This window comes from Schistocerca americana, chromosome 5 (assembly GCF_021461395.2).
Source record: "Schistocerca americana isolate TAMUIC-IGC-003095 chromosome 5, iqSchAmer2.1, whole genome shotgun sequence".
Lineage (NCBI taxonomy): Eukaryota > Metazoa > Arthropoda > Insecta > Orthoptera > Acrididae > Schistocerca > Schistocerca americana.
In genome coordinates this window covers 180,861,884-180,933,972 of record NC_060123.1, presented here as the reverse complement: position 1 = coordinate 180,933,972, position 72,089 = coordinate 180,861,884, and positions in this window count along the sequence as shown.

Sequence of the window (72,089 nt, the reverse complement as noted above, 5' to 3'; positions counted from 1 at the left end):
AGATCTGTTGCACCTTCTAAGTATTCTGCCAATGAACCGCAATCTTTGGTTTGCTCTATCCACGACATTATCTATGTGATTGTTCCAATTTAGGGTATTTGTAATTGTAATCTCTAAGTATTTAGCTGAAAATACAGCCTTCAGATTTGCGTGACTTATCGCTTAATCGAAATTTAGCGGATTTCTTTTAGTACTCATGCGAAAAACTTCACACTTTTCTTTATTCAGGGTCAATTGCCACTTTTCGCATCATACAGATATCTTATCTAAATCATTTTGCAGTTCGTTTTGGTTATTTGATGACGGCAAATGACAGCATCATCTGCATACAATCTAAGATGGCTACTCAGATTGCCTTCTATGTCGTTAATATAGATCAGGAACAATAGGGGGCCTATAACACTTCCTTGGGGAACGCCGGATATTACTTCTGTTTTACTCGATGACTTTCCGTCTATTACTACGAACTGTGACCTTTCTGACAGGAAGTCACGAATCCAGTCGCACAACTGAGGCGATACTCCGTAGGCAAGCAGTTTGGTTAGAAGACGCTTGGGAGGAACGGTGTCGAAAGCCTTCTGGAAATCTAAAAATATGGAATCAATTTGACATCCCCTGTCGATAGCACTTATTACTTATAAAGAGCTAGCTGTGTTTCGCAAGAACGGTATTTTTTGAATCCGTGCTGACTATGTGTCAATAAATCGTTTTATTCGAGGTACTTCATAATGTTCGAATACAGTACATGTTCCAAAACCCTACTGCAAACCGACATTTGTGATATAGGTCTGTAATGGTATAGGCGTTTTCAGTTCCTGTCGGTTACCAGAACATAGAGACGCAGCACAAGCTCAGATGGAACAAGTAAATAAATCGATGTATCCTTTTCGATGATATTTTGTGACTGGATCAAAAATTTTCTGACCAGCAGATTACAGCACCGTGTTCTGGGTTGAGAGTAACGTCAGTCGTGCCGCAGGGAAGTTTTATATGACCAATACTGTGAACGCTATACAGCACATAAACGGCATTGTGGATATTAGTTGCTTCACGCTTTTTACCATTGATCCAGTTCTTTGTGATACATTGTTAACCCAAAGGATTCAAACGTACAGTACTACGGATTTTTGTTCAAAGTGAATCGGTAAGTGAATAGTAATTATCAGCTACATTGTCCTGGGTAAAGCAACTCTCGAGGATCGTAGGGCATCGGCGAACTGCAGTGTACCTACGAGAGAGAAGGCTTATAAATGATTTGCACGGTTTTTGCTAGAATGTTGCTCGTGCAGCAGTCACATCACATTAGCGCATTACAGTAGAAACCAGCGCATACGAAGAGACACCGCGTGAGTGAAATTAGAGCTCATATGGAGACTAACCGACAATCAGGTCATCTCAAAAGGTATTTGTGAAGGGGACAGGAGAAAGGGAGTTTGGGGGAATAAGATAGTGGTCCCAGAAGCACCCTGCGCGAAACACAGTCAGGTGGATTGCGGAAAATTGTTGTTGATACAGAGTTATAGGTTCGTTTCCTTTGCAGTGGAATATAACAAAAATGTTATAGTAAGAAGTTTAACAAAATACTGAAAACTGAAAATCGAGCATTCCGAAACAATTTTATTAATGGACGGAATCACCTATCACGTATTTTGTACACTGTGTATCATCATAATGATACGAATAAGAATAGACTGTGTTTGATAGCGGTATTCATATATTCTCACGGAATTATGCATACAGACGATCATTCTTGGGAATGTTCCACGTTATTCTTTCTTGTCGCACCAAGTGGTTGAGGATATAGCCGTAAAGCACACCTAAACAACGCCGTACCATCACGTCAGGGTGAAACTGAACACATTGGAGAGTGCTATGGATAACGTGAGAAGAGTGTGCCAAAAAACAATGTTCTTAATGCATCCCGCCCTATTCATTCTTTTCTCGACATCGTATGTCATGGCAGACCCCCAGACTGTGACACCTCAGCCGATCCGGTATTTTGCCGCCTGATAGATTCGAGCATCAGCAGCACTCCTGCTCCAACCTTTCTGTATCATCGCTACACATAAAGTGCTCTAGCTGCTCTAGCTATCCAGGTGCGAAGCAGGAACCGCTCTCTCAGGCTAAGATCTGTTAGTACATCACTCCTACTTTCTCTTTACCTCTGAACAGTTCCTTGTTCTGCCCATTTCCGTACTTATCTCGATTCTAACTGGGACCCATAATTTTCTTAAACATCTATTTATATTTCAGTTTCTGTTCTTCAGTTTGTGTTCTTTTCGGGATATATTTAGAAATTCTGAGGCAAACGATACGGAGAACCTTGATAGCCTAGGATCAATTTAAAGTGTCGATTCCTTTCTTCTTTACTTCGTCAATAAAATTCTGTCATTATTGTCTTCGGTGGATGGAGGGTGAGGTGGCTATACTTATAGTAGCCCAAGAGACTTTTAGTAGCAACCTCTAGCGCTCTCTCTACATTTTCATATCTATCAAAGATTCAATGGTGTCCTTTCACGCTATGATTTTCTTCGCTGCCTTCAGTTATTTTAATCGTTTGTCGAAACACGTTGCCTAGGTCTACTGGAATCTTTTTTACGTATAGATTGTTTTGCTCATTACTGCAAATGACTTTTAAATGTAAGTTTACTAGTTTCTAACGACTACGAGTAAGGATTTGAAGGAAAGGAAATGAGAATAGCGGTACTATGAGTAACACTAATTATAAACGGAGCTGTTTCGATGTTATTTTACATCTCCACATCTATGGAACTGCGCGACCACAGCTACATCATCAGAGTACAGAAGAGACTTGATGTATTCAGGACGAGATTGTCATTGGTATGTACAGTGAACAACATTGGAGAGGATCTGTAATAACATGTATCTGTAGTCTTCTTTTCATTAGTATGTATATTAAAAACATTGACAACAATAAGCTCTAGTCCTTAACAATGAAGTACGATTTTTAATTTACTCCTTTTTGGCTTCAAAATAATTTCCTTCTGTTATAACCTATTCATGAGCAATAGTATAATTCGTATCTGATGCACGGGCCGGCAAGATATTTGCTTTTATAGTAACTGGTAAGACATTAGCACGCTTCCTGGGGAACAAGAGAATTGTGTTCGCTTCCGAATGTTACCTGACAAGAAATCCTTCTCGTCGCCTCGAATACTGTCAGATAGCAACGTCCTCGCTGACCAATCGTCTCTACGCTCGGCCCGGCTATCCAGTACGCTCCTCCGGACTCCCGCAGGCCTGCCAACATTAGAGGCAGGCTAGCCCCGCTGTTTGGCTTTTAATGACCGCCGCCGCTGCCGTGTTTGCAAGCTTTAATTAAATCCGCTATTTACATAAAGTTAAAGCGCGCTGTGATAGTGGCACGACCATCGGGCCCAAGGGTAACGTACTCCGTAATTACCGAGAAATTCGTTTCGGCTTTAATTACCGCTAGATTTAATTCTAACTGCACCTCTCTTTTTCCACTGTAACAACGGAAAGAAAGTTGGAAAATAAAATAGTTATCTGGACGAGCGCTAATTGTCCGGTACATTAGGCTTGCATATCGTTTTTAATGGCGTCGTTCGGTGATGATGGCATCAATATTTCGTTATTGAAAAAAAAAATGTGAACAGCAATAATGAACGTCACAAGTGTCACGAATCCCTTACAAAAAAGTAGATATTTACATTACTCTGCGGGTGAATACCGTGAAATTACCACCACGTATATTTCTCATCGGAATGGTCAATTGATACGATATTTTCACACAATCAAAGTACACTCCTGGAAATTGAAATAAGAACACCGTGAATTCATTGTCCCAGGAAGGGGAAACTTTATTGACACATTCCTGGGGTCAGATACATCACATGATCACATGGACAGAACCACAGGCACATAGACACAGGCAACAGAGCATGCACAATGTCGGCACTAGTACAGTGTATATCCACCATTCGCAGCAATGCAGGCTGCTATTCTCCCATGGAGACGATCGTAGAGATGCTGGATGTAGTCCTGTGGAACGGCTTGCCATGCCACCTGGCGCCTCAGTTGGACCAGCGTTCGTGCTGGACGTGCAGACCGCGTGAGACGACGCTTCATCCAGTCCCAAACATGCTCAATGGGGGACAGATCCGGAGATCTTGCTGGCCAGGGTAGTTGACTTACACCTTCTAGAGCACGTTGGGTGGCACGGGATACATGCGGACGTGCATTGTCCTGTTGGAACAGCAAGTTCCCTTGCCGGTCTAGGAATGGTAGAACGATGGGTTCGATGACGGTTTGGATGTACCGTGCACTATTCAGTGTCCCCTCGACGATCACCAGTGGTGTACGGCCAGCGTAGGAGATCGCTCCCCACACCATGATGCCGGGTGTTGGCCCTGTGTGCCTTGGTCGTATGCAGTCCTGATTGTGGCGCTCACCTGCACGGCGCCAAACACGCATACGACCATCATTGGCACCAAGGCAGAAGCGACTCTCATCGCTGAAGACGACACGTCTCCATTCGTCCCTCCATTCACGCCTGTCGCGACACCACTGGAGGCGGGCTGCACGATGTTGGGGCGTGAGCGGAAGACGGCCTAACGGTGTGCGGGACCGTAGCCCAGCTTCATGGAGACGGTTGCGAATGGTCCTCGCCGATACCCCAGGAGCAACAGTGTCCCTAATTTGCTGGGAAGTGGCGGTGCGGTCCCCTACGGCACTGCGTAGGATCCTACGGTCTTGGCGTGCATCCGTGCGTCGCTGCGGTCCGGTCCCAGGTCGACGGGCACGTGCACCTTCCGCCGACCACTGGCGACAACATCGATGTACTGTGGAGACCTCACGCCCCACGTGTTGAGCAATTCGGCGGTACGTCCACCCGGCCTCCCGCATGCCCACTATACGCCCTCGCTCAAAGTCCGTCAACTGCACATACGGTTCACGTCCACGCTGTCGCGGCATGCTACCAGTGTTAAAGACTGCGATGGAGCTCCGTATGCCACGGCAAACTGGCTGACACTGACGGCGGCGGTGCACAAATGCTGCGCAGCTAGCGCCATTCGACAGCCAACACCGCGGTTCCTGGTGTGTCCGCTGTGCCGTGCGTGTGATCATTGCTTGTACAGCCCTCTCGCAGTGTCCGGAGCAAGTATGGTGGGTCTGACACACCGGTGTCAATGTGTTCTTTTTTCCATTTCCAGGAGTGTATATAATTACTGGACAGCGATGCCCATAATGACAGGAAAGATTTTTAATGGTATCATGTGTTTATCCCTTGGATAGCGCGTTGCATATTTTTATGATGAAATAATATCGGAGGTGACACAGATCAGTGCTATCTGTTGCTGTTAGAAATTCTTGGTATCCAATCATTACAATGTCTGTTCCATTATAGCCATCAGTCATACAGTACCTACCTCTACTTGTAAATGAGCCCTGTTGGCATCACAATGTGCAACTTCGGCGTATATGGAATGTGAATCAATTAGTCCACAATAGTGGGTAATCGTTACGCAGAAGCTTTCTTCACAGACAAGTCACCATACACAGTATATCAGTTTGCACCAACGTTAGGCGACGTTGAGCCACATACAGGAAAATGCCTACAAGTTTTGTAGAAAATTTATTTGTATAATCTTGTTTAGCACCCCACTGAACTTAATAACTTACTCTGAGACATCATCTTCAAGAAATGATATTTTAATACAAAGATATATAAATTCATTCGTTCCTTGTTGAATTTTATTTATGCAGTTTTCGCTCGACATGGGGTCGCACCACGGAAGGCCGTCTGAAATTCTTTTAGAGTTATGAAATAAATTCTTGTAAATCACCATTTCCGGTTGCTTTTATGATCAAATCGTTTTATCGGAAACGATATGTATTGGATCATGCGAAAACGTAATGCCTGAAGAAGAAGAAGAAAAAAATGGTAACATTAAGATACATAAGCACAACAGTTGTTAATAACAATGGCCCATAAGTTGTCTAAAAATTAAATAAACCAAAAAACTCTTTTTGAACTTCATGTAGGACGATAGAAAAATATTTTTCACTTTTGAAAGAGATGCATGTATCACTAACTTTACGTCTTAAAAAATCTTACGTTGCTATAAATTACGGTGGTACGATATGTGTGTAAGATTCAGAGGCGTTCTTTACTGCTGTAATTTTTCGTTCTACCTAGGTTATTTTGACCGTTTATCGTTACAAATTGTTCAGTTCTACTTGAATGCTTTTTAAGTGTAGATTGGTTTTGCACATTGTTACAACAAAGTTGTAGAGGATACGTTTACTAATTTATAACGACTACAAGTTCGGCAGTAGTTTATAATCCGACGAAAAGAAAACTGACGCGATACGCTGAACAGTAATTGTAAATGAAGTTGTTTCGCTGTTATGGTACGATGCAAGTGGCTCCTACATTATCTCGTATATTCCTGAAGCCACGCTACAGTGTGTTCCACTGTCACCTTTCACCTTTCCTGCTCCATTCACTAAAGGTGTGCGGAATAAGTCGCTGTCAGTAAAGCCTTAGGATGGGATGTTCAAAAAGTCTCTCCGCAGTGCCGTATGATTGTTAGCCGCGCTTGCCGTATGCCGCAGTGAATACACCGAAATGAAGCTCAGTGAAATACAAGTTATTAATTTCATTTTCACTTACAAAATTTCCCATTAAATGTTGAAAGTGTCCCCCCTGTTGTTGTATACACAATTCAATTCGTCTAATCATGTTTCCAAACACAAGCTGTAACATTTCTTCTGTAACAGAAGCAGTGAAAGTGGATATTGCAGTTTTCAGTTCATCGATGGATTTTGGACGGTTTTTATAGACTTGCTTTCGCTGCGCCCCAGAAGAAAAAGTCAGGTGGTGTTAGGTCAGGCGATCGTGAAGGCCAAAGACCCTGTGAAATTATGTGATCACCAAAAACATCAGCAAGCAGTGACATTGAAGCGCGAGCTGTATGCACGGTTGCACCATCTTCTTGCAAATAACCGGCTAACAATCATACGGCACTGCGGAGAGACTCTTTGAATGGCGGGAGAGTCCACTTGAAGGGAAGTAACCTAGGCAGGCGAACAGTCATACGGCACGCGCGGCTAACAATGATACGGCACTGCGGAGAGACTTTTTGAACATCCCGTACTACTCCAAGGTCTCTAGTTTTACCGGCACGGCGATTTCACCTGATTTTGACCGTCTGAGGTGGCGCAGTGGTTAGCGCACTGGACTCGCATTCGGGAGGACGACGGTTCAAACCCGCGTCCGGCCATCCTGATTTAGGTTTTCCATGATTTACACAAATCGCTGCAGGCAAGAGCACGGACGATTTCATTCCCCATTCGTCCTTCATCCGGTGGGACCGATGATCTCGCTGTTTGATCCTCTGCCCCCAGATCAACCAACCAACCAATTAAAAATGTTGCTTGAGTCAACTCGGAACGTACACTGACTGAATTTTGACAGTACATCTCTCCCTGACGAGCAAAGAATTTTTTAATAAACACTATCTGCCACTGTGCACGATTTCTTCACTTTTCCTCAATTACCTAATCTAGATGCCGCGACGTTTCTCTGAAAAATAGCATGGCCAGTTTTCTTCGCCATCATTTCCGAATCTTAGTCGCTCTTCCATCTGTAATGATTCGTCGTCGTCGGCGAAGCTCTGTCACATCACCCTACCTCCCTCTTTACCTTTTATTTCAATCTTCCATATCTCATCTATTAACAACATCTGACAAGTATTGCAGACTGATGAACAGTGCTCGACAGTTGGTGGACTATGGTTTTGTAGTACCACCTTTGTAGGTGTTTTAGCTTTCTTTTGGATTCGCGATAGCCGACACACTCGTCTTGAGAGATTTAGCAACTGAGTTGACATTGAAAATAATTCTCATTTATTGTTCCGTCTCAGTTGCACGCTTTTAATTAGATTACATGTTTCGATCACTCTGGATCATCTTCTGATCTAAGTAGTTGCATCGACAGCCCGTCTCGTTTATTCAGGACTATATACCAGAGTGCTGACATGTGGTTTTGAGTAAACAAGACGGGTTTTGATGCAGCTACTTAAATCTTTTTCGATTCTTTCTACAAATCTTACACTGATATCTGCCATTCTTGCAACTAGTTTTATCTCACTTTTTAGCTGCAGTAACTCCACAGGTGAAAGCAATTTTTTTGAATACAGAATCAACCACTCCGGCTGCTCTTAGTTTGAGTAAAATATCCTTTTATTTTTTGATCTTTACTAAAGCGCAATTTCGGCTTTGTAACAGTTTCCAAACGAGTCTGAAATACATACCATGTACATCATAACTAAAACACAAAACATAAGATAACGATTGGTTGTTTACTAGGAAGAATAAAAAGGTGAAAAACACATTACGTAACTCGATCATTTTTAATTGGCTCACAGCTTGCCACCGTATCCGTTTACATGACTCAGGCACTTGATTATTTGTACATAATTATGTATTCAAAACTGCGATGTGACAATCTCTTATTAAAAACTAGTATATTATAACTTTATTTCTGCTTATCACTGGCAAAGAAAGAATATCCAGACACTCGATGAAAAGCTATCCAACTTATGTAGTTTTGAGAGGATACACCCTGCAGGTGCTGCATTTAGGATCAATAGCATACCACCTGCTTCACCTTTATAATATCGGCATCTGACAGAAGAAATAACGTGCGCAGTTTCAGCCAGTATCTAGAAGAAAATCTTTTATTTTCAGATCTGTCCTCTGCAGGCAAAACTGCACGTTTACTATAAGTAATGCAATATACGTGAAACTGTTGTGAATACATTCTTGTTTCTAGTGCAGTTGCTAGAAAGTTAAAATAGTCAGAATTTCTCAAACTACCATGTTTAATCATTTCAGCTACTATACACTCTGGACACTAGGGTTGTTAATTTAATCCAGTACTGAGTATAAAGCACGAGCAATCTACCAAACACAAGCCAGCGACAATTCTCATCAGCAATGGAAATGGCTGGCAATGCTGGAACTAACAGGGGCTGTGGGGCTACTAGGCAATCCATTCCCCACTCTTGCATGCATTAGTATTACCCCGAAGTTTTAAGCAGTGCGTGAAGACAGATTTAGAATTGAGTGTCTTTCATACTCACTTATTTGCAACGCATTTAGTGAAGCCAACGGATGAAGATGGCTCTTGACATCTAATACGCTACTCACGTAATTGCATTGGAGGAAAAATAAAGACGTACAGGACAGTAAGTACTTAAAAAGTAGGGAACAGACAGGACAGGACACACATAGTATAATTATTTTTCTTAAGATACATGTTTTCTCTAACTTATCCTTTATTAATCACGAATGTGAGTCATCCATAAGGTTCGAATTCAGTTCTGTATTATTGAAACAATGATCAAATTACTGTACTTAGCAACCGTTGTTTAAAATGAGCCTTCGTCCGAAATGCCATTGTTATAATTGATGTAAGCCGCCTCGCTCATTTATGGATAATAGTACCGACGTATGTCATTTAAGTAATCTGCCAATTACTTTCTTTCCTAATTGCTCCGCATTGACTGCTTACGTATTCCTTCCTCTTTTCTCTTTTGCTCGTACTTTTTCATTTGCTTTCTCAGCTCCCTGTGTATCATATCAGGCAGCTACCACTACTTCTTTCCCCACTTCACAGATACTCTCTCTAGCACGCTGATTACCAAATTTATTAGTATGTTAGTTGTTGCGCTAAAATACGCACGATTATGTTGTGGCGAGATACATGGTTCTTCGATACCAGTAATGTTGACCGAAAAAGCTGATTTCCCAAAAACTAAAAAAAAAAAACTATCAAGGGATTTTTAAGTCAGGACAGAATTTGGTTGAATTACCGTCATTTCAAAGGGTAAATCGTGTTTTTTGATGTTGTTCATTCAGTTCGTTGTCCACATTATTACCTGTAAATTATATAGTGTCGTCAATGTACCTCTTGTAATGTTTCGTCTTTTGTCTACATTCAGCGTACTCTAGAAAACCTAGACTTTACAAGCTGTTAACACATACATCTACCAATAAGATTAATAGTTAGTTCCCGATGGTCAGTTCATCTTTGGGATGATGAAATGATTCGTTAATAATGAGAAAAATTAAACAAAGGCAAACACCGTTCTCGTTCTATCGGGACACTGGTATGCACACTTACTATGTTCAATGACGTTAATTCAGCTGCGGAGGGGATTGAAACACTGTTCATCTCGTTCGCTATTATTTATAGTAGTATATGTGTCGCTTCATAAAATCTCCGTCCATAAAGTTCCGAGACTGATTTTATTCCTGGCATATAAATTATTTCAACGCAGTGGGTACGATGACTGGTTGAAGACCATGGCAGCTTGAACTAACAACTATGAACAACAGATATGGATTTGGTCAGTCGTCAGTAGTGGATGTGCGGCCGTAGTGGGTCCTTGTTGTATCAGAAATGGCAATGGAGAGACATCTCTAAATCAAGTGTTTACGAGATTCTCCAGAATATTTGGAAGAAGCGGAAAGTGTGTAAGGTCAATCCTGCATCCCTTGACTGTCGAACAGAAACGACGACCCCTGGACGCCTGCCGCGACTTGCTTGCAATTCAAAACACGGACAGTTCTTTTCTGGAAAAAATCCCCTCAGATGGTGTTATCGGTAAGAACCTACCACAAAAAGAAAAAGTGCAGAAGCTTACATGAAGAGTAAACGCTCTGGCGACATAAAGGACGCGCGAGTTGAATAAAATCCCAAAGAAGGACTTTTAGGACAGTTTCACAAGCCTGTATGAAAGTTCTGTGTCTTGTACTCGAGACAAGCGAGACAATTTAGAGCACTTGAAGCATTAAAACCACCAGCTGAACCATTCAATATTCTTTATTAATCCAGCATAGAAACTTTTTGGACTGACGGGATAAGTGCGAATCTTTTAAATAAGTGTATTACGATGACGATGATGATATTTGGTTTGTGGGGTGCTCAGCTGCTTGGTAATCAGCGCCCGTACAAAGTCCCAGTCTTTGAACTGTCCAGCCTCGCCACTTTCCCGAGTGATGATGAAATAATGAGAGCAACACAAACACCCAGTTCCTGGGCGGAGAAAATTCGTGACCAACAGGGAATCGAACCCGGGACCCCATGATCCAGACAGAAGCAGCAACGCTAGCCAGCAGCCGTGGACAACGTATTACGATGTGTTGGGGGTTCAGTTTGTCTGTCTCATCGAAAATTAATCTCTTATATTATTGAGAATTTTCTTTCTCATATTTGCTTGAAAGCTCTTTAGTGGATGCCTTTTGACCTCTGTAATATCAGTTTCAGGGGTAAATTTGTTACTACTCCTTCTCTGTAAACGCCACAGGTTTATCCCCGTCACGGGTTTTGATGATAAGTAATTTAATGGTAACTGTATATTACATTAATTAAATACCCAATATACTTATGTTCCCTTCCTTTCTTTCCTTTTTAAAAGATCTCGGGTATGGAATCTAATGAGAATTCCTGTTTACTCAGCGTTCTTCATAATAGGTTGGATAACCTAGTGAACTGTTTTTCCACATTATTCCTTCTAGCCCTGACGTCTCTACTTGTTCTGTTCGGTTAAGATCCCCTCATAGTACAAATTTTAAATCCATCCTGTCAACTTCCAAGAATGAGACAGTCAATAAATCACTACTTACAACTTCTACCCATTCTCCCCAGCATGTATTCATTGGCCTATGATCTCTTTCCTACACTAAAAACTACAAGACATTAACCCTACTGAGATAATGCGTAGACTTACCCTATAACCTATCCAACTGCACGTGTGAAGGTGTCTTGCTTTCAGAAAATTGCAGTACTAGTCCAGCACAATGTTGTTGTCACTACTCACATCTGCCCATTTCCCTGTTGTTAATTGGAATGACAGGCCCATAACTAATGTTGAGACAACACAGCCACAGTGCTTCCTGGAGCCAGGTAGAGAATGGATACCTCAAAGGCCAACTCGTCGTTCTTCAGCCCAATTGTGCATGATACCTCCTTAGTACCCAAACCTGCAGCAACACAAGGGAAGCAAGACACTATTTTTAAATACTCTAAGGCTGCAGCTAAGGGCAACACTCAAGCAAAGTATATAACCACCCTTTGATACCAACTGTTGATCAGATTTCCGATGGAGTTGGGTTTGGGGTTGGGGCTGTGCAGGTGTGTACATGTGATATGTATATCAAATGTGCTTTAGCTTCTGTGACATAAAAGAGGGCATCAACCAAGAACAACAGAATACATGGTACACTACTCTCACTCTCTGCCTATAATCTGTTATAATGGGGTAATAAGATGAACCAGTACAATAAGTTAATAAAATCACAATGCGGTATACTACTACCACACACTTTCCCCAACAACTTACTATTGCTACGTAAACTGGACTACCAATGGTACTTAGTGTGTGGACAACAACAGCAACATAAAATTCAGAAACTATACAGCTATGCACAAATGTATACATGCCTTCAGCATGACAGAATAGAATTTGTTCAAAATCTCACTGTCACGCCGTGTAATATCGGAACTTATAATGAGCACTTCATATTGAAAACACATGCACCAGTCAGTGGCTGTCCTCATTGTTCTTAGAATAAAATCAGTCTGATAACTGATCAGCTGCTCACAAACTACTGTGGGCCACTAAAGCACATTCCTAGTGCTCCATGTTTTTTGAGTCACCAGTCTTCTGACTGGTGTGATGCGGCCCACCACGAATTTCTCTCCTGTGACAACCTCTACATTTCAGAGTAGCACTTGCCACCAACATCTTCAATTATCTGCCTGGTGTATTCCAACCTCTGTCTTCCTTTACAGTTTTCGTCCTCTACATCTCCGTCTAGTAACATGGAAGACATTCCCCGATGCCTTAACAGATATCCTATCATCCTGTCTCTTCTCCTTGTCAGTGTTTTCCTCATATTCCTTTCTTCTGCTATTCTACGCAGAACCTCCTCATTCCTAACGTTGTCAGTCCTCCTAATTTTTAACATTCGTCTGTAGCACCACATCTCAAATGCTTCGATTCTCTTCTGTTCCGGTTTTCCCACAGTCCATGTTTCACTACCATACAATTCCCTGCTCCAAATGCTGTGCTCCAACCGTTCATTCTCAGAAATTTCTTCCACAAAGCCGGCCACCTGTGGCACAGCGGTTCTAGGCGCTTCAGTCCGGAACCACACTGCTGCTACGGTCGCAGGTTCGAAACCTGCCTCGGGCATGGATGTGTGTGATGTCTTTAGGCTAGTTAGGTTTAAGTAGTTCTAAGTCTAGGGGACTGGTGACCTCAGATGTTAAGTCCCATAGTGCTTAGAGCCATTTGAATCACCTTCCACAAATTAAGCTCTATATTTCATACTAGTAGACTTCTCTTGCCCATAAATGCCCTTTTTGCCAGGGCTAGTCTGCTTTTGATCTCCGCCTTGCTCCGTCCGTCATTGGTTATTTTGCTGCCTAGGTAATAGAATTCCTTAACTTCATCTATCCTGATGCTAAATTTCTCACTGCTCTCATTTCTGCTACTTCTCATTACTTTCGTCTTTCTTCAGTTTACCCTCAATCCATATTCTGTACTCATTAGACTGTTCATTCCACTCAGCAGATCATGTAATTCTTCTTCACTTTCATCAGGATAGCAATGTCATCAGTGAATCGTATCATTGATACCCTCTCGCCTCGAATTTTAATTCCACTCCTGAACTACTCTTTGGTTTCCATCATTGATTCCTCGATGTACAGATTGAACAGTATCGGTGGAAGACTACATCTCTATCTTACGATCTTTTTAATCCGAGCATTTCGTTCTTGGTTGTCCACTTGTAACACACCCGGAAGTACAAATTGGTGGGGGGGGGGGGGGGGTACCTTATACTGACTTCGTATCGTGACCGTTGCTTTTCTTGGCCGTGCGCCCTGTCCACACCACGTACCTGATAATCCCGCGGCGGTCGTACTGTTCTGCTTCACATTGCTGTTGGCTTGCCTGAAATTTTTTATCGAAATATGCAAGCGAATAAGGGGAGCCACTCAACGTTAAAACACAACACTGTTCGACGTCTGGTATGAACAACTATATTCTGAGACGATTAAAGGAAAATCGCAGGTTGCACTGTTTACATTCCGATTCAGAAGTGTTATCCCAATTAATGGATGATTAAAAGTCCACAAAATATCATTTAAGAGCGTACGCGTAACCGGTACGACGCGGGTGATTATTGATGATACGGAAGCCGAATGATCGAACGAAAGTTCTTACGCTCGTCACAAATACAGATACCTGATAATAGTCCTCCTTGTCACTAGTAATGATATAACACTGTTCGTAAAGTTAATTTTTCAGTTCTCAGTTCTCACTTGTACGAGCGTGTGCTTAACCGTCGCGGCGTGGTTGATTGTTGATAATGCGGAAACGCGATGATCGAATGCACGTCCTCACGCTCGCTACAAGACACTGGCACTTGACTGCACTCTTTTATGGTAACTAATTTTTACTGATTCACATCGGTTCATTCTGGGAGACCGAACACGGCGCGGATGATCGATGCTGTGTGACACGCAACGAGAGGAAACATAAATACGTTATCGACGGTACTGCTCATTTTTTCATTACTTCTTGACGCACTTTCCTCTGAATCACTTCCATATTTCATCACTTTACTGTAACAGCACTTGTAGCAACACTTCAACCTGAATACTAAAAAAGCCTCTCACATGCAGAGCTACACACTACTCAACATAACAGTGCGAGGTGCCGGGGCTAGCAGTGTATTTAACACTAAATTCTTCTAGAATCTACATATGTAAATGATGCTCTAAGCCCCCCCTTATTCTAACTCCGACTTTTGCTGTTGCACATGGATTAAAAAATACACACGAACTGACTATAATCAACCCTGCAAGTGGAGTAGAAAAGATTTTGGCACCTGCAATAATTTAATTTGATAAATAAGTTAAATAAAGGAAGGTTTCATTAACGTAGTGAGAAATGATAAGGTTGCTCTACCGATTAACAGAATGAAAGTTCTGTCCAAAATAACAATATGATTTATTAAGACTAAACACAAAATAATAAACAAAAACACATGAAACATTTATAATACATCAAATTGGCTCAAATTGTATAATCAAACAAACGCTGTGAAGGTGAAGTTGTCCCTAAACTAGATTGTGAGGTTTATGAAGAAGTGGTATGTGGAGCCAATTCCTTGCCACTCAAATCTTAAGAGAGACACACAGCTAACCCAACATTAATTGCTGCTATCCAAGACAGGACAAAGTTAGAAAAAGACGAACAGGCGCGCTCTGCTGAGCTCTGATTATCACCTAGGAAAATCCCTATCTGCCGGTGCTACGGACATACATTACCAAACTGTCTTCTTAACTGCCAGAACACGATCTGGCGTACCGGAGGCGATGGCTGGTTGCTTCGACATCCTGTCCTGGTGATGATAATGTCGCGAGTGTAGCCCGAAACGAATTATCCTGGTTTGGTTGTTCCAGACTAAAGACTTCCTAGCAATACAAATGCGCCTCTGAGGGAGACGAAGAAGGCTCGCCACACAATCACTGATGGTACAGTGATTGATTTTAACAAGCGAAGTCACACTGTAACTCCGATACAGTCAACTTTAGCCAAAACTGCTCAAGACAGACAACATAGGCCTCTTGTACGCAGAACGCTCAATTGCCAACTGTACTCGGAAAGTTACGTTGAAGTCGAAACTTCAGCAAATTCGTCAAACAGTTACAATTAAATAAAAGTATATTAGACAGCCAACGGAAAGCAGGCTGTCCAGAGCAGCGAGAGCTCAGTCTTGTAACCTACTTCGACCGAAAGGCGAGAGCCGACTACCCTAGAGCACCCGTACATGCCGAACACAGACCATTCCCGCCCCCACGACAGTGGCCGTGGTTAAACGTTCCAATCAGCAACTCGAAAACCGGCGGAAAATTCCACTCTATTGCCGGAGCACTACCATTTCACCAATGGAGATTCTTGGCGCCAATTTCTGCGCCGATATTGCTACGTCACGGAGCTATGCCCTGAGCAAGCCAATTACAGTTACTATACGGCAGAAAACGCGGGAATTTGCGCGCCAAGGCTGCTTGGGAACACAAGTCAGTCCCACACCTCGCTGGTAGCCCGCCAGAAAGTGTTTTCGGTGAGTTTCTGCGAAGTAGCGGAACTTCTAGCCCAGCTGCTACTTCAGGCCCATCCGGGCGTGTCTTTTGACAATGTCGGCGTCTGGAAAGCATTCACTCGACTCCCTCACACCCGTCGGCTTACCCTTTCAAAATCAGCAGTGCCCGCCTGTCACCGGACCACCCGGGCGACGAGAGACGCTGCGTGGGAAGTCCGCGTGTGAAGGAATAGCAACTTTCCACCGCATGCAATTAGAGAGGAGAATTGTAAGATAGAAATATGAGAGGGGGCTCATGCCACCTCTCAACAGTACCGTGTCCTGCGCTCGACTCTCTACAGACGCAGATGCCCGCAGAGATACTCCACAACCAAGCCAGCGATATGACAATACGCTTACACACTCTTATTATTGTCTCTTGGCTCTTGTACATATTTTATATCACACATCTCTCACTATAGCTTACATATATATTCCTGAGAATTTCGAACATCTTGTACAATTTTACATTGCCAAACGCTTTTTACAGGTCGACAAATTCTCTAAACGTTTTCATTTTCTTTAGTCTTGCTTCCATTATTAATCTCAGCGTCAGAATTGCCTCTCGGGTGCCTTTACCATTCATAAGGCCAAACTGATCGTTATCTAACACAGCCTCAGCAACTTGGATGCATGAGATGTTAAGCTGATTGTGCGGTAATTCTCGCACTTGTCAACTCTTGTAGTCTTCGGCATTGTATGGATGATAACTTTCCGAAAGTCAGATGGTATGTCTCCAGACTCATACGTTCTACACACCAACCTGAATAGTCGTTTTGTTGTCCTTCCCGAAACAATCCCTGGATTCTAATGTATTTAACACTCGCGAAATAGAAAGTAAAGTTTCTCACCAATGGTAGTAACCTATGAACGATGAACGGAATCATTAACTTTAGCTAGCTCTAAAAACTTAGATAAAACGCAACATTAACTTAATATTGGAGAGGAACTCTTACGCTCAGCCGACCACACCCATCTCGCATTCCACGGAAGAGTGGAGAAGGAGAAGTCGCGCTCCTAAAGACGGGGTTCGTACTACAACGGAAGTAACCAGAGAACCAGTCTTTTGTATTGTGCTGCCCTACACAAAAGGTCTGATCAAGGCAAACAGAAACTTGAAACTTTCCTGGCAGATTACAACTGTATGCCGGACCGAGACTCGAAATCGGGACCTTTGCCTTTCGCGGGCGAGTGCTCTACCATCTGAGCTACCCAAGCACGACTCACGCCCCTCCTCATAGCTTTACTTCCGCCAGTACCTCGTCTCCTACTTTCCAGACTTCACAGAAGCTCTTCTGCGAACCTTGCAGAACTAGCACTCCTGGAAGAATGGAAATTACAGAGACATGGCTTAGCCACAGCCTGGGGAATGTTTCCAGAATGAGATTTTCATTCTGCAGCGGAGTGTGCACTGTTATGAAACTTTCCTCGATTCGAGTCTCGGTCTGGCACACAGTTTTAATCTGCCAGGAAGGTTTCGTAACAGCGCTCACTCCGCTGCAGAGTGAAAATCTCATTCTGGAAACAGAAACTTCTTTGCTGTCCAATACGTGTTTCCTGAAGTTGAGTATACTGTAACAGTAGCAGACTACCTTCCTCCCGCGAAAATACACATTGAAATCTTACTTACTCTCTCATCCATATGTTACATTATTCATATCAGAAGAGGAAGGGGCAGTTACAATGGGATACAATACAGAAACGTCTGAAACATATGTGTGGGCCTCCGAGAATCGGCAGTAACTTAATGAACGTCTCACTATTTCATCTGGATCGGAAGATCAGCAGACAAATATAATATGAACATGGAAAATATGTAAATTGTGGCCGATATGAACATACTCAGCTGCTCCGTCTTTTTTTTTTATATCGGAAGGACTTGACTAATTGTTCCGAGAATTAAGGTGACAGAAGTACAGAAATGAAGTTATTTTTATTGCAAAATCATTAAGAGTCTCAGATAGCGACCCTTTACAATGTCTTGATAATGTATTCGAAACTTCGGGCAGCAGGCTTCATAGTCAGACTGGACAACTGGGACATTTCAATCTTGTAAAACACGTCGCATAATGCAAAGAAATGAATGCTAAAGTGTAAATGTAAAACCGTTACCATTATGAGAAAGTTTCTTTCTTTCTTTCTTTGGGCCTTTGGCCCACTCCAACGCGGGATCTGCCGTGTTATTACTGATTTGGCAGTGTTAGTTGCAGATGGTGGCCAGATGCCCTTCCTGGTGCCACCCTTAACTCCCTGGGATGTTAGGAATGTACCCCAGGTGTCTGAGTTGAGTGTAAGCCATGAAGTAGTGCGAACGTTTTCAAATACCTGTGAGTCGTGTAACTGAGGCGGAACGTGGGGACCAGCCCGGTATTCACCTAGCGAGGTGTGGAAAACCGCCTGAAAACCACATCCAGGCTGGCTGGCATACAGGTCCTCGTCGTAAATCCCCCAGGAGGATTCGACCGGGGGCCGGCGTGCTTACCTGAGTCCAGGAAGCAGTGTATTAGCGTTCTCGGCTAAGCTGGTGAGTCATTATGAGATAGTCTTAGCAAGAAAAAGTGCATCAAGTGTAACGGTTTATATTATTATTTTTTTCCCACATCGGCATTTATTTACATTAAAAAACCGTTGATGACGACTAATTTTCTTATCTAAAACTGTTTATTTTCATTCACTTTAATATACCTAGAAGTTAAAAAAATACATTTCTTCACGCTCTGTCTATCTATCTATCTATATCCGAATCCCGCTCCAGCTACTGCCGGGTCTGGGTGCTGACGAGTCATCTCCATTTGGCTCGGTCCTCCCATCACTTTTCTTCCTCCACTTGCTGCCAGGTCACACCTCTCCTTTCAACAGACATTCTCACTCCCATTTTCCACCGTGTTATTGGGCGCCCTCTTGGTCTTTTCCCATCCATCTTTAGTTCTTCCATAATTTTGGGGAGTCTCTGCCCATGCATCCTCTTAACATGCCCATACCATCTTAATCTCTTTCTTTCAATTTCTTCTCTCATACTTTCTTGTTTGAGGTCCTTTCTAAAATCTACATTCCTTATTCTGTCCATTCTTGTTTTTCCCTTAACTGCTCTGAGAAATTTCATTTCCCCTGCTTGCAGTCTGCTCCAGTCCCTTTCTGTCATTGTCCATGTTTCTCCACCATAGGTGACAATAGGGATGTAATAATTCTTATACATAAGGAGTTTTGCTCTTTCTGAAACTTCAATATTCCAAATCAGATGTTTTATTGTTTGGTAGAAATTGCCTCCCTTCTGTAATCTCCTATTAATTTCGTTAGATATTCTTCCATCTCTAGATATTTCACTCCCTAAATAAGTGAAACTTTCTACCACTTTGAGGGGTTCTCCATTCAAGGTAATATTTCCGTTGGTTCCTTTCTCTCTTCCAAATACCATTACTTCACTCTTATCTTTATTTATTTTTAATCGATACCTTTTCATTATTTCCTTCCACGCATCAAGCTGTAACTGTACATCTACCTCTCTATCACCCCACATTACCATATCATCTGCAAAAATCTTTTTTTTGTCTTTTTCTTTTACTATATCTTTAACTGCCCTATTCATTCCCTCCATCACAACATTAAAAAGCGCAGGAGATAGAATACTTCCTTGCTTAAGTCCTTGTCTTATTTCGAAGTATTCAGAGTTCCCTAATGGTGTTCTAATTCTACAATTGTGGCCTCTGTACATTGTCTTTATAACATTAATGCATCCATCTTCTATATCTATCTTCTTCAGTTCTTCCCAGAGTCTTTCCCTGTCAACTGAGTCATATGCCTTTACTATGTCTATAACAACCATTATCACCCTTTTGATATACTCCCAACTTTTTTCCATCAGTTGACGGATAGAAAATATCAGGTCGATCGTGCTCCTTCCTTTCCTAAACCCATGCTGTTCTTTATTCAGCTCCTTTTCTATCTTTTCACTTACTCGATTTAGTAAAATTCTTTCAAAAATCTTGGCTGTATGACTCATGACGGTTATTCCTCTGTAGTTTTTAGAAAGTCTTTTATTGCCTTTTTTGAAGATGGGAACAATGTCTCCTGTTCTCCAGTCGTCAGGTATCTTACTATTTCTCCACATGCTTGATAGTACTCTATATAGCCACTGCATTCCCACTAGACCTGCTGCTCTTATCATGTCCACTGATACTTCATCAGGGCCGGCCGAAGTGGCCGTGCGGTTAAAGGCGCTGCAGTCTGGAACCGCAAGACCGCTACGGTCGCAGGTTCGAATCCTGCCTCGGGCATGGATGTTTGTGATGTCCTTAGGTTAGTGAGGTTTAACTAGTTCTAAGTTCTAGGGGACTAATGACCTCAGCAGTTGAGTTCCATAGTGCTCAGAGCCATTTGAACCATTTGAACTTCATCAGGTCCTGGGGCTTTCTTCCCCCCCCCCCCCCCCCCATTCATCTTCTTCACAGCTTATTCCATTTCTTCCCGTGTAATTTGTCCTAATTCTGCTTCCCAACTTCTTTCAATTTCTCCATTATTTGTTGTTTCCTGTATGATTCACAATTCCAGTGCTTATCACTCTTCTACCCAAAATTGCAGAATAATCCTGTAACTGCAGGAAGGTTAAGAAACGTTGGCATCAGCTATGAACCTAGACACTTGTCGTCAGTCCGGAACCACGCGGCTGCTATGGTCGCAGATTCGAATTCTGCCTCGGGCATGGATGTGTGTAATGTCTTTAGGTTAATTAGATTTACGTAGTTCTAAGTCTCGGGGACTGATGCCCTCAGATGTTAAGTCCCATAGTGCTTATAGCCATTTGAACTATTTTTTTGTCGTCGGTTGTTTACTTTGTCAAGCAGCATAGCCATGACTGTCGTTGGAGCTCAGTGTTGGGAAAGATATAAGTATCTCACGGCACAACGTTCATCGGTCGTTGTTCGATCTCTTTAGAAGACGACGTGTATATGAGTTTTATTAAGTAAACCACCTTTTAATTCCAGTGATAATTGTGGAATCCGTGCATGTGGCTTACCTGTTTCAGTCCCTTTCTTAACGTTCTAAACTGGACAAAAGTCGCATTTGCTGACCTCAACGGATTACGTAATCGTCTGATATGGGACTGTCCTATTCGATATGTAGATTTTCAAGAAGTTTTGGCCATAAATGTAATGAAAGTTGTGAATTTGATAAAGGCGCTCGACCTCTGTAGTATGGATATAACCACAGTCCTTGTAAGCCTATGTTATGAGACCAAAGGTGCTAGATAAGTCAGAGTGTAGTGTGTGTCAGTCAGCCTGACAATGTACTCGGTTTGGAAACTGTAACAACTGATCCGTCGTGTAGTGGATGCAGCAATATTTAAAAAGGATTTTGTAATAATATGTTTTTGAGGAATACTGAAGATACTGGATAAATATTAATGGAAGAACTACTAACTCAAGTGTTAACATAAGCCAGTTTTTTTTATATTAGTAACTGTATAGTTCCTTACTGTTATGACATTGCGTATAGCTGAAATTTGCAGTAGAAATTTTATGATGCAACATATGGTTTTGTTTTGTAGTTGAAACCGGCGGCAAGGAAAATAATTGCACAGAAAAAAACTGTTAAGAAATATTTTGCTAACTTGTCTAGTTCTGAGGACTTTATGAAAGGGTGTATTGTTGTTACAATTTAATGATTCAAAATGGTTCAAATGGCTCTGAGCACTATGGGACTTAACATCTGAGGTCATCAGTCCCCTAGAACTTAGAACTACTTAAACCTAACTAACCTAAGGACATTACACACATCCATGCCCGAGGCAGGATTCGAACCTGCGACCGTAGCAGTCGCGCGGTTCCGGACAGAAGCGCCTAGAACCGCTTGGCCACCGCGGCCGGCGACTACAACTTAATGAAGCGTAGCTATATTTGGGTGTCTTTGTTCTCATTTAGCAGTTTAAATTTTAGTTCCTCGTTTTTCATTCTTTATCTTTGCGAATGCGTTCGTATAATTGATACAGTGCATATTGCACATCGCGAGTTGTGTTCTGCAGAAGTACTTTGTGAAAACTGGTGAGATGCCGTCTTGCATTACACATTGCAAGTACGATAAACGAAATTTGATTTTGACAGTTCATAATTATCTTAATATTAACAGGTTGCAGAACAGGCGACCGTTTCGTGCCCACTGGTATGCAATAAACTCAATTATATAAAATTTCATGTCCGTTATAAAGCACAGCGATTGTCAGAATGTTATTTATGAAAATAATATATTATTTGAGAGGCTCAATGATAGTAGAAGAGCTCAGTAAAATTCTACCTTATAAGTTTTTAAGCAGTTTTATTAGAGAGCCAAATGCGTGAATTTTTATCTTCAATTGATCTGGAATTACAGTAACATTCTGATACAATGATTGTTTGCAAGGATAAAGATAAAGATTAGCAGTATTCAGGGCCAACATTTTTACCTATATCATTTGTTTTGCGATAATATAGCGTACGTAAATTTAATTGAAACCGAATTGCTTTCTCGCACTCGAATTGGCCTTGGAAATTTTAGTCACTCCGCATACCACACTGCGATGTAATTCATTATCTTGTTGTCAGTGTTCAGACTATCTCTTCCGCTCCCCAACATTGATCAATGTACATGAAGTGCTATACTCATTTCTGTGGGGATACGTGTTTCAGTTACAATTCTCCTCAGACACTGACAATCAGTAGCTTCCATTCATAGTACTATTTAACTCAAGCTGAATTGTTTACACGCCGCTGCACAATGATTTTCAGTCCGTCGATTAATGCAGTGACCTGATTTGGTAATGCCATATGGCGTACGTGCTTCACGTGATGTATTTTCATTACGCTGCATGGATTCAATTTTCCTTCGTTATCTTTCGGCACAGCGTATAATCAAGAAAGTGGCAGTTACGTGCTTGTCAGTTTTATGACAGCGATATTATACCATCACTGAACTGATTCAGCAACAACCGTAGCGCCTTTTAAAGTTCCAGTTTGTAACATATACCACAAGCTACCATTCTACTCGTGGCTTATTTTGTTCTTTTCTCTTTCAATTTTCTGTTTTGCGCGATGTATGAGAGATCAAGTCAACAGTGAGAACATCAATACAAGCATTCTTTGTTGTGCCGTAGGATCTGTGATCGTTTGAACAATTTAAAAGATGAAAACATGTTGTTATTTGTTAGTAATAACCATTTCTCGACCGCAGTTTGGAATGCTAAAGCAAATATGACATCATTTTATCGAAAAAATTAATCCGACTACAAGTTCAAAATGGGTGAAACGTTTTTTCAAATGGGGAGTTATACTAAAATGGAGTGAGGTCGCAGAAATCTGTACTCATATATGTAATTTTTGCTTTCCAACAATACGTATCTTGAAACTGTAAGTTTTGGGAAAACATAACTAGAAGCAAACAAATATAAAACCGAAAAACCCACCGTCAAAGGTAATGGATAGCGACAACCGAATGAGGTGGTGCTGAGGTGAATCACTGGATTCGGTATTCGCTATGACGGAGATTCAAATGTAAATGACCTGCACTTTTACTTAATGCAAATCACTACGCTATTCTCTGCCCTAATATAGACTGGCAGGTAGGTAGCGAGGTTCTGAAAGTTGGTATTTCAGTAAACCCTTCGGAAATGAGGGGGAGTGAAGAGCCTCCTCAATTACTGAAATACTTGGTCTAGTTATTTGAGTTAATTAGAGGACATTCAGGGGTGAAATGGCTTCTACGTATGTTAGTTATCTCACTTTTATTCAAGAAATTTTCACTGGCATGTAGCTCAAGGCAAGCTCTAATACAGTACAGTACCTCACAAAAAAAACATCCAAAACATGGGGAGGGAACGAAATGAAATGAAATTTCACAAATTGAAAGGAAGAGGATGTGTGATGTAATTGTATGTTTACAAAGTCGAGTCAAATTAAGAAGGAACTTGATAGAATGAGCTCACTTAGACGACGTTGTATCCGTTCTGACCTGGATACAAGCATTAATTCCGTTGACAGGGGTGTCACAAAGCCGTTGTTTCCTGTTCTGAGACAAGCTAGACAAAAACTACCATAATTTGTGCTTGATATCCTGAATACTCGCACTGGGACAGTGTTGTCATCCGAGCTGGTCTCACACATGTTCTATAGCGGATAATCTGGGATTGTTGCTGGCCTTGGGGATACTTCAACCATCATGAAGACAGTTCATAGAGACTAATGTGGACGAGCGTTGTTCTCTTGAAAATTGACAACACGATACTGCCACATGAGAGTCAACACATGAAGTAGCAGGTTGCCTGTGATGTACCGCTGTGCCGTCGTCGTTTCCTCAGTCACTACCTGTCGGGGCCTGACATCATACCCGAAGGCTCCTCTCACCATGTCATCAGATGTTAACACTGCTATGGAAGAATGGTTCCTCTCCCCGGGTTGCCGCCATACTCGACTAAGTTATGCATCTGGCTGGACTAGTGCGGAACTTCGATTCATCGCTGAACACTATGCGACGCCATTCATTAGCAGTCCATGGCTCTCTGTCAGGGCCCCTCTAAAACGCAGCCGTTTATGTTGTGGTGTTAAAGCAGCCTGTGAATGGCACGATAATTTCTTTTCTGGCTGCTACTGATCTCCGACCAATGGTGTGGATGACATAATGTTGCAGGCAATCCATTATTTGGTCTCGGAAGGCAAATACAGATATGAAGGGATCACGATGTGCTTGGTGCACAAAGGGGCGATTCACCCTTCTTGTCCGAGCGAGGTGGCGCAGTGGTTAGTACACTGGAGTCGCATTCGGAAGGACGAAGGTTCAAACCTGTGACCGGCCGTCATGATTTAGGTTTTTCGTGATTTCCCTAAGTCGCTTCAAGTAAATACTTCAGGTGAGTACAGGAATGGTTACTGCGAACGTGCACGACCGACTTCCTTCCCCATCCTTCCCTAATCCGATGGGACCGAAGACCTTGCTGTTTGGTCCCCTCCCCCAAATTAACCAACCAACCAACCAACCACCCGTCTTGTGGCAGGACGTGGCCGACCGTAACTTTGACGACGACCATGCCTAACCTCAAGTTCCCATGCAGTGCAACATCCGGCCACTAACACATTGGAATGCACCACAATTCTGAATATTGCCCTTTTCGTCCAGCTGTCCAAACGGAGCCTCACAATGAGACCCCATTCAAATTCTGTAAGGTGCTAGTGCGGTCCCTCACACGAGTACATGACGTCTGTGTGTGCATTATAGTGACCACTCAAGAAACGCTATTCGTGCCCCTTATATACCCTACCAGGCTTAATAACATTAAAAACGAACAAAACTAATGAACTCAAGAGATCGTCCTAGTTTTCATAGAAAATTGCTGCTTTATTCATATAGGTGTAGGAAGTTATCTTGACATCTGACCATCTCTTTTGGATGCTTATCGTTTTCGTAGGGCAGTGCATGTATCTATTACCTCTTCGGAGGGGACATAATCTCTTGTATCTAGATTATATTCCTCGACTTCTCAGAGAAAGCAAACCTTATTAATGAACTATGTTCAATACAATCTTAAAATCCAAGAAGAGTATCTTTTCAGGAGCAAAGGCTTGTTGTCAACCCATTCTGACAATAAAACAGAACTTCTCAATGATTGGACCTAAAAGTCAGTATCTTTGAACTTGTACAGATTAAGACTATCGTTCAAATGCATTACAGTTTTAATTTATACTTACCGTAGCCTGAGTCAAAAATTCAGTGTTAGCTTCATTCACGTCGTCTTCATCTGGTGGCAACAATGATGTAGAGAGACTTTCTTTAAGTCACAAAAAACTGTCTCTGTTGCTTGGGTACGAACAGTTTCTTTTGATGAACGATTACTATGCAATTTTTAATGATCACGTGTACTATTCTTGAAAGCAGTGTGCCAATAATGGCTGCGGTACTGTGTGACAATTCTCTTGCCACTAACGTCAGAGAAACTGTGCACTAGGAGGGTGCCCAATTCGGGATTTATTTAAAATGCAGTCGTCTGAAATTAAACTTCAGTTGGTTTTAGCAGCCATAGCGTTTGCTGTTTTCTTATCCAGTGTCACTTATTTATCGGGCCAATAAAGTTGGTGACTTGTGAAGCCGCGGAATAATCTTCGACCAGTAAATTGTCTTTTGGCTCTTAACGGTCTTTACAATTCTCCCCTTTGAGGATTACTGTGCACTTACAAAGTCAGTGCCAAAAATTTAGTTATTCCCTTTTATCTCTTATTTCCGAAGAACGCTGTTTGCTACTTAGCCTTTTCATTATTCGATTAGAGACTTGGGCTTAACTCCTTAAGGGTGGTGTGGAAGACGCCGCTGTATTTGCCATTTCAGTCTTTAGACAAACCACAGGGCAACATGTCTGATTAGCAAACTTCTTATGCCAGTATTTACAGAACTGAAAAAATATTGTAATTACAGTTATGGCAGTGTATGTCATGGGTTCATAACTTGTTAACCAGAATTTATTCACGGTGTCTTGCTGCTATATAGTGATATCTTCGACATCAGCAAACTTTTTTCCAACTACTTTTGGATCTTCTAGTCTAATGTTTCACGTTAAACTGAAAACTAAAAAAAAAAAAAATCATTTTCAGTTCCAGGCCAATCTATCTCCAAATTCGAAATTTGTGTTCAAGAGATGTCTTTATGGGTTTCATTTGAAACTATCTGTCTCCATCACTAGACAAAGATTCCACTACTCTATTATACACATTTCTTGTGAAATGTCAGTAAACACTTTCGACTTACATATAAGCCTTTTACTGGTACTCCTCACATAATACTGTCATTGTTGTGACTGCACACTTTTCCTTTTCAGTGATTAATAACAAAAATTTTTATTTACATTTTACTCTTGTACTTAATCAGTACCTTCGACTTAATTGTTCTTTAGATAATTTAGCATACACTTTCATTGTATCATCGATTAGAAGATACCTTTCTCTGGCTATATATTCTACTGTGCCACCCTTTAGATACCACTAACTCGTGGGAGACATCCTCCATGAACAGACTCTAACAGCACTGCAATACGTAGGTGACAAGCAACGTCAGACAATGTAGCTCACTCTCGTCTACAATAAGTTGTACTGACAAGACTTTGCCTACACTCAACGACGTAATCTGTGTGACTTGAAATACTCGTCTGCACTAATGCAACGACCTCACGTAAGTCTTGATATTCAGCTTCTCACGCTTCAAATCACATTACAGTTCGCCACGAAATCACTACATAAAAAAGATGGACACAACTTTCTGTTATATAATGGGGTAAGTGGTAGCTATCTGGATATTAATGAGAGCAACGCTATGAGGTTTCACTAGATTCGAAAGACAAATTACCACCAAAGCTAGTATCAAGTCTTTCCTTTAGCATTCGTCGATTGTTATGATTCTCTTTGCTTCTATAATTATTCGTTTGAGGAGTTCCTTGCCTACTTCTACCCAGTAAGGTGATTCAGTCTCGGGCTTCTCTTTAGTCTTATGTAAATAACCTAATTGGTCTAAAAAGTCTAACAATGGTTGTGATTGAGTCTACTTTTCGCCAACCAACCTTTCCCTAACTCTGTCTGGTAATCTAGTTATTAAAACTTCTATAAGATGTACGTCATTTATTGGATCGTCGAAATATAGCGCTTGGTTGAGGTGATAGTCAATAAAATTACGGTAGCCACCTCAAACGTCACGATATTTTTGTGGACGAAAAAATTCCAGCCTCAGTTTCACCTGCGCATTTTGTGAACAATATTTTGCTTTAAAGGCTTTTGAAAATTCCCCTATTGTTCTATACTTATCAAAATTCACCATAGCCACCTCAGCTGCATATTCTTTTAAATTTCGAACTATGAATAATAAATACTTCATCAGCCTCATTCTATACAGCTGGTAAAACATCTAGAAAAGGTTTGGGAAAAATTGACGAATGAGCTTTCCCTCTAGGCTTAATTTTCGGAAATTTCTCCCCACTATGCTTTAAACCCATTCTTATTTCTTCTGCTATATTACATTTACCGACTTTCGAATAACACTCTGGTGCCCATGAAAAACTCGACTCATTAGATGTAAATCCGGTTGCAATCTCAGTATTCCTATTGGTGATTCATTTACCATATTACTACTAGGTGTAGACGTTAGAGTATCAGTGCCTTCTAAACGTCCATCTTCTTTGCGAGACTGACTGTTATCATAATTTACTTCCGTCATAGTAATATTATTCTGCTTTTGTTTTCCTACAATCCAGTTTTTAGTTTTACCTGACTTATTGCTAACGATTTCATTAAATACTCTGAATTGAGTAGTAACTCTTTCTTATTCGTTTCGATTTGATTGTTACTGTCTTTCCTAAGCACTCTTATCGACATTTTTTGGGATTTCTTAAGTTGGCCGGCCGGAGTGGCCAAGCGGTTCTAGGCGCTACAGTCTGGAACCGCGCGACCGCTACGGTCGCAGGTTCGAATCCTGCGTAGGGCATGGATGTGTGTGATGTCCTTAGGTTAGTTAGGTTTAAGTAGTTAGTTCTAGGGGACTGATGACATCAGAAGTTAAGTCCCATAGTGCTCAGAGCCATTTGAACCATTTTGATTCCTTAAGTTCCTCTAACTCTTTAGGAAGTGACTATGGTGCTCCTTTCACTGCAAATACTTCCTTATTAACTGTTTCATGTTTATTATTTAAAACAGCAATTCCACTTTTTAATTATTTCTGAGTATCTATAATTTCCTTTTTTAAAATCATTTTTAACTTCGGCTATGTACTTGTTAGATTATCACTGGTCCCTTTCGCAGTAGTTTCTATCTTATTTATGTTTATTCATGTTGGTTTCGACCATAGCATTAAGTTTCTTCATCCTTGCCTCACATTTCCCATTAGCCTCCTTCTCGTCACCGTCTAATATGGCGAACAACTGCGCTCATTTATCATTTTCATCACTAGCCATTTTAAATAATTACCAACTATCCATTTCAGTGTCGCGAAACCACAGTATTAATACTATTCTCTAACCTTCAAAATTCACTTCGTCCCTTCAACGGTCTGCCTTACTAATAATCCACAACCTGAATAACAAAAAGTATCTACTTCACTTCACACAGAACACTTGTTCAAACTAATTAATAAAATATAAACCAGATTACTGTATAGTACTTATGGGTGCCCTGGTCGTGCCTCCTCCTTATTGTAATTAATTCGACGCATTGCCGTAGCCGCTGCTGGGGACGCAGGCGACGCCGACGCCTCTGCGGCTGCTGCCGCAGGTTATGCAGCAGCCGCACACACAGGTGTAGTCGACGCCGATGCTGCTACCGCAGCCGCCTGTTGTGCAGAAGCTCCACTCGTAGGTGAAAGTCAAGTGTTGTAGCCGGAGCCGATGTCGTAGTCGGTAGGTGCTACACCATCAGCTGGCGCCACCGCCCTTGGGATGAGGTTGTCCGGCTACGTCTGGTCATACCTGCATAAACTAAACTCCATCAAGCTGCTCTCGACAAATACTTTTCCAAGACAGAACATGCTTCAGGAGGTACTTGAACTTTGCGAATCCTAATCCACCAGATCGACAATTCCATATTGGACTCAGCTGAAGACAAGTCTGTGAAACTTTTGACCCCATTCTCAATGCACTATGTTTCAATAATGGCACATCTTGGAACACAGGGTAGCCAGCTTCGTACTGCGCCACCCTTTAGATACCTCTAACTCGTAAGAGATATACTGTATGAACAGACTCTAACAACACTGCAATACGTAGGTGAAAAGCAACGTTGGACAATGTAGCTCACTACAACAAGTTGTAATGGGAAGACCTTGCCTACATCAACGACGTAATCTGGGTTACTTGGCCGCGCGGGGTAGCCAGCGGTGTACGGCGCCTTGCCACGGTTCGAGCGGCTCCCCCGTAGGAGGTTCGAGTCCTCCCTCGGGCAAGGGTGCGTGTGTTTGTCTTCAAATGGTATAAGATTGTCTTTTCACTATATAGGACCTGTGTTTATCCATTCCGAAGCGACTGGAAACTGTTTTAAATACCAACGGTTTTGGTACATCGTATTAAGCATTGCAGTGTTTTGAAATTTGTGTTTCCTTATTTTTGACCACCCCCTGTACATCTACATTAGATAAATAATTTTCCGTCTTATTGTAATCACTTACGGATCAAGGGCAAACTGACTGTATGACTGTTCACGATCGGGAATATCGCCAGCAGAAAGGATTACGAAAGGGTCCTCTTTCTTTGCTGTGCGGAGCGTGATGAAGAAGTTCGAGTCAATTGGAGAACTGAGCGTCGCTCCAGGAACAGAATGACGACCCGTTGCACCACAGGTGGTTGATGAAATTGCTGTTCCTATGGCCGACAACGCTGCGCGCAATTCCAGATCGTCAGGCAGGGCGCGTGTTGTGTCACGACAGTTGAATATTCCGTGGTCCACTGTTTGGAAAGTGCTTTGAATCATTCTCATGTGGTATCCGTATAAGATCCATATAGTACAGCAACTCGCACCAGACGACGCACAACGATGTGTTTATTTCGCTCTCCACTTTCTGGCAAGGATTGAAGTTGACGAGGGTTAGACCTGGACCATCCTATGGACAGACTAAGCTCATTTTAGAATGATATTTTCACTCTACAGCGGAGTGTCCGCTGATATGAAACTTCCTGACAGATGAAAACTGTGTGCCAGACTGAGAATCGAAGTCGGGACCTGTGCCTTTTGCGGGCAAGTGCTCTACCAACTGAGCTACCCAAGCACGGCTGACGACCCGCCTTCACAGCTTCAATTCTACCAGTACCTCGTCTTGGAAGGTTGGAGTTCAATACAAATCCCTCTCTGAACGATGGGGAAAGTTTGTTTATCCCATCTACAAATTTTCCGGCCGATTGCACAGTTTTCTGTGGATGGTCAAATTGTCGCTTTATTTGAAATTTCGTTATAATACATTTTTTAATGCTGTGGCACTGTTGGTAGTTATACAGGCATCCACTTCTTGTCTTGAAATCACTGTAATGGTTCAAATGGCTCTGAGCACTATGGGACTCAACTGCTGTGGTCATAAGTCCCCTAGAACTTAGAACTACTTAAACCTAACTAACCTAAGGACATCACACACATCCATGCCCGAGGCAGGATTCGAACCTGCGACCGTAGCGGTCGTGCGGTTCCAGACTGTAGCGCCTTTAACCGCTCGGCCACTCCGGCCGGCTGAAATCACTGTAATGTATGTTGTGCACAGTGTGATGTGCATAACGTTGTAGGTCATTATAATGCACCTCCTTGTAAATTCTATCAAGCATCCTTGAAACGGATGAACACAAGTTATTGTAACAAGTGCGCCTTGTCCTTCCTTGAATATATGCAGTTTTTCTTACGCACCATACGGTCATATTGTTGCTGACTTATTCTAAATCTCTTCATAATTGTTATTTTCCTATGCTACAGATGATCTACCTTGTATGTAATTATGTTTAGTAATTTAAAATTTTTCCTGCCAGTCTACGTTTGAAGTCTATAGACTTATTAACTACTTTTCTTAGGTGTTTAAAACTTTGTGCACACATTTATGACATTGTTATCTAAAAAATAGACTACAATCAAATGATTTGAATCAATAGTTTCTATACTACAAATACATAAATTAGTTAATCAAAATTAAGGTAATTTTTATAATTAATAAGGGTTTATTTTTCCTCCTGGTGATAGTAAGCTGGTGTCTGTAGTTTACTTTTCTCCAAATGGTAGCCTGAAATATCACGAAAAATTTCAGACCTCTAGCTCAAATAGTTTTTTTTGCATAAAATAAACAAGTCAGAAAATTTGGTTCTTGGGAAATTCAGTTTAAAGGTACATTTCATCTGTTACTGACCTCTGTTGTTCTTAAAACCCTCCAGTTACTTAATATTCTTAGTTTGTGTGTTCCTCATCTTCTCTCTACTTTTTCTTGCTCCTCTTTGCTATTCTGGCCTCTTCAGTTGCCTCAAGAACCCATTTTTCGCCTTCAGCCACTCTGAAGGAATCAATTGCCATCAGTGCTTGTTTCATAGCGAAACCAGGAGATAGTCCCAACAACTCTGAAACATCACATCTGACCCATCATTAAAGCAAATAACTGCATCTAATACACCTAATCTCGTGGTATTGAAATAAACACAGTTTTAGGCAGGAGTTCCCATATCACATGGTTGAAATATTCATTAACATTTTGTGTCTTTCCATATAAGCACCGTGACAATAGTTTAGTGTCACTTAGGTCACTGTATATGGGATTAATTGCTTCCAATACCTCAAATGGCAGGGAGTGATGGTGTGCATAAGTCTCACCGTTTGCTATCGTTTTTTTTGTCCCCACACCATGTGTCTACACCACTGTCGTAGAGACCATGCTAAGGATGGACATCCATAGAAGATTTATGGAAAAAGGTAGCCCATTCTGCTTTCTGCCTCAACATTGTCTCGATTCCTTCTTATGGCTAAACCATAATAGAGCTGGAGTTTGTCCACCTCTTCCTTAGTAAGATGACCCCGACCACCAATTGGTTTGCCATCACTGAGCTTTTTCCCCTTCATATCTTTTATTAGCTTACGTAAACGTGTGCCCATCCTCCTTTGGACATGACCAACACACTCTAAATTTTTCGGTTTTTGCAGTTCTTCCATAAGGCATATTTTCCATACATTTGTAAACCCTTCAGCGTCTCCGTCTCCAAGGTACTTCATATACCGTACACAATAATTCTCTTCTGACCTTTGAAATATCCTGAGAGCTCAATCTGATTCCATTCCATCACTGTACCCAAAAAAATTCTGAACGCAAACATGATCCTGGTTATTTCCTTTGCAACCATGGCAGTACTATGTCAATCACCTTTCCATTTTCTAGGGATGTTGCAGTGATAACACCATTCAACGATAGGTGACCACGCTTCTGACATGTCCCATCAAAGGCTGCAGCTATATCAGTGTCACCTTCATTGCATAACTCAGTTTCTTCTACTGCTTTTTTCATTGACACAGCACTCACTTGATCACGACTTTCAAGAAATAACTGTGTGTACTTCTCAAATCCTGTAGGTAGGGGCAAATCCATGATAGCACAAAATGTTTGAGCTGCCTTTCTACTCTTCCCAATACACCTCATTCCTAAGCAAGTCTGACATTTGTGTTATAAACTCTTCCTTTGCACAATCCAGAAGAATACCCAGTTTTAGTTACCCCACAGAAATCAAAAGACACTTGTAACTTACTAACCACATCTTTCCTGCTTTCAAATTCTTCGACGATTTTAATACCGCCTTTACCACAAAGCGCACACACAGCAGCATTCTTTAGAAGCGAACACAAAGCACTCAGTTCAGAAATTATGGAAACACATTCCGTTAGTGTTTTGATCATATTTTATAGAAATGTCACTCTGGGTATTCAAATATTTTAGCTTCTGTCTTGTGGCACACAGTCTCTATTTTCCAACGAAGTAAACCGATTACCATAAAACTCACATTTTCCCGTTCCAAAACAGTTTTTGGAGGCATAACTACTTCCGAGAATGACACAGCACCAACAACTCAACAACATACAGAAGTTTGAACACAAAAAACTCTCGAAAACCATAGCTATACAAAGGGAAACAAAGGAGCATCGGAGAGCGTGTGTGCTAACAGGGCTGCCAACTCAGAAAACGATTACACAGAGTATTTTTTCGATGTGGCAAAATAATAATGATGCCATTTGACATCCCACCTCAGAGCAAACATGGTCGTTGCCGCACAACGACATATATTGAAATTGGTTTTTAGAGATGTTCCCATTTTCCGAATCGATTCATTTAAATACCATTTTGTTCACAAAACTCTAAATATTGATTTAACACAGAAAAAATTTCGAATTTTTGTAGCAGTTTCACTAGCAAGTGAACTTTAGCATTTACCATCATCATTGTGCTCCTCATGAGTAGTAGGTTAGTGGGGTTATGAGCACACTTTTGATATCTAATTGATATGCAAATTAATTAAATTGATCAATTACTCGAAGTACTGTCTTACAGAAGAAAAAAATGGCGGGGATTTTCGGTATCCTACAGCTACTGGGCTGGAGACGTCCTAATGCCACAATGGCGGATGAGTGACGGCATCCCCGCGAGAGATGAATGGTCTCCTTCATCTTTCAACACTTGCTTTCTCAGAACTTTCTGTAGATACCTTGCCTCCTTCTTGTTCAAATTAGTTTGCAGACGCTCCTATGTCCCGTCATGAAGGATGTCTTGTGGATGAATGGAGCATTATGATTGGCTCTTACTGAATTTACCTACCAGTGTGGTAGCTCTGTCTGCTTTTTTTTTCTTTCTGCAGACGAGACTTTCAGAGGCAAAGAAACCTATTTTGTACAGATCACTATATTGCACTGACAATTAAACCCTGCAAAGTGGCCTACAAATCGACAAATACAGAAAGACTCTTACTTAATTACACTGCTCTTCCACAGAGGACGGGAGCTTAAATATTAGAGAATGAAACCGTTCTCCAACCCAGCAGTATATCGCCGTGTACCATGTCGATGTAGTAAACATTCAATTCATATCCTGCGCCATACAAAATCGCCCCTTCTACATCATTCGTATAGCTATCAGCTGACAGACACACATATATGTACTGCGAAGTCAGACAGCATAAGCACATGCACTGTAGGTATATTCCTTGCTGCACTAGATATTCCCGCTGGGTTGGGCGGTCATCCACTCCCAATGCGTGACCAGAGCGCCCTCAGCGGACCAAAGTCAGTTTCAGAACTGTTGTACAAATTCAGAGTCGGCTCCTGTCGGCACAAAAGCGTTACTTCTTCCGGTCCCGACCTGCTTGCTTGCTTGCTGTTCTACACCCATCTCCATTCTCTGGGATTACAAGAATATATGTATTTTTTTACATGGTTTCACAGAATATTATACCCTTTATGCGATACTTCTCGATATCAAGCACCTGTCAATTTTCGGGTATTCTTATTACCCCAGTACACAAACTGCAGAACTTTACTAAACACAACACAACAGTTATTCTGTACGTTACCCATTAATTCAAAAATGTTCCAATGTGTGTGAAATCTTGTGGGACTTAGCTGCTTAGGTCATCAGTCCCTAAGTTCACACACTACATAACCTAAATTATCCTAAGGACAAACACACACACCCATGCCCGAGGGAGGATTCGAACCTCTGCCGGGACCAGCCGCACAGTCCATGGCTGCAGCGCCTCAGACCACTCCGCCAATCCCCCACGGCTATCCATTAATTGATGCCACATGGAAGAAAGTGTACATAAGTACAGTTAATGTTTTACATGCATGAATAAGGGAACTGGAAATGGAAGACATTGAACTAAAGAAAAGAAAACTAGAGTACACAGAGAAGACAACTGCCACAAAGGAAGAATATAAACTACAAATGGAAAGGGAAGAGGCTATTGCGGATGTGCAGGCCAGGTTTACAAACGGCTTTAAACATATTCTATGGAAAAATCTGTCTACGAAGGAGGAATACAAAATATTGGCATTTATAGTAAAAAATTGGTTCAAATGGCTCTGAGCACTATGGGACTTAACATATCGGGTCATCAGTCCCCTAGAACTTAGAACTACTTAAACCTAACTAACCTAAGGACATCACACACATCCATGCCCAAGGCAGGATTCGAACCTGCGACTGTAGCGGTCGCGCGGTTCCAGACTGAAGCGCCTAGAACCTCTTGTCCACCACAGGCCGGCATTTACAGTCAACAGCAACGGAAACTGGTCACATGTTGGAGTACTGGCCGAAATCAGTGGAATCGAGAACGTTTACTATATTAAGGGATACACGAAAAATGTGTTTATTAAGCTCTGCTCCCATTAGGATCGGCTTAAGAAGGATGGTTAAATTCTTTCTAAGTCTGGCGAGCTGGATGTTGTCCACCTAGCAACAGAAAAGCTATTTGCCAAGTTTAAAACTGATGGGATAACTACATTTAATGGACGCTAGTTTGCAAAAGCTGTGAACTTAAAGTTCTATACGGAAATCCCGCAAGAACGTGGAGCAGAGGAGTTGCCGACATACCCACAGGAAGACGTGGAACGCTTTAACAGTAGTGCCATGGAGAAGATACGAGGAAAAATTAAAATCCCCGAAAGCTCTCGCCTAGAAGAGCTGCAGGAAGGAACTGAGCTAATAGTTAAAGACATAAAACAAGTACTTTACAGGAAGAAAATTAGATATGTATTAGAATTCGAGAATATACCCTCTCTGTATTTGTCGAATTACTGGTTGGAGAAAGAAATAGATGATTCAGTTGTGGCTTTAAGTTATAAGTTAAAAATTAAATTGGACATTATTAAAACTACACTTAACAAAAATAAAGGAAGTGTTGTTTCCTGTGTGTAAATGTATATGCAAAAGTTAATAAATATTATGTATGAGAATATATACCTGTCTTACTTGCCAACCGACCGAAAATCCTAAGACATTTCCTATATACAACGATCTACCTGCATGTATTTTGGGTGTGGAAGTGGGTGGTTGGATGACCTTAAAAAGTAGTTGACACTAGGTAGTTGAAAACGTAGCGACCCCCATTTCGTACCTATATGAGTGTTTCTGTAACTGGTTTTGAGTGGTAATGCGAAATTTTTTCCCAGCAGGATAACACCAGTTGTATGGTATCGTCAGTTTTTGAGCTCTGTTGCTTGTTTATGCAGTCCTTGTGCAGCGCTATGCATATAGTTGTGCAATTAGGCCCGATCTTTGTGATTAATTACGTAATTAGGATCGATCTTTGCGTCAGTTTCCTGAACAAAACAAATAAAGTATATTCACCTAACCGCCCTCTTCCGCATCTGGACAGTTTCCATATGTTAGGGGGTGCACTTAGGCAGCCCATCCAGGAGCACAGGCATGGGATAAAGAAATTCCCATCAAAATTCGAAATTCGCGCCAAAATTTGAAATTCCCCCAAAATTAGAAATTGCTGCAAATAGGGTAGGTTGGGGGGAAGGGGGAGAGGGCGGAGGGGGAGGAGGGGGCTGAGGCACACGTGCAGCTGAGAAACACGTGACGTCATTTAAGTGCGGGGGTGGGGTTGGTCTAGGGCGGGGGTGGGCGGAACGGAGGTGATTAATTGATCTATTTAATTAATTTGCATATCAATTTGATATCGAAAGTGTCCTGACACCCCCACTACCCTACTACTTCAATCAACACACATTTCAGTGTACAATGTGAATTAGCGGATGATATCTTAGCACTTTCTCAGTATGCGGCATAAATGTTTGATAAGGTGCCTCTCGAAACACCAAACGCTTCGCCTACTTTAGTTACAAGATTATACACCTACAAGCACCAACAATCTGCCGAAGTTCGAAATCACTTCGCTCAGAAATAATGAATTCACGACACAGAGCAGTGTTGTAAACACCCATGACTGACACTTTTAACGCATTGAGGGCATTGGTCAGATGTTGTTAGCGGTCAAATACAACAGCGCGAACTGCAAGCTCGACTAGCATATGACGTTCTCTTCAAGCATGTATTTTTCTCTGTGTTTACATATTTTTGTCCAACCTCTGTAGATGTGGAAGCTCTCAAGGAATTACAGGACGAGAATGGCGACCATAAACGTTTATAAACGGATCAGAAACTTTCGTAATTTATGGCACGAGGATTCGTGGATGTGGGACGACGGAGCTAAAGGACACTTGATTCGAAGGTGAGCTTGATAAGAAGAACCCTTAAACACTAGGAGGGTATGTATTGGTGGATAATTCAGGCTCGGAGTGACGAAGGTTGTTGGAACTGGTTTGGATTTTTTTCCCTCTGACGCTCATTCATCCCCTCAGCCCTTACGGGTGGAGGGAAGGGAGGTGAGCTGTCAGCGATGGGAGCGATAGAATTTTCCGTTCTTCAGCCAAGAGCATTTTTAAAAATATAACGAAGATTAGGACTGTTTTACATTATTAATTAAAAATCAAAGACGGCCAGCTAAAAAATAGACAGGTGGCGATGGCGGCAGCGGCGGCGGCGGCAGAGTTGGTTGATGGATGATGGATGGTTAACGCTGTCGGCAGCGGCGGCGGCGTAGTAGAGACGGCAGCAGTGACGATGAGCCACAAAATAAGGTAATGACGAATAAACACGCAGCAGAAGTCTCGATGACGCACAGAAGGAAGTCTCGACGGCACAGGCGAACTGCACAGACGCACAGGTACGGACACTGTGCGTAGGAGAGTAGGCGTACCAGTCTATGCAACAAGGATAGCAGCGACAAGCGAACTAGTATCGTACTAGCGTGTAACTAGTAGATGTAGTCGATTGCTGCTGGGGACGTTTGTGGGTTTGGATGCGGTAGATGTGACTACACTACTGGCCATTAAAATTGCTACACCAAGAAGAAATGCAGATGATAAACGGGTATTCACTGGACAAATATATTATACTAGAACTGACATTAGATTACATTTTCACGCAATTTGGGTGCATAGATCCTGAGAAATGAGTACACAGAACAACCACCTCTGGCCGCAATAACGGCCTTGATACGCTTGGGCATTGAGTCAAAAAGAGCTTGGATGGCGTGTACAGGTACAGCTGCCCATGCAGCTTCAACACGGTACCACAGTTCATCATGAGTAGTGACTGGCGTATTGTGATGAGCCAGTTGCTCGGCCACCATTGATCAGACGTTTTCAAATGGTGAGAGATCTGGCGAATGTGCTGGCCAGGGCAGCAGTCCAACATTTCCTGTATTCAGAAAGGCCCGTAGAGGACCTGTAACATGCGGTCGTGCTTTATCCTGCTGAAATGTAGGGTTTCGCAGGGATCGAATGAAGGGTAGAGCCACGGGTCGTAACACATCTGAAATGTAACGTCCACTGTTCAAAGTGTCGTTATTGCGAACAAGAGGTGACCGAGACGTGTTACCAATGGCACCCCATACCATCGCGCCGGGTGATACGCCAGTATGGCGATGACAAATACGCGCTTCCAATGTGCGTTCACCGCGATGTCGCCAAACACGGATGCGACCATCATGATGCTGTAAACAGAACCTGGATTCATCCCGAAAAAATGACGTTTTGCCATTCGTGCACCCAGGTTCGTCGTTGAGTACACCATCGCAGGCGCTCCTGTCTGTAATGCAGCGTCATGGGTAACCACAGCCACGGTCTCCTAGCTTATAGTCCACGCTGCTGCAAACGTCGTCGAACTGTTCGTGCAGATGGTTGTCGTCTTGCAAGCGTCCCCATCTGTTGACTCAGGGATCGAGACGTGGCTGCACGATCCGTTACAGCCATGCGGATAAGATGCCTGTCATCTCGACTGCTAGTGATACGACGCCGTTGGGATCCAGCTCGGCGTTCCGTATTACCCACCTGAATCCACCGATTCCATATTCTGCTAACAGTCATTGGATCTCAACCAACGCGAGCAGCAATGTCGCGATACGATAAACCGTAATCGCGATAGGCTACAATCCGATCTTTATCAAAGTCGGAAACGTGATGGTACGCATTTCTCCTCCTTACACGAGGCATCACAACAACGTTTCGCCAGGCAACGCTGGTCAGCTGCTGTTTGTGTATGAGAAATCGGTTGTAAACTTTCCTCATGTTAGCACGTTGTAGGTATCGCCACTGGCGCCAACCTTGTGTGAGTGCTCTGAAAAGCTAATCATTTGCATATCACAGCATCTTCTTCCTGTCGGTTAAATTTCGCGTCTGTAGCACGTCATCTTCGTGGTGTAGCAATTTTAATGGCCAGTAGTGTATAAAGTGCTGGAGAAAGAGGGTGGAGGGTCACTATATAAGCAACACATGCGCATAACAGTGGCCAAGAAGGCAATGAACTGAGGAGATATGTTCAGACGTAAGACTGACCATGTTCAGAGATGCTGCAATCTTTGTGTGGTACCACTTCCTCGAGTATAAATTAACCTCAAACCAAAGCTCATCTGCGCTTCTGAGCAAATGAGACACATGAGTGTTAACGGAGCTACCGCTAGCGGTCCAGACTTTATATAGCGAGTCAAAGGGGTGACAGTTAACAGCAGTAACGGCGTCCTGAGGCGGCGGGTGGCGAAATCAACAGCAAGTCCGGCGGCGGGAAACTTTGCTCTCCGAGAGGGACTCGTAATGCTTCTCAGGAGGCGACTGCACTTGTGCCTCCAGCACCACTTCCTGCAGCCGTGTAATAGCGTAGAGACTTAAACTGTCCCTTCTCATTCTTTCGTATCGCTCCTGAACCTATCCTTATGCAGCAAGTGGCTGCACTTCGTTGCCCATGTGTAATGGAATACGTAAAATACTTGCTGTAACACATGAAAATGACCGTACAGCCGTAATTTACGTCTCTGTAATCAGAAAATGAATTGTTTTATAAAATCTTAAATATGGCTTCGACTTCAGCAAATGTGTGACAGTGAACTTGGAGGGTCAACCATTTGCAAATAGAGGTTTATTGGAACCCTGGACTTACGATTCGACAACTTCAAAACTGTCTTCTTCAGAATGTATAATGGATCTTATTACATTACATGCTAATTATATACATTGAATCTTAAAACACAGATAATAGCAAGCATTATGTTAATGGGTCACTACACTTGTTATTTGAAATGCACATTTGTTGTATTATAGTTCTGCAATGGCTTGCGATTATTTGTATTCTGAAGATGTAATTCGAATATGACAATAGACATTTAGCTTTACTCAGTGTACTTAACATCTGGTGTAACGAGGTCCAATATGCCTTCTGAAGACGACAACTGTAAAATTGTCGAAACCTAGATCAAAGCCTTTATTTGAAACGTGGGATGATTTTTTCAGCCTCTCGAAAATACGTTTACGTAAACATAAAGCGTTCTATTGAATTCTGTAAGGTCTTTACAATGTTTTACATGGCATGAAGAAAACAATGGCGTTAAAATAAAGGGAAATATCTAAACTGATGCCTGTCCTGCACGTGGGAATTCTTCGAACCCAGTTCAAAGTATGAGTAAACATAAGCGGAAAGTGATTTATGTAAGAGCGCTGGTAATGTGTACAGGGAACATTGAACTACGAGCTATTTGATATGAAAAATCATTCCAGAATTTGAGCCGAAGAAAGTACATATCCAGGAAAAATCTGATAACGACTCTACTGAATTAAATGACCTCCTAAGCAACTAAAAGAAATGAAATTTATTTTGCCTGACAACTTCAGTGCAGTGAAGTGTTTAACCGATTATTTCCCATCCGTGTTTCCTCCTTCCTCTCCTTCCAGCCGTCCGTATTTTTCAGTGTGGCGTCCGCTTATTAAAGAAAATAGATTATGATATGGCAATAAAAGGTTCATAGTACGTTCATTCACATATATAAAACTCTGAAAGATCTTTCTTTGCTAATAACAGTTCTCTGCATAAGTAGATTTATCTCCAGTAACGAAGAGTTTACTGTTTCGTAGCCGAAGAATGCGATAATGGTTCCCTCGATAAAAACCTAGAAACTAACGATGATTTCTTAGAGGTGCGTATTTCACTATAATATACCGTCGCTGATGTCTGCACATCAAGAACGTACTCGGATAACCACAATATATTTATAACACTAATCTTAAACAGATTGAAAGCAGATGTAAAATTATGAGTGCATTCTAAAGATGGTTAAGCGATAACACGTAATAGATGTGACTCTTAACTTATATTTCTCAGTGTCTTTTCACAACCAAATATTTGTACATCATTGCCTGTGCTTCTGACCTATGAATACAGCAGTTAAAATCACATATATGCTCCGTCTAGCATTAAAGTAAAGCAATGCTGGATTCCGTCCTGTTCTCTCAGTATCAATTCGAAAAAGGTGTGGAAGAAGATAAAAAGAGAAATGTAATTTCGTCAGGGATTGTGCAGAAACTTACTACCTGTTTCATATCTTTGCACATGAGCCTCTGAACGAGCGAGGTGGGGCAGTGTTTAACACACTGGCCTCACATTCGGGAAGACGACGGTTCAAACCCGCGTCCGGCCATCCTGATTTAGATTTTCCGTGATTTCTCCAAATCGCTTCAGGCAATTTCTGGGATGGTTCATTCGAAAGGGCGCGGCCGACGTCATTTCCAATCCTTCCCTAATCCGATGGGACCAATGACTTCGCTGTTTGATCCCTTTCCCGAAAACCAACCAACCAAAATGAGTTTCTGGACACTGAAAAATGTGTTAATTAATTTGTGATTTGACATTACAACTGGTCAGCCTTCTCCAACCTTCACCCCCCCCCCCCCCTCCCCAATCCTCGCAGCATTACCTCTCTTCAGTCTCTACCTCCACCATTTTTATCTCCCCAACGACGTACTTTTGTCTGCATCCCATTTTTCTCCTCTTCTCCACAGGATCGCTACAGAAAATACATCTCTAAGCTGCGTCAAGAACTACTTGACGCATTCTCTTCTGTAACGTAGCCTCATCATTGTGGAGCTCAGTTTCGTCGTTTTGAAAAAGCAAAGCAGTGGCGATAGCATCTGGCTCTCGTTATACTAGTTACCAACGAGTTTTGAGGACTCCTCTAAAAACAGTAACAATTATTTCATTTGACGGTATTATCAGAACCACTTTCATTGCATTTTTTCATTCTGGCTGTTTTATTCAGTGATTAGGTTTGTTACACATCACCATATTTAACTGTAGAAATCGTCAGCTCATGTGCAAATCACTTAAAGCAACTTGAATTTTTAAACCACAGCGTATGAGTTCGCACTCAAAATGAATATCCTACTCAGTACAGAAAGAATACTTATCTGATAACTCGATGCAGCTTACACCAAATCCTACTGTGCCTCGACCACAAGATTCTCTCAACCTCCTTAGATCCAAAGAAAATATTCCCCAGTGAAAATTCTCCACACAGTTTACCTCATACAGCATATCACATACAACATATTCCATACACCATTCTTCTTGAACATTGTAAGTGCGATGTTTCCACCTTCCACGATTTTTATGTAATAGAAATCAGATTCTGGTACTTAAATTAAGCCAAATTCGTGTAAATAGCCCCTGTCTGCTAGGCAGATTCTTGTTGTACGTCTTCGTTAGACCCAGATCCTCGTTCTTTGTCTATTCCACATTGTTAGCGAAAAAGCAATCCTATTTCCAGAAAAACATGTCTCTATTTAAATATTTTCAACATTTCGCGGCCCTGTCAGCAACTGCATAAATATTAATTTTAATTTTAATAGCCAACAGCCTGAGTTGCACCGTTTACCTAGAATTTACCTAAGTTTCAGTCGCGATAACCCAACCTCCTTCAGAATAACAGTAACTACCGTTTGTCCATAGTTAGTTACAGTACAGCACTCGTGGCTGCCGCATCGCGGTCGGATCGCGAATTGGGGCCAAGGCAGTTTCAGATAAGTTTTTACAGTTTAATTTATGGATTTGTAGTTTTAGCATGACGATGTCCACCATGGACAAACGGTAATTACTGTTATTCTGAAGAAGGTTGGGCTATCCCGACTGAAACCTAGGTAAATTCTAGGTAAACGGTGCAACTGAGGTTGTTGGTTATTAAAATTAAAATTAATGTCTAAATTTCGCTGATATTTTTCGCGTGTAAGTTATCTAGATATACCTCCGTCTAGTTGGTCAACATGAATTTGGTACAATGAGATTCGACTGGCTTTCCTGAACTTGAGCTTTCGATATTGCCCTTCGGCTTTTCCCTGTGAAGCACTTTTGTGGTGGGAGAATTCTTTTCTTAGATTAAAATTGTTGTGAGTTCTCTGTAAGATATGCCACTCATAAAGCGGTTCCTAGTAAGCTAGCGGTAATACACTGATTTTCTTTTCGTAGCGAAGTATTTGCGGAATTCGTTAAATACGGTGGACATATATGTGGGCATGGGGCGACAATTAGCACTGATGAACCGGTTTGGTATGAAGTTTGGGTGGGGGCATGGTGTTCTGTACTTTGGGTTTAGTGGGCTGTTTGTTATTTCTGGTGGGGATTCTTTGGATGTTGTGTTTCGGGTGGTGGAAAATCAGAAGAAACAGGGTTTGGTTTCCCTTAATGAGTGATCTACACTATCAAATCAAAAGTATGCGGATGCCACTTAGTGCACATTAAAATGGGGTCTGTCTACCCTTCCTATTTATGAGACACTGAGCTTTGCGGCGGACAATTTGAATGAGGTCGAAAGCTGTATGTATGCAAGTTGTATACTGAAACTGTAACTGAATTTCTCACTAACAATCTGGAATCTTAAAACCTTCTGACTTCTGACTTCCGCTTACAGGCTCTGATCTAGAATTGGGGTAGCCAAATTATTTACGCACATTACTTTTTAGCAATGTGATTTTAATTTATCTGAAGTTCATCCGACTGTCTGAAAAATTAGGTTGCATAAAGGAATGAGTCACGAGAATACTCAGAATGGCCAATTGTTTAGTTAATTAAGAGTGCCCTTTTAGAAAATATGGGTGTGTTCAATTAAAATGAAATCTCGCAAATTGAAAACTGTTCCTAATATTCTTTCAAAATGTTCATTTAGGCCGTACAACAAATTCGTAGCATGCAATGCTATTTGGATTTGTTTTACTACATCTACATCTACATACATACTCCGCAATCCACCATACGGTGCGTGGCGGAGGGTACCTCGTACCACAACTAGCATCTTCTCTCCCTGTTCCACTGCCAAACAGAACGAGGGAAAAATGACTGCACATATGCCTCTGTACGAGCCCTAATCTCTCTTATCTTATCTTTGTGGTCTTTCCGCGAAATATAAGTTGGTGGCAGTAAAATTGTACTGCAGTCAGCCTCAGATGCTAGTTCTCTAAATTTCCTCAGTAGCGATTCACGAAAAGAACGCCTCCTTTCCGCCAGAGACTCCCACCCGAGTTCATGAAGCATTTCCGTAACACTCGCGTGATGATCAAACCTACCAGTAACAAATTTAGCAGCCCGCCTCTGAATTGCTTCTATGTCCTCCCTCAATCCGATCTGATAGGCATCCCAAACACTCGAGCAGTACTCAAGAATAGGTTATATTAGTGTTTTATAAGCGGTCCCCTTTACAGATTAACCACATTTTCCCAAAATTCTACCAATGAACCGAAGACGACTATCCGCCTTCCCCACAACTGCCATTACATGCTTGTCCCACTTCATATCGCTCTGCAATCTTACGCCCAAATATTTAATCGACGTGACTGTGTCAAGCGCTACAATACTGATGGAGTATTCAAACATTACGGGATTCTTTTTCCTATTCATCTGCATTAATTTACATTTTTCTATATTTAGAGTTAGCTGCCATTCTTTACACCAATCACAAATCCTGTCCAAGACATCTTGTATCCTCCTACAGTCACTCAACGACGGCACCTTCCCGTACACCACAGCATCATCAGCAAACAGCTGCACATTGCTATTCACCCTATCCAAAAGATCATTTGTGTAGATAGAAAACATCAGCGGATCTACCACACTTCCCTGGGGCACAGCTGCACATTGCTATCCACCCTATCCAAAAGATCATTTGTGTAGATAGAAAACATCAGCGGATCTACCACACTTCGCTGGGGCACTCCAGATGATACCCTCACCTCCGATGAACACTCACCATCGAGGACAACGTACTGGGTTCTATTAGCTTTGGTATTTTCTATTGGTATCTGCTTTTAAGTTGAAGTTTTCGATATCACTTTTCTATAATTGTTGCTACCCTTGGTTAACTATGTTGTTATGGATTTTTTGTTACCTTTTGTGTCCCGGTTTTCCTCGGTTGTTCATTTAGTTCCGATACTTTTTTGGTATTAGTCTATATTCAAACTTTATATTTTCGCGCTTTGGGAGCAGGTGATCTCATTGGTCATCATTGTGAAATCGTGTTTGCGTCCCCTTCGTTCTTGTTGAAAAGTCTTATTCAAAGTCGACGGATTTCATTTAAGGCTTCATTACTCCTTTGCGTCGAAAGTTGTGCGTTATGTTTGGTAATCACCCGACTTCGCAAATTAACGATTATCGTCCTCTACATATATTACTAAATTATTAGTCTGGAAGCCTATTTTAACGTTGTACGGTGACTTTTTAAAAACCCTCTCCCTGACTTAGGGGTCTATGGTCACTGAATCATCGCTACAGGGTTGTGCAGAATTTTTGCAGCGGCGTATCTGGTACTGTGAGGGCAATAATTCAAACGACGGACTTGTTCTGGCTGCTGTTGTCCCAACAAAAAAGTAAATAAAAATAGTTGCGGAGCAAGCAGTAACCCGACAGCACGTCACAATTAATGCACGCACTGCGCCAAAGTGTTGAGCTGATAATCAAAATAAAAGCGTGACTGCTGCGGACCACTGCAGCTGCAGACTACGTCCCTCGTGCATTTCCTGTTATGCACGAATGATATGTACATGTCCTCTTAATAACAGCAATAATAATATTAATTACGCTTCCGAAGAGAAAACGAAAGATACGTACTGCACTACTGCACAGTGAATTATCACATGCACCAAAACTTCTCACGACTTTATATTACCGGTGAATGGAAGGGAAAATAGAAAATGGATTAATAGAACAGCAGTTTGAATTAAAATTACAGGAAGGGGACTCGAGAAGCAATTTCAGCACTGTGGCATTCAACAGAGGACAGATTTAGGAAAAACGTGGAAACTTAAATTGCATTAATAGACTTGTAGAAGCTTTTTGATATTGTGACTGGAAAAATTTTGTTTTATTCTTAGGCACCAGCAGGGACAGAAGGTATTCCATTCTCTCTATAGAAAATAGGCTGGAAAAGTCAGAACAAAACAGGAGGCCAAAAAGCAAGAAATTTGTAAGTCAGTGTCAACACTGGCTTTTATTTGTATGTCGAAGAGACAACGAGGACGGTAAGGACCGTCTCAAAATAGGAGTTGTTGACCGTAGATAGAAAATCAAAATTATTCGGTTCCCTGATGAGGAAGTAAACACTACTACACAATGAAGAGGAACGAGTCCAAGCCGATGGTTACAGCATGTACATAAACACACAGAAAACCGAGGTAATGGGGTGAGCAGAAGTCCGGCACGTTAGATGGTTAAAAGTTAAACTGACGCGAGAGGCTCTAGAAGAGCTGGACGAACGTCGGAAAGTGTAATGAATTTATAGTTAGCATTAAAGTTTAACCATGCAGCTAAATTTAAAACAAAAATAATTCGGAAATGAAGGCAGTCGTTTCCAAAATTTGAAAACCTCACTCCAATCATACGTTATATGAAGAAAACGTAAATTAGAAAAGGAAAACATAATACTTTTAGTATTTATGTAAAACATACCCAGTTACGTTATAATTACTACATTAACTGAAAAGTTGTACATGTTCACCCTCCAACTAGAAAACACTGATACCTGCCAAGTTCAAAATATAAAGGAACGTTGTTGCTATCTACTAGCTGTCAAATTCAAGTGCTATACTGTGTGAACGCACGAGCAAGGAGAAACACTGCTGCACTCTGGCCGAAGACGGCCGAGATAGTGGCAGGCGCTAAGGTAACCGCTAATCTTTTTCTTCTGGAACATATAAATATATATCTAAACGTACGTACATGCAAAATAACATACTTTACATTTCTTGGCCTTAGGTACAAATATAATTAAATGTATATCGAACATCATGGGTATTAATTTATCAGGTTACAGTCTATTCCGAAGGCTGTTGCACTCAGCGACTGTTATATTGACTTGTAAATAATAGATTTCAGCTATCAGTCGGCCTTGTGAAATTTTATTGGCAGGTCTAGATTTCAGCTAGAAACTAGCCATTCCAAAAGCACTATCAAATGGTTCAAATGGCTCTGAGCACTATGGGACTTAACATCTGAGGTCATCAGTCCCCTAGAACGTACAACTACTTAAACCTAACTAACCTAAGGACATCACACACATCCATGCCCGAGGCAGGATTCGAGCCTGCGACCGTAGCAGAAGCGCAGTTCCGGACTGAAGCGCCTAGAACCGCTCGGCCACCGCGGCCGGCAATGCACTATAATTTTTGATCAATGCAAGCCCGACCAACAGGCATTACATGCATTGATCAAAAATGTGCTATGTGCTTGTTGAAGATTGTGACATGTGGTTTGTTTGCAGCGATCATACTGAGGAGATCATTGACAATGAAAGTAAGTTTATATAACGCTTTTGAAGCGTAAATTTGAGGTTGTGCTCACTGCTGTTATGAGTGGTTCTGAAGTGAACCCCTGGAGCAGTATGTACTTTTGACTTACTTACTGATTTCACGTACGAACAAAATCTCTTAGGGGTTTCACTCAGATCGGTTGACAAAGTTTTACTTTCAAAGTCATTGAACGCTTCTGTCATTTCTCTCGTTACGCTCATTTTAGCTTCGTTTAGCTTTTGTTTGTCAGCTAGGTTTTTACTGCTCTTGAATCTTAGAGGGAGTTCTCTTTGTTTGCTAAGCATTTTCCTAAAACGGTTATTTAACCATGATGGGTCTTTCCCGTTCCTTAAATCCTACTCGGAACACACTTGTTTGGAGCATATTGCACGATCTCTTAGAATTTTTCTATTCATTTTCCACATCTTCGCCCTCGTCACCGAATATTTGATCCTAAGTGTTCAGATACTCTGAAATTTGTATCCTATCACTCTTGCTACGCAAAAATATCTTCCTACCTTTCTTGGCATTCTTTGTCAAACCCGTTTGCCATAAAGGCTATCATAGCCTTATGATCACTGATACCTTCCGCTACGTTAACTGATTCGATAAGTTCAGGTCTCTTTGTTGCTAGGGGTCTAAGACGTTATCCTCACGTGTTGGTTCTCTATCTGCTCAAACTAATTTTCGTGCAAGATATTCAGAACAATGTCACACGAATCCCTGTTTTGACAGCATGACACTCCCAATCTATACCTAGCAAGTTGAAGTCAATCCTTATTACAACAGGGAAATTATTAACTATGTTTTACAAGTTCTGTCTAAAGCGCTCTACCACTAAGGCTCCTGACACATGCTGTCTACAAAGCATCCGATTATCATTTTTTACCGCTCTTTCATACTTAACTTCATCGAGATTAATTCACAATCGGAATCGCTAGAATTGATCGAAATCCTTCCTGCAAAAACCACGCCGCCACTATTGGTGACTAAACTATCCTCAAGAGAAATATTCAAATCTGAAAATAGAATGCTCGATCATGCTGAAACCACGTTTCCTGACGGACATTCAATGGCACAGCTTCCAAGAACAGGTCCATTACGTGTCGTAGGAAGGGCCCGTGAGCTTGGATGGAAGGAGGTATGGTCCAGTCACATGACCGTTCAGAATACCTGCCCACACGTTAATTCCAAACCTGTCTTGAAATCCCTGAACTTGCGTGGCATGAGGGTTTTCATCCTCCCAAACATGGCTATTTCGAGCATTCGGAACACAATCCCTTGTGAACCTACATTCATCTGTGAAGAGAACTCGAGGTGGAAACAGGGGCGCGTCGATGCAACGGTGCAGGAACCATGTGCAGAAGGCGACGCGTTGTGGACAGTCTGCTGGACCCTAAGCGTGTACCCTTTGTAAATGGTACGGATATAATTGTTGCTCATGCAGGACGTCCAAGACGGTACCGTGACTGGCGGCCATTGCACGTGCAAATGTTTGCAAACTCGTCGACAGGCTATCTTCAATGCATCGCAGTACACCTTCTGCAAATTCGGGAGTGCGAAGTCGCCGTGGAACACCATGGTCCTGCCTCCTCACGGTGAAAGTACCCGTTTCTCGTAGCCGTTGTGTGACTTGGGCAAACAGTTTGTGCGATGGAGTGTGACGGTGTGGAAAACGATCGTGATACAGCCGATTAGCAGCTCTTCCGTTACTCCCGGCTTCGCCATACACAAGGAGCATGTCTGTGTATTTGGCAAACGTGTACTCCACCATGTTTCCTCTATCGGTGATGCACAGGTACTGACTCGGTCTCACAGCAAAGCGGACAATAAGTGACATCTGGGGATCGTTTGACGTAGTACACGTCACCGTGTCTACCCTGCTGCATATCAGGACAGGGAACTCTGAGACGTTTCTCTTGCCCTAAGCAGACGTTGAAGGAAAGGATACGATTCCGGGACTTGGGTTCCTATTCAAAACGTTCTGTACTCACTACCAACTACATGTCCTAGAAGTTTGTAACGGGAATTTCCGACCACCCTGTATGCAGCCAGTTTCACTCAGGGCGCTCGACATCCGCCGGCACATAACTGGCATTCTCTCCCCCTTTACTCCATCACCAGTCCGAGACCGGAGCTCCCAATTACAGGCATATCCATCCTCTGCACTTGTCCGGACCGGGCCACTATCTGCCATCCACTCTTAAGTGAGTAAGCGAGAACCGGTTGCGTATCAGAAGATGCAACGACACCCGGAACACCAGGGGATTCTAAGGGCACTGAAGGTGTGGCAGGTCTCTTTCCCAGAGCCGCAATGTCACCGCATCTTTGAGCACTAGTCAGAAGCGTGTCGACGGAAGATAACGTTGTTTCCAGCTATTTACAAACAGCAGCCAATTCTCCTTGTGCCCTCTCTCAACAAGCACAGCCCCTTAGCCATATCGTAGTGTGTAAAATAGATATACGATCTCAAATTGCCGTGCTGAGTTTTTGGAATGTACGCAAAATGTAACGAGGAGAATAAAGAAACACTAAAAGCTGATCTGCAGATTTCTCACTAGGCCCTGAGACGGTAAACTCTTAAACAGAAATAAATTTATCTACTGAGATGGATGTACCTTTAGTTACCTGTTACTAGAAACTCTGTTCACCCGAAAGCTTCTGCACTGATCTAAATGATGTCCTAGAAGGTATCGACAGGGATGTGGAGCCATGCCGACTTCAGAGCCGTGCCCAGCTGCACTGTATTTCTCGATTGAGGATCTGTGGCACGAACAGCCCGGTCTTGATGGTCTCACATATTCTTGACTGGATTTAAATCCGGAGCGTTTGATGACCAGGGAGGTACGGTCATCCTGGCGCTCTTCAAAACACGCACGTTCACTGCAATCTGTGTGATATGCTGCATTGTCCTGCTCGTAGATACCATCTGGCTGAGGAAAACCAAAGTGGATGCAGGGATGAACGTGGTCCTCGGGGATAGGTGAATACTTTTATTGATCCAGTGTGCCTCCAGGAATGAAGAGATCACCCAGGGAATGCCACAAAAACATTCTCCAGATCTACAGCGTTCCGACGATTGTTGCATGGCCGTACACGCCGGAACCCATGTGTCAGATAAAAAGTGGTTCGACAAACTGTCGCCACTCAGTGGACGTCCGGGTGCAGTACTGGCGTGCAAATTTCAGACTTCATTGCGATGAACAACAGATAGCTTGGGTGCGTGAACTAGTCGCTTGCTGCGGAGGCCCAAACGCAGCAACGTCCGCTGAAATATCTTTGAAGAGACACTTGGTTCATATGGGTGGTCAGTTGCCCAACGGTTGCCCTCCTATTCGCCCCTACACATCTCCGCTGCCATCGTTCACCGCTGTCCTTTATGGCCTGTGGTATTCCACAGTTCTTTCAGTGCCGGTTTGGGATAACGCTATTTTGCGATGCACGGTACGAGGGGCGTTTGAAAAGTCCGTGCAAAAATAAAAACTACTTACGTGTTTGGGGTAAACCTTTTTTATTTCTCGACATAGTCTCCTTTTAGACTTACACACTTCGTCCGACGCTGTTCTAATTTGTTGATCTCTTCCGAATAATAGGATTGTCCAAGTCTGGAAAATAGCTATTAGTTGCTGCAATCACGTCCTCGTTTGAATAAAATCTTTGTCCCGCCAGTCATTTCTTCAAATTGGCGAACAAATAGTAGTCCGAGGGAGCCATGTCTGGAGAATAGGGGGGGATGTGAAACGAGTTGGAATCCTATTTCCATTAATTTTGCAACCGCAATTGATAAGGTGTGAGGTGGTGCATTGTCGTGATGGAAAAGGACTTTTTGCGGAAAATCGCCGGCTTTTCTCTTGCAGCTCGGTTTTCAAACGGTCCCATAACGATGAATAATATGTACCTGTAGTAGTTTTACCCTTTTCCAGATAGTCGGTGAGGATTATCCCTTGCGAATCCTTTGGTAACCCATAGTTTAGGTCGTCGTACGGTCTCAGGAGTATAGTAATGTATCCATGTTTCATCCACAGTGGCGAAACGGTGCTTAAAGTCCTGCGGATTCTTCCTGAACAGCTGCAAACCATCCTTGCAACAATTCACACGATTCCGTTTTTGGTCAAGCGTGAGCATTCGCGGAACCCATCTTAAAGATAGCTTTCTCATGTCCAAATGTTTATGCAAAATATTATGTACCCGTTCATTCGAGACGCCCGCACCCTAGCAATCTCATGCACCTTAACTCTTCTGTCATCCATCACCATGTCATGGATTATATCAATGATTTCTGGAGTGGTAACCTCCACAGGGCGTCCAGAACGCTCAGCATCACTTGTACCCACATGGCCACTCCGAAAATTTTGAAATCACTTATAAACTGTTCTAATCGAATGTGCAGTCACAGTAATTTTTATTAAGGTTCTCTTTAGTCTCCTGAGGCGTTTTGCCTTTTATAAAGTAATGTCTAATCACCACACGAAATTCTTCTTCGTCTATTTTTTGACAATCACTCGACTTCCTTGATTCACCCGAATGCCAAACACAAAGAAATAGACCAATATGGCTGAAACTTGGTGTGCGTTCTCTCCAAAGATGCTACCTCGATACACGCCGGTGGTGCCATCTCTCGGACTTTGAACGAACTTTTGAAACGCCCCTCGTATACTTTAACTATAGGGGAACGCTTACAGTTTACAAACTTAGCCGTTTCGAAAATGCTTCCACCCTTAGCCGAAAATCCAATGATCATACCATTTTGGACTTAAGATAAGCCGCTCCGTTTCCGCATTACGAAGAATACTGGACTGTTTCCCGCGTCCTCACCAATACGCTTCGTACACCCTCCACTGCTAGTGCTGCCACTTTTTGTCTGTGAGCGGTTATTGCACGTTCACTTCGAGCATAAGCGGGGGCTCGTACTGATGTTACTGGGTTGTGCACAAGAGATACTGTTAGGCATCACGGGGGAATTTGTTAGAAATAGATAAGAAACCGTTTAATTACACACGGATCCATCTTTGTAGTGTTTACAATGGCTTCGTTCAGAAAACTAAGAAGACCGTTCCTATTACATTAATTTTCAGAAAACGTGTTGTTTAAATTTAATGCTTTCTACAGTTTTATGAAGTTACAATTTCAGATATAACAGCAGTCAAAAACTGTACCATCCAAACAAGTGGAGACTTCTTTGTCATTTGTCTTCCACGCCGCAGCATCGTAGTGCGCCGATAGAGAAACCAAGGCAAAATGGTGATAAATAAGAGATGGGCCGCGCTATTTCGTTTTGGCTACTCTGCGGCCTTGTTACGCTACTGCGCCGCCGGATTTCTATTTGTACGAGGGCTGGAGGCGTAACTGTATTACTTTAGGCGATAATTAAAAATTTTGTGAGTGATCTTTGTATTCTGCAGCAGTTAAAATGAACATAATTCGTAAAGAGCAGCTGGACATGCAACAGTCTGCCGGCCGGGGTGGCCGAGCGGTTCTAGGCACTTCAGTTTGGAACCGCGCGACCGCTACGGTCGCAGGTTCGAATCCTGCCTCGGGCATGGATGTGTGTGATGTCCATAGGTTAGTTAGGTTTAAGTAGTTCTAAGTTCTAGGGGACTGATGACCTCAGATGTTAAGTCCCATAGTGCTCAGAGCCATTTTTTTGCAACAGTTCTGTGACGCTTCACTCTGACGCACTGGCAGTCGCTAGCGCTCGTGAGGTCGCAAGAAACAAAAGTCAACTGCGAATTCACCGGCATGGTTTAGCGACAAGTAAGTTATTCAGAACTCGCAGGTTTCGTGCAGTGGGACAGATGATGACGGTAGAAAGCGAAAGGCACCACGAATTTGTGGTATCCGATATTCCGCACATAAAGTGATAGTGGTACAAATGTTGAAGCAGCACCCACAATAAATGCATCACGGATACTCTGGCGTAAAATGACAGGAATTCCGTCAGTTAAATGCCAAGTGTGCAGCACCGTGCCAGGAAGGTAGGAGACGAAGTGCCGGCAGAATTGAAGCTTTGAGGACGGGTCGTGGGTCGTGCTTGTGTAGCTCAGTCGGTAGAGCCCGCGAAAGACAAAGGTCCCAAGTTCGAGTCTCGGTCCGGCACACAGTTTTAATCTGCCAGGAAGTTTCAGCACCGTTCTATGTTCTGTCACCGAGCAAGGCACCGAACGTTGAACAGTTGAGCAGTTCCTCTGTGTGATGGAAATGGGAAGCTTCGTCGGCTAAAAGTGGTGACTTTGACAGACTGCATACAACACCGAGCCAGTTACCGAGAAAATCAGAGGGAAGCGTACAGGGATACACAGGAAGCACTTACCGCTTGTACTCTTCTGACTGGTTTGATGCAGCTCACAACGAATTCGTATCCCGTGCCAACCTGTTCATATCACAGTAGCACTTGCAACCTACGTTCTCAATTACTTACTGGATGTATTCCAGGCTCTATCTTCATCTATAGTTTTTACCCTCTACAGCTTCCTCTAATAACATGGAAGTTACTCCCTAATGTCCTGTCATCCTGTCTCTTCTTCTTGTCAGGGTATTCCATGTGCTCTTTTCCTTGCCGATTCTGCGGATAACCTCCTCATTCTTTATCTTATCAGTCCATAACATTTTCAACATTCTTCTGTAACACCACATCTCAAATGCTTCGATTAGATTCTCTTCTGTTCCAGTTTTCCCACAGTCCATGTTTCACTACCATACAGCGCTGTGCACCAAACGTTCATTCTCAGAAATTTCTGCTTGAGACTAGTAGACTGTAAAGCTGCATGCCCTCGGGAAAAATTACGGCTGTAGTTTCCCGTTGCTTTCAGCCCTATCAGTTTAATAAGTCACAGCTGCAAAATACTAACACGAATTCTTTACAGACGAATGGAAAAACTAGTAGAAGCCAACCTCGGGGAAGATCAGTTTGGATTCCTTAGAAACACTGGAACACGTGAGGCAATACTGACCTTACGACTTATCTTAGAAGAAAGATTAAGGAAAGGCAAACCTACGTTTCTAGCATTTGTAGACTTAGAGAAAGCTTTTGACAATGTTGACTGGAATACTCTCTTTCAAATTCTAAAGGTGGCAGGGGTAAAATACAGGGAGCGAAAGGCTATTTACAATTTGTACAGAAAACAGATGGCAGTTATAAGAGTCGAGGGACATGAAAGGGAAGCAGTGGTTGGGAAGGGAGTAAGACAAGGTTGTAGCCTCTCCCCGATGTTGTTCAATCTGTATATTGAGCAAGCAGTAAAGGAAACAAAAGAAAAATTCGGAGTAGGTATTAAAATTCATGGAGAAGAAATAAAAACTTTGAGGTTCGCCGATGACATTGTAATTCTGTCAGAGACAGCAAAGGACTTGGAAGAGCAGTTGAATGGAATGGACAGTGTCTTGAAAGGAGGATATAAGATGAACATCAACAAAAGCAAAACAAGGATAATGGAATGTAGTCTAATTAAGTCGGGTGATGCTGAGGGAATTAGATTAGGAAATGAGACACTTAAAGTAGTAAAGGAGTTTTGCTATTTGGGGAGCAAAATATCTGATGATGGTCGAAGCAGAGAGGATATAAAATGTAGAGTGGCAATGGCAAGGAAACCGTTTCTGAAGAAGAGAAATTTGTTAACATCCAGTATTGATTTAAGTGTCAGGAATTCATTTATGAAAGTATTCGTATGGAGTTTACCCAAGTATGGAAGTGAAACATGGACGATAAATAGTTTGGACAAGAAGAGAATAGAAGCTTTCGAAATGTGGTGCTACAGAAGAATGCTGAAGATTAGATGGGTAGATCACATAACTAATGAGGAAGTATTGAATAGGATTGGGGAGAAGAGAAGTTTGTGGCACAACTTGACCAGAAGAAGGGATCGGTTGGTAGGACATGTTGTGAGGCATCAAGGGATCACCAATTTAGTATTGGAGGGCAGCGTGGAGGGTAAAAATCGTAGAGGGAGACCAAGAGATGAATAAACTAAGCAGATTCAGAAGGATGTAGGTTGCAGTAGGTACTGGGAGATGAAAAAGCTTGCACAGGATAGAGTAGCATGGAGAGCTGCATCATACCAGTCTCAGGACTGAAGACCACAACAACAACAACAACACTAGTAGACTCATCACGGCCAGAAATACCGTTTTTGCCAGTAATATTCTGGTTTTTATGTCCTCTTTTATTCGTCCGTCACGGGTAAATTTGCTGCCTAAGTAGCAGAATTTCTTAACTTCGTGATCACCAATTCTGAAGTTGTTTCTCGCTTTTCTCATTTCTACTACTTCTGATTAGTTTCGTCTTTTTTCGATTCACTGTCAGTCAAGTAGGTGTACAGATACCAAAGAGCCTAAGGGCAGATATTATGAATGAACAGTGGACTCAGTGCCAGCGAGGTAGGAGTGAAGAGGTTGTCCAAGAGAGACCGCATCGAACCAGTCAGACTGCCAGAATAAAGAAAAGAACAATTATGCAGTATTAGGCTCTCAACAAGAGACTCCTTTACATGTATATGACGGTAGTATCTGTTCCCGAAAAAACAGTTACCGTGGATGACCATGCAGCTTTCCTAGAATGAAATGATAATTAAATGGACACCCTAGCTGCAACCAGGCGTTGATATACTTCATTGGGGACATGTTGAAAATGTGTGCCCCGACCGGGACTCAAACCTGGGATCTCCTGTTTATATGGCAGACGCTCTATCCACCTGAGCCACCGAGGGCGTAGATAATAATGCGCCTGCAGGGACTTATCCCTTGCACGCTCCCCGTGAGACGCACATTCCCAACATGTCCACACCACTACATTCGTAGTGCGCCTAATAGATGTTTGCCCATCTTTGGGGAACAGATACTACCGTCATATATAATTAAAATATGGCTTCCCGGCCATTGACCTTCTTGTGCGAACGCACACGCTATGCCCGAACTCGTACGGGACTTGGTAGATTAATCTGCCACGAGTAATGAGTATGATGGGCAAACATCTATTAGGGTCACTACGAATGTAGTGGTGTGGACATGTTGGGAATGTGCGTCTCACGGGGAGCGTGCAAGGGATAAGTCCCTATAGGCGCACTATTCTCTGTGTCCTCGGTGGCACAGATGGATAGAGCGTCTGCCATGTAAGCAGGAGATCCCGCGTTCGAGTCCCGGTCGGGACACGCATTTTCAACGTGTCCCCAATGAAGTATATCAACGCCTGGTTGCAGCTAGGGGGTCCATTTAATTATCATTTTCTTTACATGTGTTGTGTCTGTTCTATATATATGTGTGGGATCTTGCCCACTCGTAACTAATAGGGTGCCTGCGAGATGCAGCGTCCTCGAAATGCTTTACAACAATTTCAAACAAATAACATTAGCAGTTGTATTTCAAGAAAAGCGAATTGTCAATACTTAGCTGGCCGGTGTGGCCGAGCGGTTCTAGGCGCTTCAGTCTGGAACCGCGCGACCGCTACGGTCGCAGGTTCGAATCCGGCCCCGGGCATGGATGTGTGTGATGTCCTTAGGTTAGTAAGGTTTAAGTAGTTCTAAGTTCTAGAGGACTGATGACCTCAGATGTTAAGTCCAATAGTGCTCAGAGCCATTTTGACAATACTTAACTTTCCTTACAGCAAATGTAGCTAGTGAGAGGCGATGTGAAAACACAACAGTTCTTGAATGAGGTTTTCACTCTGCAGCGGAGTGTGCGCTGATATGAAACTTCCTGGCAGATTAAAACTGTGTGCCGGACCGAGACTCGAACTCGGGACCTTCGCTTTTCGCGGGAAAATGCTCTACCAACTGACCTACCCTAGCACGACTTACGCCCCGTCCTCACAGCTTTACTTCTGCCAGTACCTCGCCTCCTACTTTCCAAACTTTACAGAAGCTTCTTGCGAACCTTGCAGAACTAGCACTCCTGAAAGAAAGGATACTGCAGAGACCTGGCTTAGCCACAGCCTGGGGAATGTTTCCAGAATGAGATTTTCACTCTGCAGCAGAGTGTGCGCTGACATGAAACTTCCTGGCAGATTAAAACTGTGTGCCGGACCGAGACTCGAACTCGGGACCTTTGCCTCGGGCCGGCCGAAATGGCCGTGCGGTTAAAGGCGCTGCAGTCTGGAACCGCAAGACCGCTACGGTCGCAGGTTCGAATCCTGCCTCGGGCATGGATGTTTGTGATGTCCTTAGGTTAGTTAGGTTTAACTAGTTCTAAGTTCTAGGGGACTAATGACCTCAGCAGTTGAGTCCCATAGTGCTCAGAGCCATTTGAACCATTTGAACCTTTGCCTCGCAGGAGAGCTTCTGCAAAGTTTGGAAGGTAGGAAGCGAGGTACTGGCAGAAGTAAAGCTGTGAGGAGGGGGCGTGAGTCGTGCTTGGGTAGCTCAGTTGGTAGAGCACTTGCCCGTGAAAGGCACAGGTCCCGAGTTCGAGTCTCGGTCCGGCACACAATTTTAATCTCCCAGGAAGTTTCACAACAGTTCTTGCTATACACAAAGTCGAACGAAACACTTCATACTGTCAGCGGAGCACTAACCACGTCGAAGACTCGGGCCGATCTAGTGCGGCCGACGCTGACAGGAGCTACGTTTAAGTGCAGCTGTTGTAGGGGGCGTGTGAGGCGCTGCGCGGTCAGATTACGCGCACCATTGGCCGACGATTCTTCACTGACTTCTCTGGTCTTTCGTTTCGCATCTTTGTTCCGGCGTTTGAGGTTACTCCAGAACGATTTGGCTGACATAGTAGTCAATAATAAGAACTATAATAACAGCCACTGTTTTTTATTTCTTGAAGTGTCGAAGCCAGATCATAAACAGCTCTTCATTAATGTACTCCAGTTCACTGATCTCTGTGATGGAGCCAGGAGGTAAGCCGTCTTGAAATGCAGTGCCTCCTCACTCCTTTGAAAATTACCATTTGTGGTAACAGATGCTTTTATACTTGCAGCAACAGTCACACTTTGTCCTCTTTCCACCTTTGTTAATGAAACAACTACTCACTTACCTTCATGACTTGTTATTTTTCGGGGTCTGTTGTTAAGAGGAAATCTGGGCTCATATATATTATAAATACACACTGGTTTATCAAACAAATTATATTGGTTTAAGATTTCTTACAAATGGTTCAAATGGCTCTGAGCACTATGGGACTCAACTGCTGAGGTCATTAGTCCCCTAGAACTTAGAACTAGTTAAACCTAACGAACCTAAGGACATCACAAATATCCATGCCCGAGGCAGGATTCGAACCTGCGACCGTAGCGGTCTTGCGGTTCCAGACTGCAGCGCCTTTAACCGCACGGCCACTTCGGCCGGCAAGATTTCTTACAAATTCTGGATATATTTACTTACTTCCGCTTTACTTAAGTCTTCAGTTCTGGTTGGGGAGAGACTCTAGGGTTTTTGCAGACTAAGCTTAGCGTGTCTCTTAATAAATGTTTCCAAGCCAATCGATACCAGCGACCTTGATTTCTAAGTTTCATGGCTGTTCCAAATTATTTTTCTCAACCAACCGAAATTCAGCTCTTCTAAACTAGAGTGACGACAGACCCAAGCCCCTCTGTTCTAGAAATAAGGCTGTCTCGACCACAGCATGTTCCATTTCAGAATGACCAATTCTGTTTACTAACCCAGCTTGCAGTTTCTCTTTAATTTCAACTTTATCATACAGAGTACTGAACGGAAACTCGTATAATTATGATGCAGCTCGAAGGCTCAAACGTCCATTCGTTACACTCTTTATTGCCTCATGTAATGCAGCTGGGCTCTGTTTATAATAGATTTTCGTTTTTGGCCATTTTCGGGGCATGGAAAACTCGAGAGAAAAAATATGTTTAAGTATACACGTCTTATTTGTAGTAATCGTGTATCATATGACTACAGTAACCGGTCTTGACGGACTTAACCAAAGAACTACCAAAGAACTGCATTGATCTAAATTGTAGTAGAACATCGAAATTGTACCTTTTTTCTGATCGAAAGTATTCTACTGATGAGAGTGAAATCAGGAGTAAATAATACTAAACTATGCCAAGAGATAGCAGCACATGTCACACAGTCTTTCACTACAGCTACCTCAGAACACGCGGGAACAGAAAACAAGTCTCTGACCTCACAAGTATACGAGTAAAATTTACAGGCACATGGAAACTAGTCAGTTTATAGGAGTGCATGAAACTGCGTTAACTTCAAGAGAAAAGTGATATCTCTGTAGCACAAATTGGTGTACTCAGAGGAATGACAGAAGGAGTTGCAGGAACCTTTCGCTCTGCAACGCCGTACAAAACCAAGTCCTACCAACACTACGAAAGTAAAATATGGTGGGAAACCTTATGTTGATCGGACTTGTACCTATAATGAAATTGTATTGCCTTACCGTGAAAAACCTGGTAATTATAATTAAACTTTCCCAATGTAACACTTCATAACACGAAAACTAATTACCGTACGAGTATCAAACTTGGTAACATTAATGTCAAGGACATGGGGGAGAGAGATAATGCAGAAACAGTTCAGTTGAAACACTTTTAACGTGCTGCTGTGGAAATCATACAATTACATACCGGTACTATTACTTCTACAAAAGGGTCTCATTATGTCGCCCATCAGTGTCCAGAAGAGTCTGAAAGTGCAGGATCGCAATCTGCACAGCAGAGTGAACCATGTCTGTAGGTATGCTGACTACCTTCCTTGATAAGCTGCGCTTCAGATCAGTACATGTAAGAATGTTCCCCGGTAATCCCTGTCCTTCAGGTAACTCCACAACCAGAAATCACAGGGAGTGAGATCAGATGATCATGCCGGCCAAGCTTTTGGAAACGATCGGCTGATAATTCGATCGTTTGCAAATGTGTTTTGGAGAAACAGCTGAACTTCATGAGCCATGTGCAGTGGGACCCCATCTTGTATGAAAACTATTGTCAATGCGTCTCTCTCCTGTAGGGCGGGTATGACATGTTGCCGAATCATATCGCAGTAAGGCTGGCCAACAACAGTGCACGTCTGTGATCCTTGAATGCCAATAATGAGCTAACGATGAACGTAGCCGTGAAGCCACACCATACTATGACACTTCACCATACAGAGGAACTTCATGCACAGTGACTGGAGTGAAGTTCCCCACACTCGGCAATTCTGTATGTTCACCTCAGCCGTCAGAGCAAAATGAGCTTAAATGAAACTTCCTGACAGATTAAAACTGTGTGCCGGACCGAGACTCGAACTCGGGACCTTTGCCTTTCGCGAACAAGTGCTCTACCATCTGAGCTCCCCTAACACGACTCACGACCCGCCTTCACAGCATGAATTCTACCAGTACCTCGTCTCCTGGCAGAATTTAAGCTGTGAAGGCGGGTCGTGAGTCGTGTTAGGGGAGCTCAGATGGTAGAGCACTTGTTCGCGAAAGGCAAAGGTCCGGAATTCGAGTCTCGGTCCGGCACACAGTTTTAATCTGTCAGGAAGCTTCATATCAGCGCACACTCCGCTGTAGAGTGAAAATCTGATTCTAAAAGGAGCTTAGTGTGTCCATAGGATGGTCCAGGGCTATCCCTCGTCGACTTCAGTACTTGCGAGAAAGTGGAGAGCGAAATAAACGCATCGTTGTGGGTCCAGTGGTGCAAGCTGCTGTACGATATGGATCTTATATGGATAGCATATGAGAATGGGCCAAAGCACTTTCCAAACAGTGGACCACGGAATATTCAACTGTCGTGACACAACACGAGCACTGCCTGACGATCGGGAATTGCGCGCAGCGTTGTCGGCCATAGGAACAGCAATTTCATCAACCACCTGAGGTGCAACCGGGCGTCATCCTCTTCCCGGAGCGACGCTCAGTTCTCCAGTTGATTCGAACTTCTTCATCATGCTCCGCACAGCAGAGAAAGAGGACCCTTCTGTAATCCTTTCAGCCGGCGATATTCTCGAAGTGCAGCTGCAGCATAGTTGTTGTATTGATAATAGATCTTCACCAATAATGCCCTGCTCCTTTTGTCCAAGCACATGTCGACACGTCAACAAGTGCACTGCGACTGGTCAGGCGTGTGAGACTATGAATTGCGGAGGCTGATCACGGCACCTGGTGGTCATAGTTGGAACTGGACGGTGGCGCTGTGACACATGGAAATGAAGCACCCCAAAGTCTGGACATTAATGCTACAACTTTGGTACTCGTAATTAGATTGTGTGTTATAACGTGTTAAATTGAGAAAGTTTAAAACGCCAGATGTCACCTACCTTGGCCTCATCATTGACCGTCGCATCACCTGGATCCCTCATCTCCACTCTATCCAAGCCAAAGCCCACAACTGCCTATGACTCCTCAAACTCCTCTCTGGCTGGACATGGGGGTGGGTTGAACCCCCTCTAACATTCTCTACACCTATCCTATGTTATGCCAGTCCCGCCTGGATATCCGCACCCCCCCCCCCCCCCGGCAAATTCTATAAGTCTCTTCAGATCCTCGACCGCCGTGCACTCCGCTTCGCCTTCCGTATACCGCTCAGTCCGGAACTGCACGACTGCTACAGTCGCAGGTTCGAATCCTGCCCTTGGGCATGGATGTGTGTGGTGTCCTTAGGTTAGTTAGGTTTAAGTAGTTCTAAGTTCTAGGGGACTGATGACCACAGATGTTAAGTCCCATAATGCTCAGAGCCATTTGAACCTTCCGTATACACATCCTGTCCCTTACGCGGATCCTCTGATTCCTTTCCCCCATCTGCTCCTATTCTTTGAACATATCCGCATACTCTACACCTCCCGCCGCTTTGATTCCCCTCATCCTCTGGTTGCTCCCCTCCTCTCCAACCCCCGCCCTCTGCATCGCCTTCACTGTTGTGTCCCCAGTACCCTCCATCTCTACACCCTTCATCTCTGATCCCAAGGTGGCTTCCGGCAACTCCCACTCCCGGATGATGCCCTCTCTCCCTACAGTTATCCCTCCTATCAACTCTGATCCTCACCTCCCCCTCCTTTCCTCTGTCCTTTCCCTGGGCTCCCTCTTCCTCCCCTTTCACCCTGTTTTTCCCCTGCCTACCCTCTCCCTGCCTCCCTTCTCTCCCCCCCTCCAGGTCCTTTTGCATTCCCCTCCTCTGCCTTTCCCCACTCCCTCTCGGGTCTTCCCAGCCTCCCCCCCCCCCCTCTTATGTTCTAGTCCTCCATCAGCTCATTCCCCCCCACCCCCCACTTCGTTTTTCCTCTCCTTCCCCCCTTTTCTTTCCCATCATCTGTCCAGTTCTCCCCAACTGCCCTCGGCTGTGTTGTGTCATATTTGTGCCAACTTTTTAGTGCAGTGTTTTAAGTGAGTGTTCAGTGACGTGCGTCTTTTCCAAAGTGTTTCGAACAAAAATCACGCTGTCGCTGGGTGTGATTTTTATATATCTTGCGAACAGAAACCAGACTGTCGCCGTGTTTTTTAACTGTCTGTCTATTATTTTACCTGTCTGCTTGCTGTGTATTTTATTAGCATCGCCAACCCTTTGTTTTATGTTTTAAGTTCCACAATCTTCCGCCATTTTACCATTTAAATCTCCGATTTTATTGACTGCTTTTATTATTTATGATCTTCTTTTTTTTAAAAAATTCTGTAGGCTGAAGAGCGGCGTACTCAGCTACTGCCAGCCCGCCCCCTTCGGGGGGAATCGAAGTTCAATAAAGGAAAAAAAGGGGGAAGGCGAGATGGCCAACGATCTCTTCAATTCAAATGAACACCAGGTTCCAACTCTTACGGGAATCGGCAAAATGCCGCGAGTAAAGAGGTAACTGTACAAGAGACTACATTAGTAATATGTGGTATAATTTGAAAATTTGTCTCTGATGGGAGGCGTGCTACGGCAGGCCTTGCAACTTCGATGACTGCTGCGTATGGAAGACGCAGTTGTCATCTCATTTGCCTAGTAAGCTGGAGACACGGCTTCGAAACCCGGTCTAGCACAAATTTTCAGTTTTCTCCACTGATTTAAATCAACCCCCACTGGCAGCTAATGTCTGTAATTTCTTTGCGTCAATAGACTCTTTGTTGCCTACTGCCGGCTCTCACTGGAAAGTTCGCCGCTATATTTGTAAATCAGCTTATTGGAATATCGAGCGCGTGCGTCTTTGCTGTTACCGTAAATAACGCCGCTTCCAGCGTGCACGGTATTCCTGGGGTCTGGCTGGGCTGCGGAGGAAGGCGGAGAGAGCCGGCGGGCGCGTCCTCGGGCGGGCTACGCAATGGCGCGCTGATTGGCCCTCAGCGCGGCAGCCGCCGCTCCAGCAGCCGCAACCGCCGCGCAGCTAACTCGATCCCCGCAAATTGTCTCCCATTGTCTGGCGCGGAGCCCACTTAAAAATTCCAGCCAACTTTCTGGCCCGTGCGCACGCTGCAATATGCAGCCGCCTTGCGTCGCACGACGTTTGCTGCGTAACGAGGACACTTCGCCGTAGGCGTACTCGCCACTTTTCCCAGGTTACACGTTTACGGAGAAATTCACGAGAAACTCTAGACTGGAAGCTCCTACTTTATCTTGACCTTCCATCTCCCTTTAACAGCATGCTTATCAGTGGTGTGCACCGCGCAACTTGTTATCGTTAGTACTACGAAAGTGTATGTATGAGTAATCTTGTGTCTCATGTACTGCGAGCAAGACCAATGTACGAGTATAGTGTATAGGAAGGTGTCATTCTTGAGTAACTCCAGGAGGAAACAAGAAGACTTACACTGCATTTCTACACTAACGGCCATTAAAATTGCTACACCACGAAGATGACGTTCTACAGACGCGCAATTTAACCGACAGGAAGAAGGTGCTGTGATATGCAAATGATTAGCTTTTCAGAGCTTTCACACAAGGTTGGCGCCGGTGGCGACACCTGCAACGTGCTGACATAAGGAAAGTTTGCAACCGATTTCTCATACACAAACAGCAAAATGGTTCAAATGGCTCTGAGCACTATGGGACTTAACTTCTGAGGTCATCAGTCCCCTAGAACTTAGAACTACTTAAACCTAACTAACCTAAGGATATCACACACATCCATGCCCGAGGCAGGATTCGAACCTGCGATCGCGCGGTTCGAGAGTGAAGCACCTAGAACCGCTCGGCCACTCCGGCCGGCCACAAACAGCAGTTAACCGGCGTCGCCTGGTGAAAATTTGTTGTGATGCCTCGTGTAAGGAGGACAAATGCGTACCATCACGTTTCCGACTTTGATCAATGTCGGATTGTAGCCGATCGCGATTTCAGTTTATCGTATCGCGACATTGCTGCTCGTGTTGGTCTGCTGTTAGCAGAATATGGAATCGGTGGGTTCAGGAGGGTAATACGGAACGCCGCGCCGGATCCAAACGGCCTCGTATCACTAGCAGTCGAGATGACAGGCAACTTATCCGCATGGCTGTAACGGATCGTGCAGCCAAGTATCGATCCCTGAGTCAACAGATGGGGACGTTTGCAAGACAACAACCATCTGGACGAACAATTCGACGACGTTTGCAGCAGCATGGACTATCAGCTCGGAGACCATGGCTGCTGTTACACTTGACGCTGTATCACAGACAAGAGTGCCTGCGATGGTGTACTGACCGACGAACCTGGGTGCACGAATGGCAAAACGTCATTTTTTCGGATGAATCCATGTTCTATTTACAGCATCATGCTGGTCGCATCCGTCTTTGGCGACATCGCGGTGAACGCACATTGGAAGCGTATATTCGTGACACGTCTCGGTCACCTCTTGTTCGCACTGACGGCACTTTGAACAGTGGACGTTACATTTCAGATGTGTTACGACCCGTGGCTCTACCCTTCATTCGATCCCTGCGAAACCCTACATTTCAGCAGGATAATGCAAGGCCGCATGTTGCAGGTCCTGTGCAGGCCTTTCTGCACACAGAAAATGTTCGACTGCTGCTCTGGCCAGCACATTCTCCAGATCTCTCACCAATTTGAAACGTCTGGTTAATGATGGCCTAGCAACTGGCTCGTCACTACTGTTGATGATCTGTGGTATCGTGTTGAAGCTGCATGGTCATCTGTACCTGTACACGCCATCCAAGCTCTGTTTGACTCAATGCCCAGGCGTATCAAGGCCGTTATTACGGCCAGAGGTGGTTGTTCTGGGTACTGATTTCTCAGGATCTGTGCACCGAAATTGCATGAAAATGTAATCACATACCAGTTGTAGTATAATATATTTGTCCAATGAATACCTGTTTATCATCTGCATTTATTCTTGGTGTAGCAATTTTAATTGCCGGTAGTGTAGTGGTGTGAGTACAGCATTAGTAGTATGCTGCTTCTTGACACAGTTATGGTCGATTTCGGTTTGTTGGGAAAATTTTAGAAAAGTGTGGTTCATTTGTAAAGGAGACCGCAAACGGGACACTATTACGACCCATTGTTGGGTACCGTACGAGTGTTTGGGATCCGCACCAGGTCGGATTAAAAGAAGACATCGAAGTGGTTCAGAGGCGGTGAGGCGGAACCGGTTTATAGTATTTCGTGACATTAATTACTTATAAGTGATATTTCAGATAGATCAAAAGAAATTTAAACCAGTTAGCCATTGTCAGCGTAACAATTCATTTGATCTCAAAAATGATTATCCCGGCTAATATTTGTCAATCTGCTAAAGGAATCTCTACTTGACGTTGTGTAGAAATGTTGTCTGTAAAGTCGTGTGAGTGGCAACTTGCATATAATTTATCAGATTTTATACAACTGTTGCGTAAGATGTAAGCACTTTTCTCTAGCAAAAGGAACATTTGGTCACAAAATACTACCGGCGCACAACACTGACGTATGGCTCCTATTAAAATATTTCGTCTAAATCGTCCGAAATAATTATTCGTCATACATCAGCAAATAAGTAATTGATATAACGTAACGTGCTGTGAGCACTATTTTTAAGGATTCAGTCTGAGTTGAATTCTGTCTTTTAAAGTAGATTCGGGACTACCAGTGCACATTTACTTCCATTCACTTATATCCAACACCGTTCGTGTTTGTTAAAATTCTCGATTCAAAACTGCCCCGTTGATATTTTTGCGAAGATGGCGGCAGACAGACGATAGTCAATTTGTCTATTGTCATTCTCGATGCCTTTTATATCAAGTTAATATATTTAGATAAAACTCTTTAAGTCTTTTATCTCTATTCTTTAGCATTTAAAATTATTTTCAATGAAAATTGGGCTCTGAGCATTATGGGACTTAACAGCTGAGGTCATCAGTCCCCTAGAACTTAGAACTACTTAAACCGAACTAACCTAAGGACATCACACACAGCCATGCCCGAGACAGGATTCGAACCTGTGACAGCAGCGGTCGCGCGGTTCCAGACTGAAGCGCCTAGAACCGATCGACCACGTCGACCGGCTCAACGAAAATTACGTCATATTTTTTATACCAGCTACTAGTAAAATCCGCTGTAAGTTACTAGCGCTAATGGCTGCGCTGCTAATTGCGGAGCTGAAAATTAACACTGAAAAACATTAATTAGATTCGATTACAATTGATATAAATACAAATCCACGTCTAGACAATAGCGACTCTATTTTTCACATAATAATTAACAATATAGTTACAGGTTTTCTCTTTACAGACCTCACACGTCTTACGTCCGAACAGTTCATCCGTTAGCACAGGAAGAACAACTGAACCACAGTTATCACAGATAACAAAATAGATTGTAATTGTCGTTGTCCATGAATGTAGTTGTCTGATAATAGTTTTAATTCACACAGAAATTAATTACAGAAATAATGAAATAATTATCGTCTTTTTTTACACGATACAGTCTTTTTTTATACGTAATATCGATAACATTTGTTGAAGTTTGTACACTTAGTTCATTTTAACATCTTGTGGCTAGAACATAGTGCCGTGGATACTACAGCGGGCTGCTAGACTTGCTACCGGCAGGTTCGAACAACGCGCAACTACTACGGAGATGCTTCGGGAACTTAAATGGGTATCACTGGAGGGAGGCAGACGTTCTTTTCGAGGAGCGCTGTTGAGAAAATTTACAGAATCATTTGAGGCTGACTGCAGAAAGATTCTACTACCGCCAAGGTACATTTCGCGTGAGGACCTCGAAGATAAGTTTTGAGAGATTAGGGCTCCTACGGGGGCTTGTAAATAGTCGTTTTCCCCTCGCTCTAGTAGTGGTACAGGGTGCCCTCTGCCATGCGCTATATGGTGGCTTGAGGAGTATGTAAGTAAATGTATATGTAATTTCAGTGTGAGAGACTAACTCTATTAAAACAGACCAGTTCTTCACAACAGAGTGAGCAGCTGAAACGTTCTGTTCAAAAAGAGGCTCTACTATTTAAGGCAAAGCCATTCGCCCGTGTAGATGTGTCTCATGAATAGAACTATAAGTGCCAAAAGAAAAGAAAAAACATACACTCCTGGAAATGGAAAAAAGAACACATTGATACCGGTGTGTCAGACCCACCATACTTGCTCCGGACACTGCGAGAGGGCTGTACAAGCAATGATCACACGCACGGCACAGCGGGCACACCAGGAACCGCGGTGTTGGCCGTCGAATGGCGCTAGCTGCACAGCATTTGTGCACCGCCGCCGTCAGTGTCAGCCAGTTTGCCGTGGCATACGGAGCTCCATCGCAGTCTTTGACACTGGTAGCATGCCGCGACAGCGTGGACGTGAACCGTATGTGCAGTTGACGGACTTTGAGCGAGAACGTATAGTGGGCATGCGGGAGGCCGGGTGGACGTACCGCCGAATTGCTCAACACGTGGGGCGTGAGGTCTCCACAGTACATCGATGTTGTCGCCAGTGGTCGGCGGAAGGTGCACGTGCCCGTCGGCCTGGGACCGGACCGCAGCGACGCACGGATGCACGCCAAGACCGTAGGATCCTACGCAGTGCCGTAGGGGACCGCACCGCCACTTCCCAGCAAATTAGGGACACTGTTGCTCCTGGGGTATCGGCGAGGACCATTCGCAACCGTCTCCATGAAGCTGGGCTACGGTCCCGCACACCGTTAGGCCGTCTTCCGCTCACGCCCCAACATCGTGCAGCCCGCCTCCAGTGGTGTCGCGACAGGCGTGAATGGAGGGACGAATGGAGACGTATCGTCTTCAGCGATGAGAGTCGCTTCTGCCTTGGTGCCAATGATGGTCGTATTCGTGTTTGGCGCCGTGCAGGTGAGCGCCACAATCAGGACTGCATACGACCGAGGCACACAGGGCCAACACCCGGCATCATGGTGTGGGTAGCGATCTCCTACACTGGCCGTACACCACTGGTGATCGTCGAGGGGACACTGAATAGTGCACGGTACATCCAAACCGTCATCGAACCCATCGTTCTACCATTCCTAGACCGGCAAGGGAACTTGCTGTTCCAACAGGACAATGCACGTCCGCATGTATCCCGTGCCACCCAACGTGCTCTAGAAGGTGTAAGTCAACTACCCTGGCCAGCAAGATCTCCGGATCTGTCCCCCATTGAGCACGTTTGGGACTGGATGAAGCGTCGTCTCACGCGGTCTGCACGTCCAGCACGAACGCTGGTCCAACTGAGGCGCCAGGTGGAAATGGCATGGCAAGCCGTTCCACAGGACTACATACAGCATCTCTACGATTGTCTCCATGGGAGAATAGCAGCCTGCATTGCTGCGAAAGGTGGATATACACTGTACTAGTGCCGACATTGTGCATGCTCTGTTGCCTGTGTCTATGTGCCTGTGGTTCTGTCAGTGTGATCATGTGATGTACCTGACCCCAGGAATGTGTCAATAAAATTTCCCCTTCCTGGGACAATGAATTCACGGTGTTCTTATTTCAATTTCCAGGAGTGTATATTACGCCTGTAAGTTCGTAGGCTTTCACGGCCACTGTCAGTTTCAATAAATTCATTCTGTATTTTAGAAACATATAACATTATTAAAAAGCTTCTGGAATCTAGCAGACAGAAACCTGGAAGAGGACTGCTGGAAAGTCGGTCGAAACATTTGTTTGTTCAAATACATTACGAGAAGTTTCTCGAATAAGAACATTCATATATTTTCACATTTCTTATTCCCAGTTCTGTAGTCACAAAAATGTAAGTGATGTTAGTGATGGTACCTATTTCCAATTTTTCTACAATGCAGTTCGACGCACCTAACATAGCACGACTTCGGTAACAGCTGTCATAAGGCTCGAACAACAGCAGAATGGTTTTCGTCACACAGTTATGTAGTGGTTGTATAGAGTATTTTAAGCCTTTGGTTATGTATCCTTTCCACCCGCCAGGTTGGCCGAGAGCGCTAATGCGCTGCTTCCTGGACTCGGGTAGGCGCGCCGGCCCAGGATCGAATCCGCCCGCCGGATTAACGACGAGGTCCGGTGTGCTGGCCAGCCTGGATGTGGTTTTTAGGCGGTTTTCCACATCCCTCTAGGTGAATTCCGGGCTGCTCCCCACGTCCCGCCTCTGTTACACGACTCACAGACATTTGAAACACATCCGCACTTTTCCATGACTTACACTAAACATAGACAGATGGGGTACTCTGCTTCCGTCCCAGGGGGGTACGGGGTGGCGGCAGGAAGGGCATCTGGCCACCCCTTCACATTAACATGCCAAATCCGATTGAACCACTCCATCACCGCGCAAAATGTGGGACAAAGGCGCAAGCGATAGTAGTAGTAGTATTAGTTATGTATGCCTTCCAAAACTTGTATGGTGTTTGTATGCTGACTAACTGTTATTTGTATTCTAAACTGCAACACCTGGCGGTTATTAAGTCTCACGTAAGGTTTACCCTCCCTACAGAAATGACTAAGTCTCAACAAAAAATAATACAATCTCACTATTATCCTTTATTATTTTATTCAAAGCTGTCATTTTTCAGCAGCTGTAGTATATATTTCAGAATAAAATTCAGTCGTCAGTGGCAAGTATATTTTTATTTCGCTTTACCTGTTTCGACAAATTGGTCATCTTCAGGAGTGATTCAGTCACTGAAAATTATCAGTCTGTCGATCTGTGTTTGCAATAGTTATATACAGTATGTACATTTTGGGACATATTATGGCATTATACTTCAGTGAAGAAGATATTAACATCTGTTACACCTATACTAACTAGGTTTCTGTATTACACTTGGTATACTTTACATAAATATATAGCCAAGATCTGAAGATTTAGAATATTCCTAATTTTTTAGGATTATGGAGATGACAAATTAATTTGTCGAAACCGACAAAGGAAATAAAAATATACTTGAACTGACAACTGAATTTTATTATGCAATTCTGAGTTATGCAGACATCCATACTGTATTAACGCAATGGAGCATTTGTTTAATTCCTGAAATATATATCGCCTATTTGCTAACTTTCCTTTCCGGTAATCCAATTGGAACCCTCCTAGCATCCTCCTGGCCCAGAGCTAGCTTCATAGGCAAGATATAAACCTAAAATTGTGCAGTCACGCATGACGTTATTATAATTCATTGTGGTGACTTTGTAATACCACAGGATCACAAAACATGTAAGCATAATATCGAGTAGCTGCACTCTTGTTGATATCGGTGCAACCTACCTTCAGTAATCTGAAAATACTTTACTGATGCAAAGAATGGTTCATTTACGAACATCTAATACGAGCAGAATTCTTTGTAATTGAGATAGGTCATTTGACTAGACACGGAAATATTAAGTTTAATTACTTCTACGTAAGTCATTCGTGCGCGGGCTCAGGGGAGTACACGTCTGCTGTCTCACAAAACCGGTGCCTCATTTAATCGAATTTATGATAGGTACGAATCTGAAATATAGCTATGAG